The 69,880-nt window shown below is 43.2% G+C and overlaps 2 protein-coding genes across 16 annotated transcripts in view; one reads left to right on the forward strand and one right to left on the reverse strand.

The window, feature by feature from the left end:
- The window catches only part of LOC310877868 (14-3-3 protein beta/alpha-1-like), a 13,637-nt gene extending 8,009 nt beyond the window's left edge, over positions 1 to 5,628 (reverse strand). The window contains exons 1-2 of one of the 3 annotated variants that reach the window (XM_083791844.1): positions 5,472 to 5,628; positions 3,644 to 4,108 (exon numbers count right to left, since the gene is read on the reverse strand). In XM_083791844.1, the coding sequence (XP_083647970.1) occupies positions 3,644 to 3,937 (294 nt within the window). In that variant the 5' untranslated portion in view covers positions 3,938 to 4,108; positions 5,472 to 5,628. Of the gene's footprint in view, positions 1 to 3,643; positions 4,272 to 5,471 lie in introns of those variants that run through there. The other 2 variants (XM_083791846.1, XM_083791845.1) reach the window with 2 other exon arrangements.
- Positions 5,629 to 40,146: 34,518 nt separating this feature from the next.
- On the forward strand, positions 40,147 to 60,220 carry grhl1 (grainyhead-like transcription factor 1). 13 transcript variants are annotated; one of them, XM_083792109.1, is made up of 16 exons: positions 40,147 to 40,310; positions 43,907 to 44,159; positions 45,277 to 45,350; positions 45,610 to 45,794; positions 45,912 to 46,156; positions 46,926 to 47,008; positions 47,572 to 47,728; positions 48,089 to 48,200; positions 50,094 to 50,188; positions 52,630 to 52,879; positions 53,459 to 53,586; positions 55,082 to 55,113; positions 55,387 to 55,478; positions 57,412 to 57,497; positions 58,518 to 58,582; positions 58,693 to 60,220. In XM_083792109.1, exons 1-16 carry the CDS (start codon positions 40,291 to 40,293, stop codon positions 58,805 to 58,807), a joined length of 1,992 nt encoding a protein of 663 aa, XP_083648235.1. In that variant the 5' UTR covers positions 40,147 to 40,290; the 3' UTR covers positions 58,808 to 60,220. The 13 variants fall into 13 exon arrangements, with proteins under 13 accessions (XP_083648235.1, XP_083648241.1, XP_083648242.1 ...); XM_083792115.1 differs by having other exon boundaries at positions 55,085 to 55,113; XM_083792116.1 differs by having other exon boundaries at positions 53,465 to 53,586.
- The last annotated feature ends 9,660 nt before the right edge of the window (positions 60,221 to 69,880 follow it).

A 69,880-nucleotide genomic window follows, 5' to 3' on the forward strand; every position in this document is an offset into this window, starting at 1 on the left:
TCTGAAAAAGCTATGTTTCTATATCTAAAAGCTCACAATGCATCTGCCATTTTCACTAAAGAAATGTAATAATCATTCAATAAGCGTAATCTAGGCAAGAGTTTGAAATCTATAAACCATTGACTTGAAAGTCACATAAAACTAGTACTAGTCTAGGATATATTTATATTACATCACTCATCACACCTGAGAGATATTCCATTTAGAATGAACAATGTGGGGCATCTCCATGGCAACACAAATGATAGTTTGACCCTGAAAAATAATGTGTGCGGCAAGGTTACATCCATTTTTAGGAATGGCAATCCAGCCTAGATTAGTGTATAACACGTTGTGTGCATCTAGACACCCGTTATAACATCAGGTCTCGCCTTTTGTTGACTGTACTTTTCACACTTTCAGCCAATTTATTTTTGTTCGTTTCAAGTCGAGTAGACATTTCATATTTTTTTGTATTTGTAATTGAATTGTTTGTAAGTATTTTTAATGTGGACCCCAAGAAGACTAGCTGGTTGAAATGACACCAGCTAATGGGGTAAAGGTAGGTTTTTTTAAATATGCAATCGTCTTGGTGTCACCTTAAATGCAAGATTCCTATTTGGACAATTGCAGATAATTTCTTTTTTTTTTAATCCGATTTTGACTATTTTGTGTGTGCTCCAACAATATGCTCTATAATTGGGCCTTGATTGGCACATTATGAAAGAGTGTGTGAACAGATTCAATTCTGCAGGTCATAGCCCATTTGTCTAGATTAGAAGCTCTACATGTCGCCCTAAGTGAAACTCAGCCTGGCCAGTGGCCACTAGTGTCTGCTTCTCTCTCTGAAGCTTAACAGCTGTCCAACCTCTGCTCAGCTGGGAGTATGACACACTGCTGCATAGTAAAATTATCAGTGTTCACTCGTGTACCAAATGGGACCTGTAAGGGACCATTTGACTCCATTTGTATTTTGTGCACTCGCACAGTTATGATGATGCCTGAAGGAGGTCAGTATAGACCGAAAGCTTGCAAATAAATGCATTGATTGTGCACAGATCAGAGTGTGCGAAGATTCCCTTTATTTTTTGCACTTTTTTTGTTACAAATGGATAAATGAACACTGAGAATGTTACTGTGTGTAGTTTCAGTGTCTCCAGTCAGTGTGGAAAACCATCACAACAGAGGGTACTAGCAGCAGTCTCCACACAGCTGCTGATTTAATAGATGCACGACTAGCAGGACAGAGCTGCGCAGACAAGTTGAGGCATGAGGTATGACTGACACATGCCCTCCAGCAACGACAGACGCAAAGTCAACACTCGGTGGTGGAGATAGGCTGAGTCAGACTCAGAGGCATGTATTCACCTCACTCACTCCTTCGCCCCACCCCAGGAGGGAGGTTGATCAACTGGGACCACCACCCTCCACACAGAGACCAACAGCTCTGGGAATACAGCCTAATTGAACAGCAAAGCTTCCGAAACCAGGTATCCTGTAATACACTAGTAAGGTTGCCTCAGATTTAACAAGTGAAAACATGTCAATGATGTCCCCCCATAGGAACAGAAGCAGAACAGTCATTGATTATACTCTGTGTACATAATCTATAGCGAGAAAAGCTGCACACAATCAAGCCACTGCAAATATTTATATTTCACTGGTTAATGGTTATATTTCACTGGTTAGCGGCTATTATCATGAGTGGATTCATTAGCATTTTGTTGAAGAGAATATGTACTGAGAATACTGGTATTTTACACGTGTGCACTTTTTACTACTTGAGCCCTATATAAAACAAATGGCCCATCTACAAGCTTGTACATTGTACAAAAGGTCAAAATCTGAGATGTTTTGAAAGTTTCACCTATAATACCTTGGCCAAAATGGGGATGCCAGGTTGGAAGTTGTTAACTGAACTCTCTCACCTGGTCAACCCACATTAGAATCCCATGAGCCAGATGTGACAGCATCAAACAGGGCCACACACACATACAGAATTATTTCCCATGTCTGTCTGTGTGTGTGTGTCACTGCTTGCTTACTTCCCCACCCAGACAGACACACCTTGCTGGCAGCTGTATTCACTATGACCTTTTGTCAGCTCACACCCTTGCATGGTTGCAAGCCATTGTTCCTAGTTACAGATTCCCAAAGGGAAGGAATGGTTTGAGGACTACACACAATACTTCCTTCTTCTCTCAGGCCTGAGACAAGGCAAGTTAACATTTATAGAATAATAGAGGAACTTGCCGGAAACACGGGAAATGCCTTTATCACATTACTGGACTAAAGGGTCACTGTTTGACTGAACTTTAGTATTAGTCTGAATTAACCACACACACAGGATGGGACGATAATAATTATCGTGATTGTTTTTTAAATGCTCACAATAAATCATATCGTAGATTTACATTTATCGTGAAATTATTCATACACTAGGATGAAGCATTCGAAGCTTTTGTTTTGCTACAAATTCAGTACCACCGTCTTAAACCCTATACTTGATCAAACAGACCTGTAAAAAGCACTCACTACGTGCTTATTTCAAATCTATTCTACATATTTATTACGTTGTAACGCTTGTGAGCTTGTAGATCGTCTACTTTTGGCTAAAGTCCCCCTCAGAATAGGAATGCTGGGGGTTAAAGTGGTTTAACAAAAGTGGCATTTTAAGTTTTAATCTTTAATGATTATCACAATATCGTTAATCGCAATTACTTCTGACACTATACGTGACATGTAATTTACATATATATATATATATATATATAAAAAAGAGACACCAAACGCCTGACAAAATGACATGGTCATACAAATCAAACTGCTTTGTTGAACAAATGTGGCTTCTTTCCCAACAAATATAGGACTACTGAAAGTAGTCACTATGCTATTGCTGGACAGTGGACAGAAGACAGCCTGATAGAAAAAGACCCCTTTCTTTCACAATAAATTCAAGCTAAAGGCAAGAGACACTACATTCCAAAAGGAGCAGCATAGTGACTGGACTGGATGAATAACTGATGTCTCGTGCTAGCACTTCCCTACAAGCCTCAAGGATCAGGGAGTGGGAGTGTGTGTGTGTGTGTGTGTGTGTGTGTGTGTGTGTGTGGGGGGGGGGTAATGAAAATACACTGACCAATTATGTGCATCACTGATTCTACCACGAATCCTGGCCAATTAGTGCTAATGACTACGTGATGGCAATCTACTACTTGTCTGTCTGCTGCAATACAATAATGATGTGTATTGCTATAAATATAATCTAATGCAATAAAACACAAGAGTGTAGCTACAGCACCCAGGCTCAACACTATTATGCAAATTCTAAGATACGATATGAATAAGCAACCCATTTACATTGGAAGTGAAACAAGTCCTTTAGGTTTCATTGTGTACACTAGAAAATAAATTTAAGCTGCAAACCGGACATAAAAAAAGATTGAAATCCATCTGTATGGTAGCATACAATAATGCAATGGCTGTCTGCCTGTCTAATGTGTCTATATTTCCAATTCAGGACACCTACTTATTGACATGTCGTAGCCTATGAAGGAGCCCATAACAGCAGCAAGGAACCTCTCCCATAGCCAAGCGGGAGACGCGGGTTCGAATCCCAGGTACTATAGTAGCAGCAGGACATTAAAAGTAAATCTTGATTTACCAATACGTCGTTGCAGATGTCTCGCAGCTCGGCTTCCACTTTCTCCCGATATTCGTTGACCATCTGCAGCTTCTTGTCGCTGCCCTCGGTCTTCTGTCCGATGCTGGAGATGACCCTCCAGGCCGACCGCCTCGCTCCCACCACGTTCTTGTAGGCGACGGATAGCAGGTTCCTCTCCTCATTTGACAGCTCGCCTCCCTTCTCCGTCACCTCCTTCATCGATGCTGCCATGTCGTCGTAGCGCTCGGCTTGCTCCGCCAACTTGGCCTTCTGAATAAGCTCCGTTTTATCCATAGTTTATTTATATGTTTGTTTTCCCCCCTAGATCGTAGTATTCACCCGAAAAAGAGAGAAAGGGGTCCCGGGAATAATGGGAGGCTGCCAAGGAATGGAATAGAATGAAGGGGGGCAGACAGTACAGTCGTCGTCAACGTCGATTCCACCACGCCACAGTAACGTTACAACCTGCGAAAAGAGAAAGCATACGCTTTAGAAATGCACCGATTAAACTCGCATTTTAAGTTATCTAGCGCGTTAAATTAGATTTAATCGAGCAATCCTACGATCGGAAATCCCGCACCCTCTCTCGGTACGGACCGCTGATATAACGCTACTGGGTTGGCTGCTAACAAGCTACGAGTTGCAGTGAGTGAGGCGACCAAGGCGGCGAAAAGGATTTGAACGTGACGTCACACATAGGAAGTGTGTGTAGTAGCCCTGTAGCCTTACGTCACAGGACCGACCATTTCTTTTTTTAAAGATTTATTTATTGATAATGCAGATATCATTTACAACAATTACAGAATCATGATTTTTTTTTTTTTTAAACAAGACAAGACAAACTCAAAAAGGAAAAGACAAACCACAGTAAAAACAACCACCCACCCACCCACCCCCCACGACCGACCATTTCTTTCGACAAGTGCGGAAAGAAAGCGAGTAGTTATTGATCAGTGGTGGAAAGTAGATTTACCTTAAGTACTTAAGTAAAGTACTACAAATACCTCGAAATTACCTAAGTACTATTTCCCATTTTCCAATACTCTACTCCACTACATCTCGGATCCAAATGTTGTACTTAACATTAGTTACTACTTGCTAGTTACTACGATTAATACAAAACACAATCAGGCCACTTCAGCACTATTTTAGTACATTGCGTCCATTTGAAAATAAGCCGATCTACAAGCTCACATTGCGTCGCATAATGAGTAATTTTACTTTTGGTACCTCAAGTATATTTTGAAGCCAATACTTTTATTTGTAACGGAGTATTTCTATATTGCACTATTGATAATTTTACTTCGGTACAAATTGAGAGTAGGCTACTTTGTTTTACCACCGTCCAAGGTTCCCAAAAAGTCGGAAGCACTTCCGATAAAATATGCTTTAGCCGTGACATCACTGACGTATCCTCCTTCAGTTGGCATCTATTCTACATTGTAGTCGAGCAGTGTGCGAACGTGAAACAGATTTATCAAGCATCGCTTACGGGGCTAGCATTAAGATGGCCATTTCAGAAGGACCTCGGCAGTTCTTAGTCTAAATAGGTGGCTTTCTAAAAATACAGCTCACGCATTGGAAGCACGTTCGACTGCAGAGACAAGAGCAGCCCGACACAACCCACACTGACGTTACTCGGAAGGCAGGCTAGCTTAGCGTAGCTAGCTGGGCCACTCCTTTCAATAAAATGTAACTCTTAACTCTACTGATACAAATCATTAAAGCATGCCTCGGGTTGACACCCGACAAACCAACATTAGCACAAACGCCATTTTAAGGGGGGGGAAACGTGCAAGCAAAAAGCATAATAATGAATGATCCTGACCTACTGAGATCCAAATTTGCTCCACAAAATTGATCCGATTTGAGAGATTGGTCGGAAGGCAAAGAACAGCAGCAGCCTTGAAATCCACCCGAACTTGCTAAACGGGGCGTCGCGACCAAGCCGTTGTCGTCCAATCACCAATTCCTATATAAATTGATCGACGGAGATGTTTCGAAATATCGACCAGTAGATGTTTTGCGCGGGGGAAAGGGGCGGGACTTGAGGGGGTAGTTTGACAGGCCGGTAGGCTGCAGCTGGGGCCACGGGGTTTCCTCCAATTAGAGCAAGGGAGAAGACGTCACCGGGTTGCCATGGCGATTGTCCTCCAATCACGCCTCCTCCCACATCGCAGGCACCAGCACCAGGCAGGAGCGGGTGTGGCACTCTTTAGCAACTAACTGCCCGTCTTTTACATCAGCGGTTCCCAAACCTTTTCATGTCATGGACCCCAAAATTGACAATAATTAGCCCCGCGGACCCCCATTTGAAAAGATATGCCACTGATTCTCAACCTGTTTAATTTCAAGGACCCCCAGTTTGAAATGCATTAGGCTATATACGGACCCCCATTTAATGACATTTCTATCTCTGGGACCCCCAATTTATATTGTAAAATCAATGTTATCTTAACTCTGAGAGTTACAGACCCATAATGGTCCATTTGGTTCCACACTATCATTTAGCTGGGGGACCCCCTGGAACTCCCTCAGGTACCCCTGGGGGTCCCCGGACCCCACTTTGGGAACCACTGTTTTACATTAGACATCTTTCTTAAGCCACTGACTGATGTGATTGTCAACTGATTGATTTTCATCAATGACCCCAAGTTTCACATGCAATAATAGGCCACAGAGCCCCATTTCATACCATGTTTTATCCATGGGACGGTGGGACCCCAATCTACACTGTAAAAAGCCTCAGTTCAGTTAACACTGAGAGTGTTGGACAGTCACTCTTATAAGGTCCATTTTGTTCGATTTGAGTCTCAGAGTTACAGTTTATTTTATTATTTTGCCTGCTATGCATAATTGCTCATCCTGCCATGCAGTTTCATTGTCTGATATGATATGCCCGAGTGCATTGGTTTAAAGGTATATTCAGTGATTTCACTTAATTCAAATATCACTTATTTTTTTGTTTTGTTGTGATAATCCTCTCTACTATAGAGTGTGCTGACCATATAAGGAGTTCCTCCCTGTCCCCAGTTAACCCCTGGGGGTCAAAAAACCTTAGTTTTCGTTTTTGGCTCTCTATCCTGATTGGATGAAAGGCTTGGGTCCCAGCAAAAAACGAAACGTAAGGCTTTTTGAGTGAAATCACTGAATATACCTTTAAGTGGATGGCATTAAGCCCTATTTCTGAAAACTAAAGTATTATTATTATTTTTTTTTTTGCGGCTTACGCCTTTTATTGATTTTTGAAGAGACAGACAGTAGGCTGACAGGAAACGGGAGAGAGATGGGGGGATGACATGCAGTAAAGGCCGTGTCGGGTCCGGGAGTCGAACCCGCGGCACACTGCGACTGGATTACCAGTCCGGTGCCCAGACCGTTACGCTACGGCCTGGGCACTAAAGTATTATTGTAAATAATACAGGTCTGGGCCATGCTAGCTCTATGTATTTACTATTTACCGGTAGTAGAGGATCAATTACTATTCAGTTAGCAGCACCATGTTCCATTTTGAAGATTTTAGTAAAAATAAAGGCCTTTGTATAAGCAATATGATACCTTTGATTTATTTTAAGCAACTGCAGGAGAATGAGGCATGTGACCAGCCAGACACATCCAGTCTTGATGATACCTTGTTCTGTATTCAATGTGATGTTAGATTAGATCCAGTAGGCCTACCAGTCTGTCTATATGGCAGTCTGCCATGTCTATGACAGTTTGCCACCAGGAATTTAGACACAATAGAAACTTGTGCTGTGGGAATCAACACGCATAGTATCGATCACAACCAACCTGGACGTACTAAAGATATACAAAAAATACCGGCCAGATGTATTGAGGATTGTGATTACTCTAGGGCTCATCTGAGGACAAGGCTAGTTGTTACAGCATATAGAATCATGAGAAAAATGGTTTACATTTAAGTTTATTGTGTTGTTCAGCTACTTGTTAATAAATGTTTTATGGTGCGTCACACCTTTCTCCTCCACTGACTCCACTCACTCACTCTCCAATACCCACATCATGCTTCACCTTTCGCCTGAATTGTTTTGGCGACAAACTGTCATGCGACATGCGTTGTGCGCTTGTGGATCGGCTAATTTCTGTATTTGTCATACAAGGAAGGATATAATGTCAGACTATTAAAGTAGCTTGCCCAACAGTTCCTTTTGTGAAAAGTAACGCAAATAACTCATCGAGTGTTGTCTTCAACACCTGCCTAACTTCTGTAGCCTATGTATCAAAGATGACATTGGGCAGCCAGTTTCTTGATTATTAAATGATGAATTTTGTGCAGTACACCTTTCCCCATTATTGCAGACATGGATTTAGTGCAAATTCCATGGCAGATGTTTATTAATAGCCATAGTTAATGGGTTGGGAAGTCCCAAGGTTTCAGCTCTAGTTTTGAGGTTCTTGTCTGGATGTTAAGGCTAATTTATATACTCCGTCGAGCAAGGATGGTACTTGCCAAATAGAACTGATCAGTTCTTTTATAGGCAAGCGACATGTCATTTGCAGGCAGGACTTTAATAAGGTTCCATATTACTTCAGTTGATCTATTGAAGACTGAAGAGTAGCCTGTCAACATAATATGAAAACAAAAAAATGAATAAGGATCAAAGTATACAGAGTCCATGCCCTATGTATTGCTTCTTTTCATTCCCATTAGCTTATTGTCTCCACCAGGCCGAAGGCGCGGGGAGAGAGTATGTTTTGCACTCCGTCCATCCGTCCGTCTGTGGACAGCTAATCTCCGGTACAACAAGCCAAGTCGCGTCACACACACACACACACACACACACACACACACACACACACACACACACACAAAAAAAACATGTTTATAGTACTCACACTCCTATCCTCCTGGTGGAGACCTGTGCCCAGAAGGTCACTTTTTCTAGTTGGCTAATGATGAGATGGGAGAAATGGAGGACATACTGTATCTTAGAAGTCTATGTTTCTATAGGCTACACAAAACATACTAGAGTGGAAGATAATGGAGCATTGGTTTAGGATATGGGTCAAATTCTATTCTATTTCCATCTATCCACAGGAGGGTATCATTAATATTGCATGCAATTAGATTTTGACACAGCACACGCATGCGTGCACATGATATGCATGCATGAATATGTACATACACACACACACACACACACACGTGTGTGTATATAACCCTAACCCTATAGGGTTAGGGTTATATCATTGTAGGTGGGGAGATAAAAGTAGTGATACATAGAATTTGAAAAACATTTACCAGCTACCTATTATGATATTCGATAATGTATTCATCCTACAATGTTAAAAGCTAATTTTAATTCCTACATCTACATATTATTTATGTCTGGACACACTACCATAACATTACCACAAATCCTTATTCTACTGTCATAAACTGTAATCCAAAATACTATATACTGTTATACAGTAAATGCACTGTAGTCTGTAAAATAACAATAAAACGCTGACGTGCTTTATTATTTTACTGGTAGAGCCAGAGGGTGGTCTCCCAAGTAAGAAGTACCTGCAGAGCCGGAGATTGCACTGCTAATATGTGGAACCTAACGTCCGTAAACCCAACCGTAACCCTGACCCCTAACCCCAAAGCCAGAAACTGCGGTATCAGGGAATCAGGCACCTCTGATGCCTGACACTGCCGTTTCAGACTGAAAGTACAGTTCTCAGTGCTCTGCAGGAACCCAGTATTGGGTCTCACAACTCAACACTAACCAGTACTGGGAGGGATCTTCATGGCAATCAGGCCTCCGTACTGCTCCAGTTCACATCCTTTTGCTGCACACTAATTAGTTAATTAAAACATGCTGAGGTGCTCACTCTCTGTGTGTCAGGGACGGACACGCGCCCAAATGCACGAGCGCATACATACAAACGCATGCACGCACGCTAGGAATTCACGCACACATCCATGCACACATACAGTATGTACTGTTTGGTTGCAGCTGGGTCTTGGCTCTAATTAAAGCCAATGGAGACTATCTCTGAATAACCAAATAGGATTTAGAAGCTACCTCTCCTCTGCTGATGTCAACAGCTCATGAATCTAGCTTGCATGCTTCTCACAAGTACAATGAGTCAAGAAAACATTTCTTTTGTCTTTCTTCACATAGTGACTGCATATTTCATGCATTATACGTATATAATAATTATACAAATGTCATGTGCTACTGTAATTCACTAGGTATTGTATTAACTTGTAACCCCCATGTGCATGTGTGTGTGTGTGTGTGTGTGTGTGTGTGTGTGTGTGTGTGTGTGTGTGCACACAGACGGCGCAGACGTACGTGTACTATGTGCAGTGTGTGTGTGTGTGTGTGTGTGTGTGTGTGTGTGTGAGTGAGAGAGAGAGAGATAGAGAGAGAGAGAGACAATGCACAGAGCTTGGCATGCAGGTTGCAGTAAGTAAAGGTGTTGTGTGCTTTCTTCTATTCCTTGACAGCTTGTATGAATAATGTACCAAATGGGATCACTAAGTGCACAACGATGTACACTGTAGTGATTCTTTTCGCACAACACCTTTCTGTGATTGTGTGTGTGTGTGTGTGTGTGTGTGTGTGTGTGTGTGTGTGTGTGTGTGTGTGTGTGTGTGTGTGTGTGTGTGTGTGTGTGTGTGTGTGTGTGTGCGTGTGTGTGTGTGCGTGCGTGCGTGCGTGTGCGTGTGTGTGTGTGTGCGTGTGTTTGTGTGTACGTGTGTTTGTGTGTACATGTCTGTGTGTGTCAGTTAGGACATATACCTGGCTTATGTGTATAGTGCGACCTTCATCAATGGCCAAATTATTCTTGTAAACCCTCTTCTTTCCTTCCCTCCTTCCCCCCTCTCCTCTCCTCCCCTCCCCTCCTCTCCTTTCCATACATGACTTTATTGAAACATGTTCAAACACATGCACTCACTCATTACAAGCAGGTTATGCTTCTGCATAGTCATAGGCTGTTCCCATCTATGCATTAGATTCCCACCCTGTCTTGTCCTTCTATCAACCTTGTGAGATGCATGGTCCCTCCCCCAATACGCACGCACGCACGCGCATACGCATACGCACACGCATGCACGCATGCACGCACGCACGCATGCACGCACGCATGCACGCACGCTCGCACACACACCATGACACAACACTCCAGGCCTTGGGGGTTTGGCTGCCAAACATCTTTCCACATCAGCGCAGAGCAGAATGGCAGTTAGTTTCAGAGGTGCCCTAAGCTAGACGCAATCTGGCAGAAGGGAGGCTCTTTCTCTGTCAATCTGCTCCATCTTCAACCAAAGGCCTCGATTGTTCACACCCTGCGCTAACATGTGATCTGTACTATCTGGACATCTTATCTGGATATCCAATGCACACATTGCACCGGGATGTGATCAGATCTGCCAAGTGCACGTGTATGGAGGTGCTCCCTTTGTGATCAAATCTCAGTCAGTGAGGTGTAAACAGAACGTACTGTAAATGCTCAGCGCCATCGTCTGCAAAAAGTCCACATTTGATTCTTTGCAGATCTGCAGTCACTCATTCTGAAATTTGTCATCCATTCATGTTCATTGTCAACGACTCCAGCACGATCCACTCCCACAAGTCTTCACTCCGTCCCCTCATGCACAGTTATCAGCTCATTGTGGAAGTGTTTAAACCAAAGCAGTGGTGGAAAGTAACTAAGTACCTTTACTCAAGTACTAAGAGCAATTTTGAGACACTTTTTCTTTACTGGAGAATTTCCAATTTTGTATACTTTTACTTACTACGTCTCACAAGTACTATTGCACTTGTACCTTTTTTTTTTTTTTTTTTTTTTTTTAAGATATTTTTTTTGCGGCTTACGCCTTTTATTGATTTTTTAAGGGATAGAAAGTAGGCTGACAGGAAACGGGAGATAGATGGGGGGATGACATGCGGTAAAGGCCGTGTCGGGTCCGGGAGTCGAACCCGCGGCACACCGCGACTGGATCACCAGTCCGGTGCCCAGACCGTTACGCTACGGCCTGGGCCTGCACTTGTACCTTGACGAGGACAGATAATACGAGTGGGACCCTCACTCCCACTGGATCATTCAGGGATGTAATGCAATGTATTATATCTGCAGGCCTATCTGTTTCTAAAATGATATGTAAATAATAAATATCTGAATTCAGAGGCAATCATTGCTCATTACTGCAGGTAACTGTGTGTGATATAGAACATGCATGATTATTTATTAGAGATTAATGCAGCTACGGTTTTATTTTTATTTTCCCATGTCCGTGTTTAGGTCTCTGACAGCTGCAGGGAAATAGCTCTCGCTAAGCCTTGAAGCCCCGGGCTGTGAGACTCTTAGAGTGCTTGCCAGTGCATTGTCATCAACAGTCCATTACCGGGGTGATGTTTGTCCTTCACAATCCCCTCAGCCCTCCCCAAGCACCTTTCAGGTGTGCTCAGCCAACCACCCTAACCCAGAGCCTCAATAGAAGGCTCTGCCTTAACCTAACTGTATGATTAATAACATGATTGGCTGGCTGGTTCACTGATTGATGATTGATGAACAAATGTATATTCATTATCATTGTAAAATGATCCAAAACTAATTTGTTCGGACACAAATCTATAAAACAAATGTCAAAAGTAAAGCAGCAAACCATGGATGGATGGGTGGATGGATGGATGGATGGATGGGTTGACGGGTGGATGGATGGATGGATTGATGGATCGATGGGTGGACGGGTGGATGGATGGATAGATAGATACAGTAGATGGTAAGTAATGTGGCCAAATTAAGTTCTTGGCATACTACAGTTTAGTGTGGTGTGTGTAGTGTGGTGAGGTGACTACAGGGGTGAGACAGATAGCCAGTTCATGTTTATCGTTTTCACTCCAACTTGCTCTGCTCTTAGAAATGGGGAAACGAACTAACAATTATGTCACGCTGAGTGATGGCATGGATGCTATTTACAGAACTGCTGATACTGGAAACCAATAAGGACTTCCTCATGCCGTAAAACAAAAGGGGGGTATCAGGAACACATTTTGAAGCCATGGCATATTCCACACGGAGATGAAAGCTGTTGAGATTCCATCTTGCTGCTGTGTTCTGCAGTCCAATGTGGAGGAGGGAAAATGTGTTACACAACAAGTGGATTCCCTTTGCTCCCTCCCACCCAGGCAGCTATAACTGAGCCTCGTAGAAATCAATTACTTCATCTGTGTAAACGGTGATCTTGTGTTCTGTGTTAGCGATTGCATTCCCAATCATGTGTAAAGCACACACCCAAATACTGTACAATTGTACGTGCAATGTGCATGCTGTCAGAAATCAGACAGAAGGTCTGATAAGCTCCTGTGTCAACCTGCATCCAAGGATGAGAAACGCCCCATACCACGTTGAAGAGGAATGCAGCCAAGCAGGAAGACAGACTACGGCACTGAAAGGAGATTCATGGGCGCTTTTTTTTTTTCATTTGTCATGTGGACAAATTTCTCCCAAGGGGCTTTACAGTAACACCACCACAGAACACTTCCCATGGATAGGAGTCAAATACATTATTTTTCTTCCAAATGGGCTGTTAAAATGTCCTTCCTGAAAACTACCGAAATAGTGCTGCATATCTTTAAGGTTCGGCCAACATAAAACAAGAGCGGCTAAAATCTAGTCTCTCCATCAATCATCATTGAATTTGAAACGCTGCATGGGATGGAGGGTTTGCTTTCTTTTTTTTTTAATATATTTTTTATCCCACGATTTTGTAACCCATTTTTCACCCCTGTGTCAATCATCTAATGTGATCCTGGGCTCTACACATCCTCCGCCAACCTGGGGAGAGCAACGGACTTAACTCATGCTTCCTTCATGCTTGAGTGTCCAAGTTGCTCCTTTACACCTGACAGGGGGGAGTTTCCCTGGTTGGACGTAGCGCGTGGAAGGAACACGTTATTCCAACCAGTTCCTTTCCCCTCCATCAGGCGCCCCGGCTGGCCAGGGGGAGGCAGTTTAGAGACCAGGATTACTGCATGTTTTTGTGAGGGTATCTACCCTAGGGGACACGGGGAGAACATGCAAACTCCACACAGAAAGGCCCTTTCGCCAACCCCGCCTTCGGGTATGGGCACTGATGACGCGGAGGAGGAAACACGCCGCCAGCACCCACAGCGCCCCGAGCGGGAATCGAACCCAGGACCTTCTAGCTGTGAGGCGACAGCACTACCAACTGTGCCACCGTGCCCCTCTGGAGGGTTTGCTTTCTGAGCAAGTCATAGCACAGCCAGGGCAGTGCCTATGTTTATTGGCAAAAAAACGGATGAGCCCTGCCCTCCAATGAGTCATAAAAAAGGTCTGAGACACATACAAGAGAAAAACTGTGCAGACATGGGAGATAGCAGATAGATAGGATTGTTTCTTTGGTCACACACTAAACATACAAATGAAGAGAGCAGCATGAGCCACCTCACCTTTACGTAAACCACAGGGAGGGGCTGTCCATATGATTCACAGCCTTTCATGATGAAAGACTCGGTATCACAGACCCAGCTAAAATAACTTTCCATCTCATTTTCCTCCCGCACGGAATGCGGGGGTGGATGGCGGGTGTAGCGTTCATGCACAGAGACCTCTGTAATGATGTCAATATAGATGAAAGCTAAATAACACAGGTGTCATTCCAAATTGCCATTATCCGCCGTTTGAAAACCGACTCATTAGTGGACCTAGACAAGCCTCTTTGTACCTTTGGACACATTTGTATTAACAGGGGTAAAACAGAGCGGATGCCCTCATGCATGCTCAGAGGCTGCAGGCCACAGTGTGGTATGTAAACCACAGTGCGAGGCCAATTGTCCTCAGTGATCTCATCGAGCTCCCAACTCCACACAACACCCCCAGTAATACTGTAACATGTGTTGTGTGGCAAACATTACCGATATACAAGCTGCAAGATTGGCTATTTTTGACACACAACACAATTAGTACAAAGTATAAATCCAGCTTAACCCATTAAAACCATATATATATTATTATTTTTTGCGTTGGATATTAAAAAATAGCAACACTCTTTTGAAAGATCTTGAAAAGTGTGAGAACTATTGAAGGCATTTGTAGAATGGGCTTCATGGGTTAAGACAGCATGCCTCTGTTGGGAGCTCACGTCACGGCCCTGACCACAATGGCATTTCCAGCATCTCGTCACCTGACTGGCCCATGTTCAGAGTGATGATGTCAGCTCATGTACAGTAGCACAGAGGTCACGACTCCATTATTCACAGGCTTGCCTCGTTTGTTTAACACTAGATCAATATATCGACGAAAGGTCTGGAGTTATGCCGTGCTACCTACAGTACCGCAAGAAATGGACCCAGTTCTCAATGATGTATGAAGGTTTTTCTTTTAGAACATAAACATTAATCTCTTGGTGTTTCAGCCAAAACTCTAAAAGTGTCTAATAATTGAGAAAGCCAATTTGATCATCCCAATGATTAACAACGTGCATGTGTCAAACCACGTTTCTTGTCATTCGCTTGCAGCCACAGCAAGGCTAATTAGAAAGCCTGAGTCCTTGAGTCACGGACAACCCTGTAGGCTACACTGTACAGCACTGTGGTTCTGTCACCGTGGCGTAATTAGTCATTAGCATGGGCCAGATGAAACGGTTTATGGGGACGGTGTTAATTATTAAATGGCTGAGTCAGAAGCTGTGTATTGCAGGCAAACAGCAGCAGAAAGGTCACTGGGAGGAGGGCAAAGCAGACCACTGATGCTGGGCTCATTTCTAATGCATAATCCCATCTCGTTATCGGCCACTGCGACAATGTTGATGCCCGCTGCCCCGACGGTCTATTTTGAGTCACTGCATGCTTTACCAGATCCAGTGTCAGATAAAGGAGGATCTGATCTCACACACTGCCGCTCACGCTCTCACACACAGAAACCATTACGCCCACCTGCCCACAGAGCTTCCATCCATCCCACAGCTGACTGAAATATCTCATGTGAAACAGAGCAGGTGATGATGAGGCTCCGTCCTGTCCTCCCCTCCCCAGCCTGTGCTTATTCTAACTGACAGTGCATGCTCCCATTTCTGGGTTGCCTCTGCATGCCCTGGGGGCACAGATTGGCACAGAGATAAACTTAGCAACAGCCTGCTGGCCTGGGTCAGGCTTCTGCCCCGGATGAGCCTGAGAGACAGAGAGAGAGAGAGAGAGAGAGAGAGAGAGAGAGGGAGGGAGAGAGAGAGAGAGAGGGAGGGAGAGAGACAGAGTGAGGAAGCGGGAGAGAGATAGGGAGAGAGAGTGAGTGGGAGAGAGGGAGAGGGGGAGTGAGAGAGTGGGAGGATTTGCATTCTAAAAAAGTTACAGCTGTGAACCAGCTTTCCTACTGACTTTGCAGCACGTACAGGACGACATAGTCACGACACTATGACATCATATATGTTAATATTATTTCTGGTCAGGTCAGTCAGTATCTCCTTGGGCACCAGCTCGACAGAAGACATGAAAGAGAGGCTTTGGGCAGTTGGCCGTGGTTCATCATTGTTCTCAGAACCTGAGGACTGCCTTGGTCATTATCATCAGTGTTCAGTTTACCCACCTAGTGACCTCTGTGAGACACAGCCCTCGGCACAGCCTTGGTTATGTAAGGAACGCTGTTTGAATGCAACACAAGGGTTCTCACAGGCCTGGCTGGAGCCTCGACAAGTTTCTGCCATATATATACTGTAGACCAGTAGGGCCTACAAAAAAACAAAAAAACAATTAGCAGATTTGGTTATTGTGAGACATTGTGAGCTTGTAGTTTGGCTATTTTTGCTATTACAAAAAAGGTGAAAGTATGAAATAAGGCTTAAGTGATTAGATGTTTTACTTGACGTAATAAAGAAAAATCTGCATTTACAGAGTGACAAGAGTGATAAGAGTGATAACACGTGTTATATAGAGGCTATTTTGACTTACCCTTTGTACCTTGACCACAAAAAGTGGTCCCATACATAATTATGGTATTATTTTCATTCCTTTCAGTTCAATCAATTACTCACTTTTCATCTCCTGTCTGCTTTCTCTTATCTTTACTCCTTTGCCTTTCTGTTTTACTGTGTTCTTGTTACCATAGCGATGGCAGCTGTCTCTACCCAGTTTCTTCCATCTTCTATCATAAGTAATTAGAACACCAGGTTCAGAGTCCAATAGTCTTGCCACCGTGCCACGCTTTGAATTGCCTGCATATACGTTCCTGTAATTTCGTAAATGCATGGGTGGGTGGGGGCTGGTTTGTTGAATTTAAAATGACCCACAGTTAACAACAAAGGCATCTAGCACAGCGCTCTGAAACGAACGTGGTTAAAGTGAGCGAGTGGACTGAATGACTGAAAAGAAACAAGTTGAGCATGTCTGCTTATGATGGGTAATTAATTGGCAACATGGCGGAATATGCTGCAAATCAAGTCTTTAATCCATTAAAACTGGGAAATCTGTGTCATTTTAGATTTCTTTGGCAATTCAAATCTACAAGTTCATAGATGAAACATGGTGAACATTTGTGCAAATCTGGAAGGAAAAACTAATTGTAGAATCTGCATCAGGTCCTAATGGGTTAATTATGAATTATTTCAACAATGAAATAAATGTTGGTCAGAGGTAGATTTGGGGTCTTTGCCTATGTTCCCTCAGCCCTATGTTCCCTCAGCCCTATGTTCTCCCATTCCAAAACAGACCCTATGTTCCCTCAGCCCTATGTTCCCTCAGCCCTATGTTCCCCCATTCCAAAACAAACCCTATGTTCCCTCAGCCCTATGTTCCCTCAATCCGATAAATGCAAGTGTAATAAATGTAATAGTGTAATAAGTATAATAGTGTAATAGTGTAATAAGTATAATAGTGTATAGTGTAATACACCTAGCATTTTTTTAACGTTTTGGCTTATAACTCTTGAACCATATCGTGTGTACGGTTGCAAGTTGGTCATCTCCGTCAACTTTTTGCAAGATTCTATAACCTGGACGTGGCAGAGCTTGCTATGACTCACGTAGTCCTGGGTGTCGCCTCTAGACGAGGCAGGTCATGTACATAGACTTTTAGGTTCGGGTAACTTATGTGAGTTGACCCTGGTATACTTATAGGGCATAGGGCATACCCCGGAGCATTTAGGTGGACCAGGACTTTCAGCTCAGTTAGCCTTTGGAGCATATAAGGGCAAGAGGGCACGTACTGTGTCATGGCGCAAAAGGCCCATTCATAGTCGAATGAAGGTTTAGGTGTGCTTCCCCGTGGGAGGTTAGGGTGTGGGTTTGAGATGGTTAACATCGGTAGACTGTAGACAACTTGACTGCGTGTACTGTACGTGCGTTTGATTTGTGAGTTCTCTTGGCACAGTGCCATGGGTGTGTACGCATAACAAAACCATGATGCTTCTATGCAACGATTGGTATGAAAAACATCATTGAAGCTGAGAAGTGTCGGCTATGTGGTTGACACGCACTGTGAGAAGATGAGTTCAGATATGTACCAGTGCCACTGTCTGCTATTTTGTTTAAAGCTGCATTACACCTCAAGCAGACTGAAATTATTAACCCTTTTGGGTGTTATTTTGTCCATAAAGTGATGCTATTCTTGTGTGATCCTCAACACAGGATTTGATATATCCAGACTAAAATTATTAATATTGCCGCCACCACCAATAACCATGATAATACAGCAGCTATCTGCACCCGGGGAAATCACTTTGCCAGCTTGTGAATGTGATGGACATTTCCATTAATATTTTATTTTTGCCACGGACATGCAAAACAAGTGATATTACCAGAAATGTATAGCCTATAGTACTAATTGACTCTTGACGTGTCATAGTGTCTACTCTATTCCACTGCGCTACACATTTTAAAATAAGTCATTTATCAAAACTTATTTTTGGGGAAAAGCCGATCTACAAGCTCACAACACATTACGGCATGTTGTGACCTTGTAGATCAGCAATTGTCCTTTCTTCTTAGCCTATAATGACATGCCCAAAATTGGGATTTCAGGGTTAAAGTAGCTATATAGTTACCCAACTTACCCAGAAAGACTGGGAAGTTATCTACTGTATACTGGTGGCCGTCCTGAGACAGGCATTATATGTGGCATAATACATGGTCCAAGTATATTCCATGTTTGGGATTTCAATAAATGGGTCTTATACAGTAAGTAGGCTACAGTTGCAGTCCGAGAAAGGGACACTTAGCTGCAAAGGTGAATGGGTGCGCAGTATACTTAATATTAGGTTATTGCAGATGAGCTTTCAGAGGACAGTGTTACTTGGGGACATGAGGAGACAGGAAGTTCTACAGGCTAAACTAGTTTTGTTTGTCAACGTAGCTTAAATAGTTGGTGTCAGTTCATTAAAGTGTGTACTCTAGGTTGATGAGACAACTATGCAATGGAAACATACCTGAGATTCAAAACAGATAATTAAGTACATGATGAGTGATTCATGAAGAAATGTCAGGATTTAAAGGAATGTTTCACTGTTCACTGTTTCACTGTGTTGTTGTGGAGCATTTGCTATAACAAAGTATATATATATATTATATAGATATTCCACTGTTACTTTCTTAGCTTACGCATGTTTCATGATAAATGCTTTCATGTGATGTATTCCCATGCTTTTGTTCTTGCTTAAATGTAAGTCGCTCTGGATTAAGAGCGTCTGCTAAATGCCTAAATTGTAAATTGTAAAGTAGATAGACTAGACCCCATGCACTAGTGTCATTGCTGTAACTTGGTATCTGTAATGTGTTCTGTTGCTGCAGGGTGAACTACTGTATGGGTAGCATTATAGTATAATTGATGCCTTACAGCCCCCCCCCCCCCCTGTCTGTTTTGGAATGAGGTAACATAGGGCTGAGGGAACATAGGGCTGAGGGAACATAGAGCTGAGGGAACATAGGGCTGAGGGAACATATAGGGCTGAGGGAACATAGGCCTGAGGGAACATAGGGCTGAGGGAACATAGGGCTGAGGGAACATATAGGGCTGAGGGAACATAGGGCTGAGGGAACTTGAGTACGGTCCCGTAGATTTGTGGTTCCAAAGAGGAAGTCTGACTGCCAGAAATGTGCACGGACTGAGGTAGAGCCAAAATTGTTACAAATATCCTGCAGCCGAGTCATAAACATGCAAAGCACTGGCCAGGGGCAGGCAGAGTACTGTCCCGTCTTCCTGGAAAACACACTGTAACAGGAAGTAATTCATGACTCAAATATGGAAAATGTGATGAGGTGTTTGAGGTCAGAAAAAACTCTTGGTTTGTTGTTTTGATTTGCCTTTTCTCTATGCTAACTTGACTTTAGTTTGATCGCTTAACCTCCCTCCTCATATATCAAATTAATTTCTGCATTCTGTACACATACTGGAACATATAAAAGTGGAAATATTTAAAACTAGAACTGCACTCTGTCGAGTGCCTACTTGCTTGTTGCACACAAGTAGGCCATAAATGGCCTACTAGTGCGCAAGCAGAGCGTGCAAGTACTGTCGACCGCTACAAACTGTAAAATCTCAGCTTCTCTGTGAAAGAACATTTGAAATATTGAATTATTAGGTTTAGCTATTTGCTACGTACCTAGTTTTTGGAGGTAAAAAAGTAGTATTGTTAAGTATGGTAAGAGACGGCTTTCGATGGTGACGTATATGTCGATCAGTGTCGGGTGGATTAAAGGAAATGCCTCTATGTATTTGTATATGTAATTTGTAAGTTGATTAGCGGTATACTGTGGTTACTTTGCGTATGCCCCGTTTGATGCGTATGTATCATAGCAGCATATGACGTCAGGGTATAACTGGTACAACTAGCTCTCAATGATGACGTAATAAAGATGTGGATTAAAGGACCCAATGCCAGGGTGTAATTGGTTTTCGATGGCGACGTAATGACGATGTGTTTTAGTGTCGGGAGGATTAAAGGTAATGCCCCTATGTATACATGTATGTATACATGTATGTAATCTGACACCACTGCCATATCAAGCACAAGTAGTCATTATGTCATACGCTGGCACGGCGCATATACGCATCAAACGGCGACATGGACGAAAACTATTACTTGCGTGCTCTGCTTGCGCAAGTAAATATATTCTAGTATACCCCAACACAACACTGTTATAAGACTATAGATTACACCCAAGAGACAGATGGAAAACAGCACGGTCCTTTTGGTCTTAGAACCGTGATGAATATGGTTTGCTTCATAGGTAAAATCTGTTTGTATCTCCTCTCCTCTCCTCTCCTCTCCTCTCCTGTCCTGTCCTATATCTCTCCCCTCCAAGGTCACCTTTAACAGTGGTTGGTCATAGTAGAACAAAGGGAAAAATTTCCACTTTCGGTTGGTTACATGGGGTTTTATTACCGGTATGTTATATTATCGGTGCAAATTTCAGTGACATGACCCTGTCAACCCAGGCACGGTCTGTCTGTCTTGTTGTGTCATGATTCATCTCTGCATGCATGCATCCTTTAAGTGTTTGCTTTCTCTCCGTCTCTCCATTTCATTTTCTCTTTCTGTTTTTCGGTCTCCACTCTGTTCTCTGTTGCGTTGCCATGGTGACCAAGGAAGGGCAGCGCACACACAAAAAAATCTGGCTGATGCGGTGACTGGCATCTCTGTATGATCCTTGAGTTGTGAGGTCATGTGTTCCAAGGCAGAGAGAGAGAGAGAGAGAGAGAGAGAGAGAGAGAGAGAGAGAGAGAGAGAGAGAGAGAGAGAGAGAGAGAGAGAGAGAGTGTGTGTGTGTGTGTGTGTGTGTGTGTGTGTGTGTGTGTGTGTGTGTGTGTGTGTGTGTGTGTGTGTGTGTGAGAGAGAGAGAGAGAGAGAGTAGAGAGAGGGAAAGAAAGAAAGAAAGAGAAACAGAAGGGGAGATGTAGAAAAAGAACAAAAGCTAGAGCAATAGAGCAAAAGATAGAAATACAGAACAGAATACAGAGGGAGAGAGAAAAAGAGATAGAGATAGATGATCAGGGACAGCTCAGAATAGAAACATTGTGACAGAAGGGTTGGTTCTCAGACAGACAGAGAAAAGATGACAGGATAATGTCACCAATGAGTGGTCCACACCTGGTACTATACGTGCGCACACACTCACACAGTGACACAGGAACAATGGGAGAACAGAGGGTTGTTTTTTCTTTTCTTTTTTCCCCCCTTTCAAATCACTTTGGCTTTTGTGTGTTAGCTCAGTGGTTCTCAACCTGTGGGACGGTCAGGACCCCCATGGTCCCCCAGGCCCCAGATGACAATAAAGTGAAAATGAAAGGAATTTTTGGACCTTAAAAAAAAAGAAAAGGAAAATCTAAAGTAATCAACGAACAGAAAGGAAAGGAAGAGGCAAAAAATGCGAGGCGTTGTTGTGATCTATTTGTTTTGGGGGGTGCATGGCGGCCTGAAAAGGTGGAGAACCCACTGTGTTAGTGCTGAAGGAGAAAAGGTGAAGAACCCACTGTGTTAGTGCTGAAGGAGAAAAGGTGGAGAACCCACTGTGTTAGTGCTGAAGGAGAAAAGGTGGAGAACCCACTGTGTTAGTGCTGAAGGAGAAAAGGTGGAGAACCCACTGTGTTAGTGCTGAAGGAGAAAAGGTGAAGAACCCACTGTGTTAGTGCTGAAGGAGAAAAGGTAGAGAACCCACTGTGTTAGTGCTGAAGGAGAAAAGGTAGAGAACCCACTGTGTTAGTGCTGAAGGAGAAAAGGTGGAGAACCCACTGTGTTAGTGCTGAAGGAGAAAAGGTGGAGAACCCACTGTGTTAGTGCTGAAGGAGAAAAGGTGGAGAACCCACTGTGTTAGTGCTGAAGGAGAAAAGGTGGAGAACCCACTGTGTTAGTGCTGAAGGAGAAAAGGTGGAGAACCCACTGTGTTAGTGCTGAAGGAGAAAAGGTGGAGAACCCACTGTGTTAGTGCTGAAGGAGAAAAGGTGGAGAACCCACTGTGTTAGTGCTGAAGGAGAAAAGGTGGAGAACCCACTGTGTTAGTGCTGAAGGAGAAAAGGTGGAGAACCCACTGTGTTAGTGCTGAAGGATTTTCCCCGGCCAAGCGACCACGTGTGCTGTTATGACTACTGTCGGCAGCATGACATTTCTTCCAGGCAGCTGGAGGACGGGCTGACTGTCTCTCTACCAGACCTGGAGGACGGTCTGACTGTCTCTCTGCCAGACCTGGAGGACGGGCTGACTGTCTCTCTGCCAGACCTGGAGGACGGGCTGACTGTCTCTCTGACAGAACTCCACAATGTTACAATGACGGAGGACTCGGAGGACCATGAAGTTTAGGCCAACTCCTGGTTTGGGGGCCTCAGATAATTGGCGAAACGAGTTTGGCTAAGAGTTTAACCCATTCTGACCTGAGATCTGATGTCTTCTACATCCTGACAGTTTTCTGAAAAAGCTATGTTTCTATGTCAGTCGTTCTTTGATTTTTCAGAAATAGCAGAGCTACAAGCTCGTAGCGCGCCACTCGGTGGCGCGCTATGAGCTTGTAGATCTGCTATTTTTCAATAGCTAAAGCATAACATAATGCTAACACCAAAAGGGGTTCCCGCCCAGAATGGGTTTTAATGATAATATAACAAAATGAATGTAAAGAAAATGTCATGGAATATTTTCATTACGATCTTGAAAAAAATGAGTTTCCTTTGTATACATAGCAACTTCATTACTTCAAGTATGTTAGTTCCATTGATCCGAGCCGGAACACAATCGATCAATGATTAGTCATTAAATAAACGGCTGACGTGTTAAGTGGCCAGATGGGTGGGCCACAAACGCTTTTAAGATTTTCAAGTGGGCCCTGATCCATCCATAAGGTTTGAGAACCACTGGTGTTATAGGCTAAATCAGGCGGGAGAGAAAAGAGAAAGAAACAGATTTATCTGGGATTTCATGTTGTCAAGAGTGTCATGACAAATGACCAGAAGACTACATTATTCCTTGACCCACCCTCCCTCACCCAGTAACTTCAATAAAGATGACCATATGAACTCCTCAAGCTATTGTTGGGGTGATGAATGTTGCCGTGTGTCTTTGTGTCTCCCAGGCGGTGGGATAGTCCCGTCCTTCACGGCATGAATACTGTGAATTCATTCCACACAGTCGGTTGCCATGGACACTAGCGGCACGCCACTGTTACAAGTGGGCAGAGAATTACATGGGAGGGGAATTACTGCAGAACGAACATCTGTGTGTGTGTGCGTGCGTGCGTGCGTGCGTGCGTGCGTGTGCGTGTGCGTGTGCGTGTGTGTGTGTGTGTGTGCGCGCGAATGTGCGCGAGTGCGTACTTGTGTGTGTGTGCACACGCGTGCATGTGCGTGCGTGTGTATGGTGAGGAGGAGGTGGAATGGAACACCAGGGAAGGAGAATGATGTTGTTCCTGGGCTTCCTGTCCTGATATCCTGTTTCCTGTTTCCTCCCTGTGTTGAGTGGATAGTTCCTCCTTCATCCCCTCGTTGGCCTGTTGCATTAATGGATCTGGCTACAAATACCTTATGGATCTATTTTTAAATGAACACTCTGGATTTTGCTGTGTGTATTCCTGCTGTGTGACACAGTGTGTATCAACAACATGCTTGTCAATTTTAAAACAGAGAAATCAGACAAATCATAATGCTGGTATAACTAACTTAAGCATACAGTACATTTACCTATAGTGGTATTAAACACTTAAACACTCTTATAATTAGTCAAGTTTGAGACATTAGTTCCCTCTACATCAAATGACGTCTTCACTAAAAATAGTCGATGTACAAGCTCGCAACGTGTCTCAATTGCGACACGTTAGTGAGCTTGTATATCGACTATTTTTGAGATAGGGATGCAAGGGTTCAAGTGGTTATAACAAAGATGGGTGTGCTATTTCACTATTGGATTACTGTTGAAACTAGGAGGACTGTATAGGCTGATTAGGTAGGATGTTGGTGCCGCCTTGGTGTGTCGGTAAGAACGCGGTACTGTACCTTGCTTTACTTGCATTAGGTAGCAAACAAATGTGTGTGTGGTCTGTGCATAAACAAAATACATAGAAAATAATAATCAGTACAATCTCTGGTTATACAGAACATCCAAAGCACTTTCATAGGTAAAATATATTTCTAAACATTACAGAAACATCCATAACAATATTGTCTGTCTAAACATCCATAGTGTCACAAACAATTATCAAACAAACAATAAATAGTAACAGCAAACTATGTACTGTGATAACATGGACAAAATACACTTACATATCGTCATTGACGCACAGTCAAAAGGAGGTGTTGCTCTGTCAAACACAAACTGAAACTGAACTCTCTCTGCAGAGCAAGGTGAACCTACTAAATTATAATTAACAGCACAGGTGCCTGTCTCAATCAGTCCAATCAAAGGCCCTCTGCACATGCCTGTTGGCAAGGCAGCCTAATATATGGTTTGGCCTTTCCAACAATTACAGTACATCCATGACCACAAACAAGGCTTCCACAGGGCAGAACTCAGATGAGATGAATAACGCAGACATTGTGTTATGATAGCAGCTCATTCCCACTTTGCTGCTGGATGGGTGGAAGCTGTGATCATAAATCCTGCTTTCAGCTCAGACTGGGCCTGTGGAGACTGGAGACACGGGCAGATCGTCCTCACAACGCAACACAAGACAATTTATGGTTATATGGTTGTCAATTAGAAAAAGAGTCAGTCAGGTTGGGGTTAGTGTTAGAATTAAGGTTATAGGTTTAGGGATGGTTTAGAGTTAGGCCTATATGTGAATTATACTTAGTTACACGCTAGTGCATGCACACCGAAACATCTACAAGCTCATCTACAAGCTTGTCACGCTGCCACATGTTGTGAGCTTGTATTTTTCAGCTTTAGGCTTATGGTTCAAAATGGCCCTCACAAAAAAGGCATTCATTCAAATGGGTGTCCTAATATGTTTATGTCCTCACAAGTACAGTTATACAAACCTGTGTGTGTGTGTGTGTGTGTGTGTGTGTGTGTGTGTGTGTGTGTGTGTGTGTGTGTGTGTGTGTGTGTGTGTGTGCGCGCATCATGGTGGGCAGAACTGGAGAGTTGTCTTGTCAGTTGTCGGTGAGATGATTCAGATGAAGTGGTAGTGGAGAGGCCCCTTATAGGCCCCCAATAATAAGAGGCCTCAAACAGTCTTTTATGAGGAACCCAGCGTCAGTTACAGCCCGCTGTTCAGGGCCTCCATAGACTGCCGTACATGATGGCTTTACATGACAAAAGAAGACACACACACACACACACACACACACACACACACACACACACACACACACACACGCACATGCACAGGCCTATACACATTGTAGATGTGGATTTCAGCCATTGGCAAAAAAAATACCATGGGTTCTTTCATAGAAGTTATCACACAGTGCCATCTTCTGGCCATTTTATATATAAAAATCCAACGTTGCCAAGAGAAGAGAAGAGAAGAGAAGAGAAGAGAAGAGAAGAGAAGAGAAGAGAAGAGAAGAGAAGAGAAGAGAAGAGAAGAGAAGAGAAGAGAAGAGAAAATTGACAATAAAATTCTAGGGAAATCATCACAGGCCTATAACTGAGGTTCTGTTCCATTTAGTGTAGCTGAGCCTTTCCAGTGAGCCAACATGAATAGCAGCACCTGCTGTGACCTGAATGGAACCTTAACTAGTATCATTGGTAACACTCTATATGTTATTTCTACTATTACTATGTCAAAATGGCTGCTGTGATTTCTCTTCTGCTCTGCCGTCCCTTAGCTGCATAAGGGCCAGTTGCCATAGCAGCTGTAGCTGAGTGATACATTTACAATCAGAGGTTACCTCAGTCTTAGGATGGATTAGATGACAACGTTTACATATGTACACATTTGAAATTATGTGAGAAATACAACAAATATTATAATTTTTTCAGTTTAAGATCAGTTCTGTTCGGTGAGTGAGAAAAATCGTGTCTATGAGGTTTTCTCTTGGCAATATCGGTAGAGGGCACAGTGGAGTATTAGTCTTTTTCTTACGGTGAAAAATTAAATTTCTGTACAAAAAGTTCATTTACGTATGGTGGGGGACTCAGAGTGCGTCCACTAAGGAAAGTAGGCTTTATAATAACACAAGCCGCCTTTGTATTGGTGAGTAGCAAAAACGTTCTTTATATTTTCGCTAAAGATGAGAGTAACATAGCTCTTGGAGGATCACAAAACAGGACAGTATAGCTAGTACCATCAAAAGGAGAAAGTGGAACTGGATAGGCCACACACTTAGAAAGGACACAGATAACACCACAAGACAGATAGGCCCTGGACTACAACCCACAGGGGAAGAGGAAACAGGGTAGGCCAAGAAACACCTGGAGACGTTCCACTCTCCAGGACCTAAAGGACATTGGAATGAGCTGGCAGGAAGCAAAAGCGCAGGCCCAGAAGAGAGTGAGATGGAGAGCTCTGGTGGACGCCCTATGCCCCTCGACGGGGTAAAGAGGATTAAGTCAAGTAAGTAAGTCAACATAGCTCATGGACCAGAATTACTTTAAGACCAACAAATCCAAATCCTTAACAGAATCGCCCTTTGTCAGGTGCATTGATTTCTGTACTCCTCCCTGGGATGGGCAGGCAGCAGTTATAAGAAGGCAGAGATGATGGTGGTTAGACAGGTCTGTAGATCAGTTTAAACAATAGACTTTAAGATGTTGTTTTAGCAGTTATATAGACACTCCCTTTGACCCCCTGCACTCTGTAAATACATTAAGGATAACACCAGGTGGAATAATGCTATGATTGCTGATGTGTGTATTTAGGCAGATGTGGTCAAAATCCAGGGGAACAAATTGACCTGGAATACATTTATCCATGTAAGAACTTGACATGTTCCTCCACCCTGCCACTTCCTTCTGTTAATATGTGTTGCCTTTCCTTGTTGTTCCATGTTCTGTCTCCGTCACAGGTGTTTCTAATTGTTGGGAAATTACTGTCTAGTGCCAACACCTCTGCCATGACTGATTCAAATGGTCCTCAGTTCAAAAGGTGAAAGTATGGCCTTGGCCGTGGCTCAGCGGTCCAGGCACCTTGGCTGGTAATCCAATCTGGCAGTGTACATGACGCAGGTTCGACTTCCAATCTCTACGGCCTTTACTGCATGTCACCCCATCTCTCTCACCATTTCCTGTCAGCCCACTTTCAATCTATCCCTCTACAAAAATAATAAAATAAATGTGTGTGTGTGTGTGTGTGTGTGTGTGTGTGTGTGTGTGTGTGTGTGTGTGTGTGTGTGTGTGTGTGTGTGTGTGTGTGTGTCTGTCTATCTGGAGATGTCCTAAATAAAAAACATTCAATAACAAAAAATCAACGTAGGCAACATGGGTGCTGTAAATGGAACCTTTGACAACTCAATGAATTGATGGTTAGGTCCAACTGCTCTTATTATGGAGGATAAAGATAACAATAGAGCCAATGGACCAATCAAAAACATTGCATAGGGAGCCCATTTCCACATAACTGCTGCAAAAAAATCAAGGATGTGACTTCAATGTGACCTTTCTCCCAAACGTCTTATTGCATTGCCAGTCTCACCCGCATGGGCGTCAGGGGGGTGTCAGGTAATACATGCCTACACTGTGAAGCTAATGGTAATGTTCAGAGGAGCAACACATCATTAGCTCATTAGTCACATTAATCCCCCTTGGGCACAGTGGTTTGGCACCGGTTCAAGTGAAACTTCTCCGTTTTCTTTCTCTTCCCAGTTGGGCCCGGGGTGAATCTGACTGGCTTGCCTTGACTTGACAGCTTCCCCCAACCCCATATTTAAACCAGTAGTTCACAAAGATAACCAAAGGTCCGTTTGGGAGTCCAAGGAAGGTGAGAGGGGCGGGCTAGATGCACGGAGGAGAGAAATGTGTCAAAAATGTGTCAAAAACAGGTGCTAAATAAAAAGAAATACTTTAATTCCAATATATTGACCTCAGTATATTGTAATTACCAATATTATTTGAAGATGGGGTCTGTTTTATTGTAAAGTGTCTTGAATTGAATTGAACTCCAACACCACCACAATGAAGTGTGGAAACCTTCCCGTCCTCAGGATCGAATTTCTTAATCAAAGTTAATAAAAAAATAGGTGAAACAAGTGGCACCATATCTGCCCTCAAAGTCAGGTGCATGATCATGCGAGTAAAGTTGGAAGCTACACATTTTCTTTAAAAAAAAAATGTTTTCAGAGGCACCGCACACACCCACACATTCTGGTTCGAGGAGTGAGAGGAGAGGAGGGGAGAGGAGGGACGGACAAAAGGACAAAATGGCTTTGGGAGAAATCTTGTTTCTTCACCACGTGAAAAAGCCAGTAATCGTCAAGTCGAGTCGAGTTTGGCCTGTATACAACAGAAACTACTGCAGGTTTGTACCTGCCCTCTGAGATCCTGCTGACTGGATCAGTGCAGTAGGGATTCCGGTACACACTCATACAGTATAGCAACTGCCTCTCTCTCTCTCTCTCTCTCTCTCTCTCTTTACTGTTGGTTCACTAGTTCTTCCCGATGTTCACGTTTTGTTTGACACTTTGAGAATGAAATGAACACTCCTCCATTCTCCTGTTTATTTTTGACTTGCTCCTTTGTGGTATAAAGCGAAGGATTCACCTGTCTTGTCTTCATCTTAGAGTTATAAGTTACCTGGATGGTATCTGGTTTTAGACTCGCTATTGAACCTGGGATGATTAACCACTGTCTTGCACCTTATACTTAGCTGACCGGAGTCCACCAAGGCTCTATAATAGGTCAGTTCATATTAAATCTCTTGCCAAGAATAGCCTATCTACAAGCTCATAAAAGGGCCCATTATAGTTATTCTTACACATTATCACGTCATGCAGTGGGTCGTAACTAACATGTTCAGCATCCAACTGTGACCATGGCCGGTTAAGACTCACCCGTGCTGCGGGTTAAAAATCACCCGTGGCTCCCAACATGCAATCCGTGCTGGGGGTTAAAAATCACCTTCCTGTGAGGTTAGGTTTCTGGTTTGGGATGTAGTGTTGTAATGATCTGACCAACGGGAGGTCGGACTAGACTGCCTATACAGAGAGGAGGTGGAGGCACTAAGCGGTTGGTGTGCCAGGACAATTCTCTCTCAAAGTCAACAAAACTAAATGGATGATATTGAACTACATGAGGCCTATATACCTTCCATCCACATTGGTGATGCTGCGATTGAAGGTGTCAGCAGTTACTCTGTATTCATATCACTGAGGACCTCTTCTGGACACAGCATACAGACAATGTGGTCAAGACAGTGCTGTATTTCCAGAGGACTGATAAACTGTAGGAGGGAACTTAGGGAAGTGACCTCTGGATGTTATATCCATAAAAAGAGTAACATTCTTCTTCTGTTGAATGTTGTTCTTTTTATATTTTTGTGCACAGGTTCAGTAAAGTTAAATCTGAACACAAATCTGTTCAGTTTTGTGGTACTGTAAGTGGCTGTGTACATGACGGACCGGACACCTAGGCTGCTAATCCAGCCTTACAGCGTGTCACGAGTTCGAACCCCGGACCCGGCGACCTTTGCTGCATGTCACTCGATCTCCATCTCTCTCCCCCATTTCCTTACATTGCTTACTGTACACTATCTAATAAACTACTACAGCATGCAGAGGAGAAGTCATAACAGAACCATCTAAACACTACAACATGCAGAGTCATAACAGAACCATCTAAACACTACAACATGCAGAGGAGAAGTCATAACAGAACCATCTAAACACTACAACATGCAGAGGAGAAGTCACAACAGAACCATCTAAACACTACAACATGCAGTCATAACAGAACCATCTAAACACTACAACATGCAGAGGAGAAGTCATAACAGAACCATCTAAATACTACAGCATGCAGAGGAGAAGTCATAACAGAATCATCTAAACACTACAACATGCAGAGGAGAAGTCATAACAGAACCATCTAAATACTACAACATGCAGAGGAGAAGTCATAACAGAACCATCTAAATACTACAACATGCAGAGGAGAAGTCATAACAGAACCATCTAAATACTACAACATGCAGAGGAGAAGTCATAACAGAACCATCTAAATACTACAACATGCAGAGGAGAAGTCATAACAGAACCATCTAAATACTACAACATGCAGAGGAGAAGTCATAACAGAACCATCTAAATACTACAACATGCAGAGGAGAAGTCATAACAGAACCATCTAAACACTACAGCATGCAGAGGAGAAGTCATAACAGAACCATCTAAACACTACAACATGCAGAGGAGAAGTCATAACAGAACCATCTAAATACTACAACATGCAGAGGAGAAGTCATAACAGAACCATCTAAATACTACAACATGCAGAGGAGAAGTCATAACAGAACCATCTAAACACTACAACATGCAGAGGAGAAGTCATAACAGAACCATCTAAATACTACAGCATGCAGTCATAACAGAACCATTCTAAATAAAGGCAGAAAAATACCCTGCAGCAGCAGTACCAGCAATACCACATTGGCAGCTCTTGCAACCACTGCAGACAATTCCTTCTCAAATGTTCGCCACATTTGTGACACAAAATTCACATCTCCTCAAACAAGCAACTATTCCTTACGCCCTCAGATAGCTGAAAATACAAACAAATGCATGTGATAACATAACTAATGCATGAATAGAAGGAGAAAAGTGAAGTGTGCTAATGATAATGATTTAACTTTATTTCAGTGTCATGCACCAAAGGTTCCCAGATCACAAGGACTTACTGGAAAAAATCCTTGCATACAGTCAGCAGGTGTACACTAATACACCCAAAATAATTAACGCTATTTTACAAACTATTACATGCTTTACATATAAAATAGGCCAAATAGAAAGTACATTTTTTTAAGTCTTTCACATGATCATCTACTAACCAAAAGACGATAACACAAATAGATTACATAAAATAATACCTGTGCATTAATACCATGTCTTAACCCACCTTTGGGCGGGAACCCCTTTTGGTGTTAGCATTATGTTATGCTTTAGCTATTGAAAAATAGCAGATCTACAAGCTCATCGCGCGCCACCAAGTGGCACGCTACGAGCTTGTAGGTCTGCTATTTTTGAAAAATCGTGAAAATATTTATTTAAAAAAACTGGAGGATTTTGAAGATTTTATTTTTATTTTTAGGTCAGGCCTATATGGGTTAAAGCACTATAAAACAGAACATATATTTCATTTTCAATTTCTCCCAGGTCACATAAACAATATCTAATTTGTGTGGGCGAGTTAATTCCTCCACTTCCAGAAAAGCAAGACCGGGTTGAGCAGAAGAGGAGGTTCAGCCAGGTGACAAGCAGGGAGAGCACGTTTAGCAAACTCTCACGCTTCCTTCCACAATAGCTTCCTTTAATCAAGTCACCATACTGGTTCTATCTGTTTCGTAACCCCCCCAACCGCTCTGTTCACTCTCTTGACTTATTAAATATAGCTGCTTTGTTGTCTCGATTTCTGAAAGTACTGTCTGTATACTGTAAGTCACTGAACTTGAGTCAACCTGACCAAGATCAAATTGCCAACAGGAAATTATTTGGTTATCTGTTTCCTACTTGGCTTCTTCCATTAGTTTTACTAAAACATGTCTTACCAGATTTGATGTATGTCGAGGATAAGAGACAATGGACACTATCAATAGGGCTAATAGAGGAACTGGCTGACAACGGCACCAAGATGGGGGATCCTTAACCACCTGATGTCCATATTTTGGGCATTATAGCCAAACAATTTAACAGTTTGAAAATATCAAGATCTACAAGCTCACATTGTGACTCTTTGTAAGTGTGTTCGTATTTATACAATAAACCTTAGTGGATACATATATTATTTAATGTACACTGGAGATACAGTATGTATGTAAGTGGGGTGATTAAATGTGAATTGGACAGAGAATCCCCTACTTCATTACACAGACGACAACTGTACATTAGGCCAAGTTGGACAAATGAGCATTTGTGCCTGTCGTAGACATGCGCAGAGCAAGTTCAGTCAGGGAACCTCAGTGCAGTTGCTGCCGGCCGTTAATTGGGCCGCCTCAGCATCACATGATTCACTCAATCACACACTCACTCCATCTTCATACCGGCTACTTTAACCGGAGGTTTGCATTTCTCCTCGTATCAGCGTGCCGCTGTATACAAACCTGCTGCTCACCCACCTCCACCCCAGCTACCACCTGTCGTTTTGGATCTACTGTTTAGGTACGGGGGATTCAGAGTCCCTATGGTCGGGACTGATGCGCTTGATCCGAGTACCTAAAAAGCAGATCCAATACATCGCCAAACCATAATAAATTTATTGCTTATCTTATATTCAATAAATATATATTCCATCCATTCTTGAGTTGTCCTGACTGAACCTTGACCCTCTTCTACTGTGTGATGAGGACACTGGATGAGACATTAGATCACATCATCTCACCAGTGTTGGACACAGTACTCAACCCCGACTACTTGAGACAAAGTATATAGATACTCCTGGTCAAATATATTATTCAACTGCAAGTGAAAGTTTCAAGTGAAAATGTGTACTTGAGTTAAAGTACTGGATTACTTGATTTAGTTGCTTAAGTATTCAGAAGTGCAACCATTTAAAATGCACTGGCCATGAGTGTGTCTTGAGTGTACCGGGTTTGATGCGGTCAGATCAACATATATGGAATGTCAGAACAGGTCAGCTACTTATATGGAGATCTAAGGGTGGCAACGGGGGCAGTGTCTTGAGTGTACAGGGTTTGATGAGGGCCCAGGTAGGGCCAGACCTTAGTGTACAGGGTTTGATGAGGGCCCAGGTAGGGCCAGGCCTTAGTGTACAGGGTTTGATGAGGGCCCAGGTAGGGCCAGGACTTAGTGTACAGGGTTTGATGAGGGCCCAGGTAGGGCCAGGACTTAGTGTACAGGGTTTGATGAGGGCCCAGGTAGGGCCAGGACTTAGTGTACAGGGTTTGATGAGGGCCCAGGTAGGGCCAGGACTTAGTGTACAGGGTTTGATGAGGGCCCAGGTAGGGCCAGGACTTAGTGTACAGGGTTTGATGAGGGCCCAGGTAGGGCCAGGACTTAGTGTACAGGGTTTGATGAGGGCCCAGGTAGGGCCAGGCCTTAGTGTACAGGGTTTGATGAGGGCCCAGGAGGGCCAGGCCTTAGTGTACAGGGTTTGATGAGGGCCCAGGTAGGGCCAGGACTTAGTGTACAGGGTTTGATGAGGGCCCAGGTAGGGCCAGGCCTTAGTGTACAGGGTTTGATGAGGGCCCAGGTAGGGCCAGGACTTAGTGTACAGGGTTTGATGAGGGCCCAGGTAGGGCCAGGACTTAGTGTACAGGGTTTGATGAGGGCCCAGGTAGGGCCAGGACTTAGTGTACAGGGTTTGATGAGGGCCCAGGTAGGGCCAGGACTTAGTGTACAGGGTTTGATGAGGGCCCAGGTAGGGCCAGGACTTAGTGTACAGGGTTTGATGAGGGCCCAGGAGGGCCAGGCCTTAGTGTACAGGGTTTGATGAGGGCCCAGGTAGGGCCAGGACTTAGTGTACAGGGTTTGATGAGGGCCCAGGTAGGGCCAGGCCTTAGTGTACAGGGTTTGATGAGGGCCCAGGTAGGGCCAGGACTTAGTGTACAGGGTTTGATGAGGGCCCAGGTAGGGCCAGGACTTAGTGTACAGGGTTTGATGAGGGCCCAGGTAGGGCCAGGACTTAGTGTACAGGGTTTGATGAGGGCCCAGGTAGGGCCAGGACTTAGTGTACAGGGTTTGATGAGGGCCCAGGTAGGGCCAGGCCTTAGTGTACAGGGTTTGATGAGGGCCCAGGTAGGACTTAATTTTCAGGCCTGTTGAGAACTCTAGTTTTCGCCGGCTGCCGGGCGCAGCTGCACAAATAACTGGGGCATGCCCGTCTAGAGTTTAAATGGAGAGGAAGGATGGATGGGGAAGGATCAACATATGGAATGTCAAAACAGGTTTTGACAATATCCATATACTAATATTGACGACATCAGGGGTCTCCATATATGGGCTTAATTGCGACATCAGGTCGCATTTACTATGATCGCTGATTTACTATATCACCCTGATGATGTCATAGTGATGTCATGAGACCTGGGCACAATATATAGGCATAGGCGGAGCTTGAACTTGACGCCTGGGGGTGCGACTGCTTGGCCAACGACACCCGCGATTTTTTTGACCTTTATTTTATTATTTTAGCGTTTTTACAATGCCCTAACCCCTAAAAATGAGTTATTTAGGTAGTACAGCAGCTCACACACATACACACATGCACTACAGCCATATAGCGAGTCATCATATCATGATAAGAGAGATGATTACAAACTACAGTCAGAAGTTAAGTTAAAAAAAAAAAAAAAAAACTTTTGGCTTCTTAGGAATGCAACAAAAACAAAACAATCTCCATGAAGCTTCATGGGGTGTGGAATTGATAGAAAAGGTCATTTTTGGGGGGGTGAATTACTTTAAGTGGTTTAATTCATACCCTTCCTATAAATGTCCACCATTGCATCTCACACTGCATCCATAGTCTTTATAATTACCCAAACTAGCAATCAATTTATGTGATTGGTACTCTATCAAAAAAATAAGCCCATACTGTGTCACTGCATAAAGGAACACAATATGCCATGATGCGTCGTATCATGCATCGTAATCATGAGGTTTGTGTAATTCCCATGGGTATACAGTACATCCTCAATGTAGCAAACCCTGTGATGAAACTGGAATGCAGCGCGTTCTGTTTGCCTGCATTCCAACTGTCACCCCACTGCAAACCGGTTTACTTTTAAAAACATCAATCTGGTCTTAAAAGATGACTTGAATAGTTGCAAGGGAGTCTCGTTTTGTTGCAAAAATTAAATGTAATAGATAATAGATCTTCACAGTATGTGAAGAGGACACATGCATGGTACATGAACCATATTCCTTATATCCTTATTCTGGGGGCAATGTTCAGCGTAAACAATCGATCTACAGACTCATAATGCTATAGACTGTCTATTTTCACTCAGTGAAGGGATTTCTTGTACAGGGAAAAAAGGAGCGTACCCCTGGGGGACTCAACAAAGTTTACAGAATGTAGTATGGTTTAAGTGGTTAAAGCGGATCTCTAACATGCACATTGACTGACTCATACAAACAACTGGTGTGGCAGCTTATAGGTCTGTTAATACACGCACGCACGCACGCACGCACGCACGCACGCACGCACGCACACACACACGTGTAGAGAAGCAACGTTTTGTCAAAACACCTTTTGACAAAACTATCTTTGCGCAGTAGACATCACAATAAACCTTTATTTTAGTAATAAACACCATCTATTAGCTGATAACAGTGCTGTCAGTCGGTTTGAATGGAACGTTTTAGAGCACAGGTTAGGGCAACAACTTCTACACTATACGGTGTTGTGTGAAGAAAAACACACACAAACACTTCATTAAGGATCCCAGAATCCCATTACATAGCACCTGGAAAAACCTCTGACCCGTGACTGTGCTGTGCTGTGCTGTACGTGTGTGTGTGTGTGTGTGTGTGTGTGTGTGTGTGTGTGTGTGTGTGTGTGTGTGTGTGTGTGTGTGTGTGTGTGTGTGTGTGTGTGTGTGTGTGTACATGCACGCAAGTTTCAGAAGTTAAGGAGTATAGCATAGGGGTCTGCCTTGCCCTCTCTGCCTGTGACTGTTTGTACTGTAAGCATGGAGAAGACTGTGATAACATCTAAACAAGCCAGGTCTCAGCAAAACACCTCCAAACATCATGACCACAGCTTCACTCCCAAATATCTTTCATCACGCCCATAAAAAAGTCATTTACAAATTTGTATTACAAATGATAGAATTAACAATCATATTCTGAGGGGAACATTAGCTAAGAAATAGCAGATCTCACAGTGGCATTGTAAGCTTGTACTGTAGATGTGCTATTTTTGGCAATGGAAATTGGCGTTGTACAACTGTCATTACAGTTGCAATTCAGATCCATTTCGCTAAAACAGAGGGTTTAAGTGGTTATGAAGTATAACGATCAAAGTGTAATGTCATGGTGGGAAACGAGACAGCATCCGACATCCGTTACACTTGAGGGATGAGCGGCAAACCCATAAAGTCAACAAGAGTGTAGGCAGGTACATCAATTATAGTTAGCCCACTTTCACTGATTAATGAACGGTTTACACCAAACATAGAGGGCTTTCAGTGAGGACGTAGGCCGACTGTCCTTACACACAGAGACAACCATCAGCCAGATAGGGATCTTCAAACAGAATGACACAGTGTTATTTCTCTGTTGAGATAGGCTCATCCCTAATACTTCGGCAGTGTTTACCTAACAACAGCCAAGTTCTACATGAGCTGTGACATCAGGCCTGTCCCAAACCCAGGGTCTACCTGCTCACCCGTAGACATATATAAACGTACATGTGCTCACTGCTCGGGCAGGCTCTTACATGTCAGAGAGAGAGGGGTAAATGTGGTGATTTGCATCTCGTTTCCATCTTTAAACTGAGAGTGCCTGGAGTGAGGTAGATCGGTCAACTGTCTTCCAGGATAAAGTCTGGTTGAAGAATAAATTATATGGATGTACGTGTTTGTGTGTGTGTGTGTGTGTGTGTGTGTGTGTGTGTGTGGTGGGGGGCATCAATATGACAAGAGAGATGTATCCCACAAAACAAATTGACAGTCATAACAGATAGCGATCACAGATCCTGGAGGGGGTTTAGTTGTTAACCGTTATTCTGTCAAAGTAGACGAGGGCTAAGGGAAATTATGATGGTGAAAGTATAATAACTGTCCAAACTGCCTGGGCTTTTGCCATTGTCTTTGTTAGATAGACAGATTGTTAACGGGTATTATCCGTGCATCTCTGACTGGTCTTATAGTAAAGCTCCCAAATTGCTCTTTGTGTGTCTCTCTTCCAAACTATGGTGACATCACCCGTCCTGCCTCAGGCTGCTGCACAGAGCACCAACACCGGGTAGAGTTTGGGCTGGGTGTATTTCATTAAAATACCAACAGCTTGCTCAATCTTTTCAACTGATAAACGAGAGCCTTCCTTTTCTTTATGTGAAGCGATTTTGAGTACACTTAGGTTTTTATCTCTTTGAAAAGTGAGTCAAACGGTTAACATCACATGGTCCAGAATGACTTCACCCATGCAAGTGGATATAACTATATATATACTGTAAGCTTTGTTCCTGAGTGTGTTTTCCTGTTTGGCCTCTCCATCTTCTGTTGAGTCAGCATATACGGTGTATCTATTCCCCAGACAGACAGCCCCCTGCCCTCTCTCACAACGCACGCACGCACGCACGCACGCACGCACGCACGCACGCACGCACGCACACACACACACATCCTTGAATCCCTCCCTGAAAGCATTTATCCCATGTCTTCAGTGCAAACACAAACAAGCTGCTTGAAGAGGCAGGTGTCCTTCCATTGGAATAAATAAACAGTAAACCAGGATACAGGAGCAGGAGGTGTGTGTGTGTGTGTGTGTGTGTGTGTGTGTGTGTGTGTGTGTGTGTGTGTGTGTGTGTGTGTGTGTGAGATGTGTGTGTGTGTGTGTGTGTGTGTGTGTGTGTGTGTGTGTGTGTGTGTGTGTATTTGTGAGTGCTTGCAGAGAGAGAGGAGAGAGCTATAGAGGTTAACTGTTCTGTACTAACTATCTCAGGACTTATGGCTTGCAGTGCATAAACTTTGAATATTTCTGATAACATCTTCTAAGCCTGCACTCACAGACAGTTTATTTTCACATGCTGTTTCTTTTTACTGTATAATCATCAGATTGAATCTATTTATACTAATCAATGGAAATATGCAGCAGAATAGTTCTTTAAAAAAGTATATACCGTATATACAATTCCAAAGATATAGTAACTTTTTCTTGACTTATGAAAATCAAAATGATGATAACCTTAATGAAAATAATAATGCCTTGATTTGGTTGTGCACTAAGTCCTCACTTGTATAGTAAAATCATTTAACTCTGAAGGGCTCCATCTTGCGACACCCTTATCTCTAAACGTATTTGCCATTTTTTACTATTTGGAAAAACATTTTAAAATAGTTCAACTAGCCGATCTACATCGAGACATTGTGAGCTTGTAAAGGCTATTTGAACTATTTTAAACATTTTTTTTAAATAGTAAGAAATGGCAAATTAAGTTTAGGGACAAGGATTAAGGGGTGGCGCTGAGAGTGTAGCTACAAATGGAACCAAATAAGGGTCCATTTGGTTCCATCAGTACACTCCCCGAATTACAAATGATATAAGGTTGAGGATTGTATTGCTTGTCCACGCTCCTCCAGGCAGATTTTACTATACCAATTTCCATTCTGACCTGAGATCAGATTCATACGAGGTTTCCACTGGACACACACTGGTCTGATTAACCCATTCTGACCTGAGATCAGATTCTAAAAATGTCAGTCGTTCTTCGATTTTTCAAAAATAGCAGACCTACAAGCTCGTAGCGTGCCACTCGGTGGCGCACTATGAGGTTGTAGATCTGCTATTTTTCAATAGCTAAAGTTGATGCCAACACCAAAATGGGTACCCGTTCAGAATGGGTTAATGAATTAAAGGAAATTAGTAGTAAGAAAATTGTAGCGATAATAAACCCTAGGGGGCTTAAGGTATCTATGAAAGTTCACTAATATTTACAGCAATTATATCAAACCATAGGCCAAGAACAATTAGTGGTGATGCCAGCTGATAGTGAGCCGTTATTCAAGAGAATGTGACTTGCTTGTCTTTCTCATCGTCCAATAACGGTTATGATTGTGTTCATGATGGTAGCAGTCCCTTCCCTTGCCTGCAGTGAAACTGTATGGAAATAGGCCTGCAGGCAACAATGCAGCTTGCAGTTTATGTTTTGCATGTTACAAGGATTGCATGCACTGCATGTTGAAATCTAACATTATCATCATTTAACAAAACATTAAATAACGTATTAATTAATAAACTGACAATCAAATCAACTGTTACAGTCTATTATACTTAAAGGTGTTGATCTATTAGGCCTAGAGCACCATTCATATAACCTACAGCTAATCGACATTAGCCTGCATTTAATAGTTAATTTATCCAGTGGTTGTGCTCAGGGTTCCCTGAGCATTCCAAAAGGACCCTTACATGTCTGTCACTCTGAGAATAGCCAGTGGAACCAAATGGACCCCTTGGCCTTACGGGATATACATTTGGTTCCGGCTACATTCTCAGATTTATGGGAGTCCTTGAAATTAAAAAGGTGATTGGTGAAGAACCACTCATCTGTCATCAATAAAAGGACAATTTGTGATGAAATCACAGCATGGGAGCACAGCACAGTCCCTCTGCCTCAGGTATAGCCAGATGCCAAACAGAGCTTTACAGGCTGAGCCAATCACAAGTGCAAACAGGTGTTATTGACTGCTTAAGCCCCGCCCGTGCACCTGTAATCCAATCCGAGACCCTGACACAGGTAAAACCGGCCTCAGTTTCTCAGTATAGCCCAAAAAAGCGAGAAAAGCCGACAAAACCCGTTCCCTGGGAGCAGACTCGTCTCTCCGTGTGGCCCTCATCATCCCGCGTTAGTGTGACGGAGTTTTTCAGGGTAAAGAAGACGGATCGGATTTTCAGTACCAACTAGAAAGTCCAGTTCGACCAACCGAGATGTCACAGGAGCATGACAAGTAAGTTGTTTCTTCTCACTCTCCCCTGGCACCAGTCAGCACCACCAACGTGTTGATTAAGATACTCAAAACCTTTAAAAACTATTTTTACAGATTATTCCTCGTTTTTTTGGTAGCCTACTTGGCTCTGGAGGATTTGAAACAGGCTTTCCCCCAAAGGCTGTGGAGTGGAATAATTGCTTTCTTACTTCTTTAGACTTTTATTTTTTAATTGTTTTATTTATTTTTTAATTATTTTTTATCCTTTTTTTGTATGCTTATCAGAAAGAGTGCGACTGCGATCCGTTTTCTTGTGATTTAAAGGCAGCAGGGGATACGGAGCCGTGGGAGAGCTTCTCAGTTCACCTGTCATGTTGAAGCTTGCACCTTTACGCACAGGTGTATACACCTGTCGTGCGAGCAGAGGTAGGCTTTCACAGCAGACAGTGAGATCATGAGTATGTTGATTTAACTCTCTAGCAGTGTACAGTACAGATTACAGAATGTAACCAAATGGACCCTCGGTTGGTTGGTTGGTTGGTTGGTTGGATAAAGGTTGGTTGGTTGGATAAAGGGTCAACATTTTTTTTACATTTTCTGAGTTAGGCTACAAATGGATAGCGATAGCCTATTAGCCTATATAGGCTATAGCCTATTAACACTGCGGATTGTTATTGCGTAAACCTTTCCCTGTCCCGTGGTAATAAAGGGCGGTTTATTGTTTGATTTTGCTGACAGTTATGTGGTTAGTCTTAATTTTGTTTATTCAGGAATATGCGCAGAGTGCGGGCACTATAACCTTAATGTGCACTAACGGACAATTGTGGCCAATTTGTCATTGCGTCTGGCAATCTTTTTTATTTAGGATATTTATTTATTTTAAGGGTTTGCCATTTGTATTAAATTGCCTGTAGCCTAATGTATCCAAGTTTTCCTTTTAAATAAATGAATAAAACATAATAACAATCATTTTGTGAGAGATGCTATATATAGTCTATAAAATGTGTTTTTGAGGGCATTTGCAAGGAGACTTTACTGTAATGAAATCGTACACCTATAGGCGTTGGCCCGATCACAATACCAGTAGTAAGAAACACACAATGTATAAAGCAAACTATATGAGCTAAAATGAACACTTTGTGTTTTCCTATAGCCTATTTATATGGGCTAGCCTACGTCTAATCTCTTCACACTGCACTGTGGCAGAAAGTCCAAGAAACATTCATTTGTTAAGAATCTTAATTAGGCCTACATTCTTATTCCAAATATAGCCCATATGGTTCACTGCACTGCAGTGCGTACCATATGGAATAGGATATTAGATTATCTTTCGTGGTGCATTTTATTTTTAATTGGGGAATAGAAGTTTAGACTATAGGCTATTGTTTTGCCGATTTTTCCCAAACGCCCCATAACAGTTCCGCCTGGAAAACACCTTGTCCCCTTTGTTTTTACTAGTGGATTGCATGTCCTGGCAGTTTTATTGCCACTGAATAACGGATCTATCGGATTGCAAATCCCTAACGCCTTGAGATTGACATTTTATGAATGGCACAATTAGATATAGGATTACTAATTATCAGTTTGCTCTGACCATTCAGAGGAAAAGCTGCATTTGTTGTGGATACCGAGTTAGTTTACAGTTCCTCATGTTGTGGCCAAGAGAATGCTGCAAAAGGACTTATATAGGGATATATAAAGTAAAGATATTTCATGGATAGAGAATATAAATTACCACTTGCAATTGCAATATACTCAGAAACAAACTAAAACTCCCATTAAGAGGATTAAGAGTCCCAAAAATATGTTTTAATAAAAATGATAAAGATTGAATAAAGCAAAGTAGCCATATCCAAATTAAACAATGTTGTATCATATGCACAGCTTCACTATTTCATTATTCCAGCATATACTTTAACCACTTAAAGCATATTGTTGATGGAGCCCTCCAGGGGGCTAATGACATGTAGGCTACCCCTCCTTTTATCCCAATGCAAATATGCATTTAGAAGGCATTTATAGAATCGGTTCAATCTTTGGAGAACCACTGCAATAGATAAACATGGGTCTGGAATAGAACTCAAAGCCAGCTCCGCTCCTATAGTTCTCCTCAGTCCTCACAAAGAGTGACTTATAGTGGTGCTGTGGCATGATGATGATGAGGAGGAATATGAAGAATAAGATGAGGCGAAGAATAACGTAGAAAGCGAGGAGGAGAAGGAGGAGGAGGAAGGGAAATAGGAGGAAGAAGAGGCCAAGAGCCAAGTAGGAAGCATGATGATGATGATGATATGATACTGTGAGATCAAGTCTGAAATGTTTCTTGCATCACACAGCCGCTCAATTTGCAACATGATGTAAAACCCCAAAATAAAGACAAGAACCAAATTTACATTCTACACATAACATTAACATTCATAGAAGACAATATTCAAGGCTCTTCCATTTGGGCTGATCTAAAGTGATATAGAAGATGCTTTCCCAGTTTTAATGCCAACCCAGAACTACTTAATATTCCCCAAAACCAGAGCAGAACTCCCACCACAGGACTCGGTCAGTCAATAAATACCTTTGCAACCACTATATTAGTGGCAAGTATTTCATATACAGCTTTAAGTTCAAAAATCACTTTAAGCTCCATATAACAATCTGGGCTTGAATGATGCACTAAAGAGAGCCTGGGTTAACCCTGTATCAGTTTGATGGTGGTAACACAGACAATTTGTTTGTTGGTCACAGACAATGTTGTTCTACAACAGCTTAAATACTAATGTATGATTAAAACCTGTAATTGCTTTTCGGAAACAGGTTCCCTTGCAAAAACGGTGGTGGTGCAGTTTAAACAGTGGAATGTCGCGGTGACAGATTTGCAGGTTGCGGTCAGGCTGCTAATGACAATGACAGCTCATCAATCTAGAGCCGTCTCACTGGCTGAGCCAGTAGAGCATCTTTTCTTAAGACACCCCAGTCATTCAGAAGCTGAGATTTGTTGCACAATCAAGGAAAGGTCGTCTCAGAGATAAAGAATGTAGCTGTCGTTGATCTCTCTTATAACCTGTTTGTCAGTTCTGAACAAGAGCTTGACTGTAGGTCTTTGTTGATTTACATGAAGCCGGAGAAGCATATTAATCCAAAACAAATACTAAGCTCCTGATAGGAGGAGCCATATCTAGTTGATTGACGAGGCCTTAAGTAGCACTCCTTCGCACTGCTTATAACTCTTTACATTAATGTAACTTGTTTATTCAGCATAATTTCATTGGTAAACATCACTGTGTATAAGAGCAACTTGTTTGTCTGTAATCCACTCATATAGCACTGACGAAGGTCCCAGGACCGAAATGTTTGCTAATTTTATTCAAACATAACACAACATAACATAACAAAGCTTTCTGCTTTTGTGTTATTAAAGGATTCTATATAAAATGATAATATATATTTTTTCCCTTTTTTGATATATAGTAAACAACAACATAGGTATACAATATCTAAATGCAATTCAAGCTGACATTTTGATACTTTTGGTATACCTTCCATATACAACTTAGAGTACAAAAGAGACATAGAAGTTATCACCGCGTTTCCTAACAATAATTGTTCTCTCCTCCCCCTCCCAGTAAGCGTGCGGTCCTGGTTCTACAGAACGAGCCGGGCTATGGCGGTCATCGCAGAGGCTTCACCACAGAGGACGAGGCCTGGAAGTCCTTCCTGGAAAACCCCCTGACAGCCGCCACCAAGGCCATGATGAGCATCAATGGGGACGAGGACAGCGCCGCGGCTCTGGGTCTCCTCTATGACTACTACAAGGTAGCAGCACAAGACAGGAACCAGGCAGACCACATGGCACACACACGCCAAAGCCACATAAATGTAAGTTAGAGGGCGTAGAGGGCGTAGAGTAGGGCTACTCAAGGGGCGACTCAGCAAAAGTACAACAGTCCAAGGGCCGCAGGCTAAAAATGTCAGTAATATAAACGTTTACAAATGTATTTTGTAACAGTAAAAAGTCACATTTCCATCTATAAGGACAAACCTCAATGAACAAAAACATTGTGATTAATGATGAAGAATTCACAAAATGTGAACAGAACATAATTTGAGTAAATTAACAGATTATCATCAGATGAATAAATAAGTAAGTGGTTAATACTCAGCTGAGTCGGCTGACATTAGGCCATATTATTATTTCTCTTGGAACAAACAATACAATAACTATTATATTTATATTCTAATTATATTATTATTGGTATGACCACGAAGGGCCGCAGATACATTAAGCAGGGGCCGCATGTGGCCCATGGGCCGTGGTTTGAGTAGCACTGGCGTAGAGCTAAAAACACTCCATCGCCACCGAGGCCCGGGTTCACTTCCGGCATGGGGATTATGTCCTTCTTGCTGTACCAGCAACTCTTAATCGTTGCTCGCCTGTTCAATGGGGAGGGGACCTGGGTAAGATAGAGCAAACCTCCCCCTGCATTTCTCTCTCCCGGCCAAAACCCCTCACCGTCGGGTCTATCACAGCATACACGAGCCAGCCGCTTTGGCAGTGACAGTGACTGCACTACCAGTCAGGCGAATTGACATTGACTTAAATTGGGCAGGAAATGGAAACGACCAAAACATCTGTTCACAAGAAATAAACAAATAAATGTCAGAGGATATGGGTTACGACCAAAAAAAATCGGAGCAGCAGGAAGATGTACGAGCCTCACTGGTAAACTCGTAAATAACCTTCTCCCCTGTGTGAGCTGGAAGACATGTTGAGCACCAAGGTCAAAACCATGTTAAAGGCTTATAGGTACCAGAACACAAGGCTATAATGTACCTCTATGAAGCTCATTCATCATGACCTCCAACCATCAGACAACATCTATGGGGCAGAGTGTGTGTCAGCTGCTGGTAACTGATCTAGTGTTCACGTATTGAGCTGTGCTGTTGGATTTGCTGTGGTCAGATACTGAACGGCTGTGTTTACCTTCCCATACAGGTGCCCAGGGAGAAGAGAACAATATCCCACAGCAAGACAGACACATTGGTCTCTGATGTGGATCCCAACAAAAGGTAGACAGCTGACCTCACCTAATACCCCCTTTAAAACACACGCACGCAAGCAAGCACGCATGCACGCATGCACAGACACAGACACAGACACACACAAACACAGACACAGACACACACACACACACACACAAAACACGCAGCAGAGGGGAAACGTGCCTGCAACGAAATTGAAAGGTTCGGGGGTACTTGTACTGTACAGTCCAGCCTATCTTTATGTTTTTAAATTTGTTCACACTGGGACATCTGCTGGCTGTTAAAGCAGCTATGTGTCCTTCCCGCCGCTATGTTCCAGACACCAGATACAATCGGGGCACACCATAACCCCACTCCAGGAGACGTCTATGGCTAATGTGGAGAACAGGATTCAGGTGCTCAAGGGGCCCTTCAACATCCTTCTCCCCAACCAACTGGCACAGGACAAGAGGGGCCCCTTCCCCTCACCAGGTCAGTCCATGTGATTACATGACACGACTAGCGTGACAAGAACCTCTTGACTTGTCATTCACACACAGAACAATTGATCGATTGACTATCATTGTTTTGAATAATTCATGAATTCAGACACAACTGTCACAGTTTCCATTGCCGCCGTGCCCAACTACGCCACAGTGAAGACGGAGGTGCCCACCCACGGCTTCACGGTCACGGTGCCCAACAACTGCGCAGCGGAGGCAGGCAGCCACGTGGGGGTGTACGACCGGCAGCTCAACCACACCCACACCTCGGTCCAGTTCAGCCCCAACACCCAGTCCCGTACTCCCCCCGACTCCACCTACCCAGAGAGCTTCAAGGACGGTTCCCAGGAGGTGCGTGTTTCTGTGTGTTTGCAGGAGACGGATACCAATACCCCCTCGTCTTTCTAAACCCCACTGCCATTCTCCTGTGACCTCCCCTCTCCTCTCCTCTTCCTCTCGCTCAGATCTCTCCTCGCAGACAATAGAGCGTGCACCCGATCCCACGGAGCCAACGGTGGGCTCAGCCTTCCCCTGGTTTTATTTGAACATGCCAAAATAGCGGCCAGCGTGTTATTATGCCATTGTCTCACCAACACAATAAAGTGCTGTACTTTTCTCCTACAATAGCCAAAGCCCTTTCTCTCTCCTCTTTCTCTTTTTTAACCTGGAGGGCATTACTTTAGAAGAGGAGTAACCCAACAAAACCCCCCGAATGGGGCAAAAGAGGGAGGGACCGTATGGGAAGTGGCTTGTTTCAGCCATTCACAGAACGAGAGATGAGAGGTTTTGAAGAGGAGAACAGGAGGAGAGAGGGGGGGGGGGGGGGGGGTTCCAAGGGGACAACACATAAAGAAATGGCACATTTTATTTCTGTGATAAATATTTTTGAATTGTAACTATTGACAATTTACATGAGAGTGTACAGAGAGGATATTTTCTTACAAAAGTGAAAAAGAAACAGACCAGAGAGATTCAAAAAGAGAGAAAAGTATTATTATAAAGTACTATTTCCCACTGTGGGTGTCGCTGTTTTGTCTCCCTTGTCTTGGTTCTGTATCATACGTCTCTCTCCCTCTCTCTCACTCTCCCTCTCCCTCTCCCCCTCTTTGTGTGGGCACAGGTGTTTTCCTTCCCTGGGGATCTCCAGTTACGTATGGCCTCCATCGCGCCGGAGGACTACAGTGCGTTTGACACCGTGCCGGGGTAAGCTCTACCGCTGGCCAACTCCCTCCGCCACACCACCATTGAGCCGCGACACAACACTCCACAGAATGGCCTCATTCAGCAGAGCCACTGGGGAGACACCAGACTCCCCGTGGCGTGAAAGACACAATGCCGCGCACAATGTTATCGGGCCCAGCACTGACACCACGCTGATTTTGGGTCATGGTTTAGTAGTAGCAGTGTCTGTTTGTTGAACTCATCATTGAAACACAAAAACACGCCCCAAAAACATGTGTTTTTTGTTTATGGGGCCAAATTTATCCAAACATGCTTTTGAGAATCAGGCCCTGGGGTTATGCTGCTCGCGTCTCCATTATAAAGGAGATTTTACTTGAGCTCTATTTTTAGCAGAAATAGGGAAAATAGCAGAACTGCAATCTCGAAATGCGTCGTATCACATCACCCTGTAGATCTGCGCTGTAGAACGGCTATTGGGGGGGGTGGGGGGGTTGAAAATCATTACAGATCTTTCACCTGTAATGACTTGCCCACAATTGTAATACAAGGTTAATGTGGCTAATGTTCTCATATTCCTGGTTTAGGAATAATTTTGAGTACACGCTGGAGGCTTCCAAGTCTCTGCGTCAGAAGACGGGCGACGGCACGATGACCTACCTGAACAAGGGTCAGTTCTATCCCATCAGCCTCAGGGAGATCGACAACGCCAAAGGCATGCATCACCCCATCACCAAAGTCAGGGTAAGAGAAGAGAAGGAACAAACACGCACGCACGCATGCACTCACACACTCTCACACACTGTTGAGTCGAAACTCAGAGATGGAGCAAGAGTCTTCTATATGACACCTCAGAATTCAGGTAACTACATCTCCCACAGTGCACCAGCAAGATGGCTGCTCGTTTGCGTGAGCTGAAAGCCCATACACACACTCACACACAAGTTCTGTTTATTGTCAAACCCTGAGCAAAACTTGAAATGGTAGATAGATAGAATCTGAAACTAAGTTCCTGATGGGCGTCCCATCATCGGTGTGTCTACCAGAGTTACTATTGTTCTGTATTTTACAATATTTTGATGTGTGTGTGTGTTCCATCCTCAGAGTGTGGTGATGGTAGTGTTTGGAGAGGAGAAGTGCAGAGACGATCAGCTGAAACACTGGAAGTACTGGCACTCCAGACAGCACACTGCCAAACAGAGGTGTCTTGACATCGGTAAGGATTCTTCTAAAGCTATAGAGCCTGATATAGGTAAAATCATCAGAGAATTACCCTAGCATGGGGCAAACATTCAGCGCAATGCGACACATTGTGGACCTTGTAGATCGGTTATTTTCGGCATCGAGATTTTGGTGTGGAGGGACAAAAAAGAGCAAACCGAGTATAGAACCCTGGGGGACCCCGGTTGACTAAGTGTGTTTAACCCAAACCGGGAGAGCATCTGTGCCATTTTAGCGTTGGCTATTCAAAAATAGCAGATATGCACGCTCACAGTGCATCACTTCGTGCCGCTTTTTTAAAATCTTGAAAGTATCAGAACTACTGATTTAGAACACATAGAATCAGCCTCAGGTCTTAATGGCTTAAGTGGTTAAATGTGTGCAAAAGTGGATAGTTTTGGGTGCATTAGGCAGATTAGGCACATCGCCATGAAACCTACTGAGTGCTTATGCCGCTTTCGCTGATCCATGTCCATGTACGTAGTATGTAACAGGCTTCGTACACAGTACCTAGTAGGCATGCCGCGGTTTAACGAATTTCGGTAATACCGCGACAGTAACAGCCACGATGTTGATACCGTGAGATTTCCGAGTTGGTGGGCGGCGCATGCTGCTCATATGCAGTGCAACTCAAAACATTTATTTTCACCACACAGCTACAGTAGATTGAAAAGTTGCTTCCTACCTTTGAGTTAGTGTTGCTGAAAGACACCCAGATCCAATTGTATATTCCATATTTCCATATGTACTACTAACTAAGTATGAACTGTCAACACGGCACACAGAGTTACTATACACAACAAATGTTCAGTCCGTGTGTGATGTCTGATTGCTTCTTTGATTGCTGCTCCAATTCATTTTCAATGGGAGTCGCATGGTTTGACCCAACATTTTTGTTTGATGAGGGGGGAGCAATCAGCAATCAGACACAAATGTTTGATCAAACCATGTGACTCCCATTGGAAAAGCATTGTGGTGGCCCAAAAAAACTACCAAACATTGGTTAATTGGTGTTTGGTATGTGTGAATGAGGCCTTTTAGCGTACAGCATGCACAGTAGGCACTCATCATGTCACTACATTATCACCTTGCAGCCTCCCTGTCAGGTCTTCACCTGATTGGATGACAGGTGTAGGGTATAATTACCATGTTTGTGCTCGTTAAACACTCTTTACAAGCTGTCTCCCTTGTTGGGTAGGACAATACAGCAGCTTCATTTACCGTGGCCTGGGTTGAGTCTCTCTGTGTGTCTTTCTGGATGTTTGAAAAGACAGCTTAGTTGTGACTGACTGTGGGGAAGATGTATTGTCTCACTGTGACAGCCCAGAAAAAAATTAATTATATATATAAAAAAAAAAGTGATAAAGAAGTAATATTTTATAATTGTACACTAAATACAAAATCAATATTGTCTTTGTCTGTTGTTTAGCTTCAGTGCCATTGGTTTATCAAGCAATACAATCTTAGCCATGGGTGTTTGTCATTTGATGGCGTAAACTCCTGTAGCAATGTATATTTTTTACACATGGCCTAGCCTAGATTATATGATTGCTTTTATAACATTGCCAGCAATTAGCAGCAAGATTCATCCCCAATTCTGGCCCAGGCGGTGGCGTAACCGTCTGGGCACCCGACTGGTAATCCAGTCGCAGTGTGCCGCGGGTTCGACTCCCGAGCCCGACACGGCCTTTACTGCATGTCATCCCCCCATCTCTCTCCCCTTTCCTGTCAGCCTACTGTCTGTCCCTTCAAAAACCAATAAAAGGTGTAAGCCGCAAAAAAATATATATCTTTAAGATTCATCCCCAATTCTAACCAAAAACCTTATGTTGCTCACTGCCATGGTCTGTGTTAAACTAAGTTGTCTCTTGTCTCCTGTATTTGACAGCTGATTACAAGGAAAGTTTCAACACCATCAGTAACATCGAGGAGATCTCCTACAATGCCATCTCTTTCACCTGGGACATCAATGAGGAGGCCAAGGTGAGGTGGCAAAAGCAGCAACTGAATCAGTCCAGTGGCGCCTCTAGTTACAAGTTCTCAAATTATTTTATGTCAAGGACCCTTACCTTTATATGAATTTGGCCACAGACCCCCAATATTTTGTGCCAAAATAGCCGATCCGCACGCACGGACGCACGCTTTGCTTCAGGGATCATGTGAGAACATTTAAAGTATGTCGTTTACAATGTCCCCTATCATCCTAGTTCTTTGTAGTTTCTCCACACAGTATGACGACAAACTGTGTCTCAGAATAAGCCCTGAACTTTCCCATAATGGACACTTTAACAAAAATAGACTGCTCCTCCTTGCAACGGTCACATGCTGTTTCTGGTTTTTCCTGCTCATCAGAGTAAAGGTGACAGCTAGCTGACGTAGTGAGTGTCATCCATTTTAAACTAATGTCTCACTAGTAGGCTTAAATGGAGACAGAAGTTAGGCTTGTAAGTTGGGCCGTCCATCCCCCATTGTATTTTGTTTAGTCAGGTTGCGAAGAAACAAGTGACGTGTGTGTGTGTGTGTGTGTGTGTGTGTGTGTGTGTGTGTGTGTGTGTGTGTGTGTGTGTGTGTGTGTGTGTGTGTGTGTGTGTGTGTGTGTGTGTGTGTGTGTGTGTGTGTGTGTGTGTGTGTGTGTGTGTGCGTACGTGCGTGCGAGCGTGCGTGTGCTTGTGTGTGTGTGTGTGTGTGTATGAGCGTGCATGTGCTTTGATGTGTTTGCCCGCTGTCTATACAGCATTCTTGACTGGTTCAACCTGTCACCCCTATTGTGATGCTGACATGACGCGCATTTAGGTCTTTCTTCGCGCCACACGAGAGCAACAATAGGTGCTGGAATGAGGAAACTCAGCAGGAGGCCATAGTCTATAGCCTTGACAGCTAACTATGAAATCCCGTCCGACAAGTACAAGGTGACAGAGGGGAGGAGGAATTTCTCGTTCCACTCCTCCTTTTCTTCACCTTTTCATCGCCGCTCCTCCTCTTCTGTTCTCCTCTGACCAGTTGGTTGAGTTGTGTGCACGTGCAGAGTACGTCAACCAGAAGCCAAATTCACCAGGCGGGCTGCTTCTGTGCTGCGTTAGTTGCTCCTCAAAGCATACATTAGGCTAGGTTGTCAGAAGACAGACAAGCCGAAAAACACAGGAATAGACAAGATGGCGCCTGAGTTTATCCCTCATGTGTTCACACTAAACTCAAACACACAGACACGCATACACACGCACGCGCGCATGCACACACACCAGGATATGAGTCTAATTCTAATGACTTGTCTCATGACCTGAGGCCTGTGTCCATAGGATGTTCATCCTTGTGTGTGTCTCTCCATGTGTATTTATCCTTTGTGTACGCAAAGCCCCACCAGGTTTAAACCGCCGATGTGAAAGATGATATACATGAAGGGGAGTGTGTGTACTTGTATTACTATACTTGTGAGGGGCTAATGTCCCCACAAGTACATTCGAATTTGAGATGTAGACATGGTGTGCGTGTCTGTCTGTGTGTGTAGGTAAATGAACGTTAGATGCTCTCTCTCCAGCCTCCACTGCTGTGCCCCCTGGTGATGCGAGGCACAGAAACACAAAGTGTGTTTACGTAGTCCAGCCCTTCCCAAATGTTTACTCGCTCTGGGGCTGTTTACTGTATTTATGATAATCTCACAAATGGGGCTTTGGGTAGAAAAGCACAATGATACAAGATCATGTTTCATTCAAGTTCGCTTAAAAATATAACCGTACAAAAAAAAGTGATTACCTCTCTATAATATGGAGGATGCTTTCCATTTATCCTTAAATGCCGCAAACGATTCTTCCTGCTCATTTTCTTTAGATTTATTTGGTTGCTTTTATGTCTTTATTGATAGGACAGGAAATAGGGAGAGAGAGAGAGAAACGGAGTGAATACACAGCAAAGGTCGCCTGGATTTAGCATCATGTCTCTCGTACTCTACCTAGACAGAGTAAGCCATAGTCTAGATTTGAATAATAAAAACCTGCATGTGATAACCACAGACTACCAATAGAGGGCAACACAGAACATGCAATGTGGGACAAAGACCTCTCTGCCTAGAAGCTGCTGCCCCAAAGCATTATTAAATCCACATACAAATGGGGAGTGCTTACAGAGTACCGGGAATAAATACAAAAATCCAGTTCAGATGTAAAATTTCAGGAACGATATAATCATTGATATTGTCATTGACATTGTTTGACGAACAACTCTGTATTTCATAAGTAAAAGTTCAGACACACACACACACACACACACACACGCACGCACGCGCGCCGCACGCGCACACACACACACACACACACACACACACACACACACACACACACACACACACACACACACACACCTTCCCATCCTTTTCAGCCTAATCCAATCCATTCTCCTTTATTCTCTGCTCCTCTGCCCTCCGTGTCTAGATCTTCATCTCAGTCAATTGTCTGAGCACGGACTTCTCCTCACAGAAGGGAGTGAAGGGTCTGCCGCTCAACCTCCAGATCGACACCTACAGCTACAACAACCGTAGCAACAAGCCCATCCACCGCGCCTACTGCCAGATCAAAGTGTTCTGCGACAAGGGAGCCGAGAGGAAGATCAGAGATGAAGAGAGGAAACAGTCCCGTAGGAAGGGGAAGGTGTCAGACCTCAGTGCTGGAGCGATGGGAAACTGTGAGTGACACTCGATCATTCCACATGCAGATTCTACATATTATACAGGCTATGGTATATAGGGAGGGAGGTTGAGGATTTGTGTCAGACCAGAGCTCAATCAACACACAGGAAGAAGGCGAGAGTGGGTGAGAGCCTAGCGCTTCTTGACACATTTTTTTGCAGAAGGGCTCAGCAGTACCATATAATATGAATAAGACGTTTATTTTATTTATTATTATTATTATTTTTTACCTGGGCACAAATAAATCACTGGAGAACTCATTAAGTCTGCGCGTGTTACAGTATTTAATGTCAGGGGTGACTGGTGTCTCGGCAACCGTCGAGACAATTGCATATTTGCATCAAATATCAATGGACACATTTTGTTTCCACGGTTACGTGAAGAATATAGTCCTTCCATGGCATATTGGCACTAGCATCGGCTAAGCCATTTGGCATTTTTGCGGACACACTGACACATAGACAGAAAGACCCTCTTCTAGACAGCTCGCCTCGTAGGAATGACACCTTAAAAATGAATAAAAGAAACATAGACACACAGAAAGAGTCCTTCACGTTGTACCTTTGCTCTCCCAGTTGCAGATGTGAAACTGCCTCTACTCCAGAAGCGCAATGATGTGACCATCTTCAAGATGATGAGTGACTTCGACACACAACCTGTCCTCTTCATTCCGGACATCCACTTCTCCAGCTTCCAGCGCCATGTGAGTGCCAAACACAAACCAGCGCTCCCAGCAGCATTTGGAGGTGTTTTATAGTAGGGTAAAGACAGCTGCTGTTAGTTACATTACATTAATAATGAGTCATGACAAAGAGTACGCACTGACAATAGTAATTTCTTGCTAACTAGTAGACCTAACATACAGTTCCCACTATTAGTTTTATTAGCTGCAGCTGTGTTTAGCCTGTTATGACATGTCTGTGAAAAGGGTCAGTGGTTGAATGTGCTGCATTTACGTACATCGTGTTGAACGGGATGTTGTGGGATGAGCGAGTTGGAATGTCTCCTTGAAACAAAAAATGGACCAAAGAAACTATTACAATTCTGAAATAGAAGTGTCTGTTATATTCCATTACATCTTCACAAAATACATGTCTGTCTATATTCAACCATCTGTCGATCTGTCTACATGTTTCTACTGGCTGATATTTACAGACACTGTAAAGATGATCCTGTTCCTCAGGGCCCCACAACACACTGTTGTTTTTGTGTTCGTTTTGGCTCCTTCAAAGAGTTCAACTTCAATTCTGAACTATTGCCCAGGCGCGGCCCTCTCATCAAACTGAGGAGTCAGGTCACAGTGACCAGATAACGCCTTCTCATCTGGTTGCCAGTTGGCAGAGTGAACCAGTTTTATTCTGGTCCAGAGTCTTCTTATAAGCCTCTGCAATACAATACAACGTGTGTGTTACATTCACCCATTTACACACATTCATACACAGCGGAGGCAATCATGCAAGGCACCTGCTCATCAGGAATAGTTAGGGTTCAGTGTCTTGCTCAAGGACACATCGACACAATACCAGGATGGTATGTTGTTGTACATTATGAATGTGTACTGTAGGCCTACTACAAGCACACTTTTCTTTTATGGCACACTGTTTGGTTTGGTTCATGGCGTTTTGAATGAGACCGTTTGTGAATCTTGATTGCCCCCTGTTGGCCCAAGTCTGATACTGTAGGTCTGTAAGTTGCTATTCAGCCCCCCCCCCCCCCCTCTCTCTCTCTCTTTGTCTTTTTGTTATTCAGGGGCCCCTCTCTCTCTCTCTCTCTCTCTCTCTCTCTCTCTCTCTGTGTGTGTGTGTGTGTGTGTGTGTCTCTGTCTCTCTCTGTCTCTCTCTCTCTCTCTCTCTCTCTCTCTCTCTCTCTCTCTCTCTCTCTCTCTCTCTCTCTCTCTCTCTCTCCCTAAATATTTATACGTTTACTCTGTCTGTCTGTCTCTGCATGTTGCTCTGTTGTTTACCATTTCCTCTATTGGTCACAACTTTTGATGGGCAGCATTTATTTTTGGTGCTGCAGATGACCTGACTGAACCTGACTGACAACCCATGCTGAACTCTGTGGCTCTACAATCAGTGTCAGCTATAAACACAATCTGTGCTCCGTTTTCAGCATAGATTTCTCTGAAGAGAGTATTACATTTGACCAACATTAATCTCTCTGTCTCTCTCTGTTTATCTCTCCTTCGGTCTTACCAGCAGCCTTTCTCAGCAGAGGATGGGGAGGACAGGTTAGTTCATGGAAGCTTTCGTCTCACACACTGTTTTAGAGTTTTAGAGGAAACCAACCTTTGGCACCCCACAGTTAAAGGCCACAGTTTCCAAGAACATGTCTGTTCTTGGAAAGTGTGTGTGTGTGTGTGTGTGTGTGTGTGTGTGTGTGTGTGTGTGTGTGTGTGTGTGTGTGTGTGTGTGTGTGTGTGTGTGTGTGTGTGTGTGTGTGTGGTACTGTTAACTAGTTGTTATGGGTGATCAAGCAATGATTTCGCATGTGTTCATTGCAGCTCGGCCAGAGAGAGAGGGAGATTACCATTCCATGAGGATGAATTTGGTTCCCCCCCAAACAAGATCGCTAGAGTGGAGGAGCCAAAGAAAGGTGTGTGTGTGTGTGTGTGTGTGTGTGTGTGTGTGTGTGTGTGTGTGTGTGTGTGTGTGTGTGTGTGTGTGTGATGACTCTGAAAGACATGCACCCGCCCTCTGGGCCATGTGATTATTGAGGCTCTTTGAAAATACACACGTGCCAGAGGCCTCCAGTGACCCAACACACATGTCTCATACACACAAACAAACAAGTCCCTGGCTTGCACTTTACCCCATATCCCAATCACACACATAGAACATGCTTTTTCTTTGCTTGGCTCAGCATAACTAAAATACTAGAATCTTGCGCGCCTGTGGCGTGCTCACATCTAACGCCACTCGTCGATGTGGCAGTGCGATCTGAGTGAGACACACACACATACACACTAACCCGTACAGCGTTTGAACTTTGGCCACTCACTGACTGTGTTCTTTCCGTGATGGGCAGATTGAGTGGGCGCTCTGTAATGGTCCATCACATCACGGAAAGGGAAACTGCAAAAGCCGAGGTTGAAACGGGGTGTCGCGTTATTGTGGATCTCACTGCAGTTCCAGGAAAGCCTTGTAGTGAATGGCCAGTAGTCGAAAAGTCAGTGACGTATCACGACCACAAAGAACAGGCGTAAACGGCATTCCGCATCATTGTGATGTCAGAACAGGCCAGCTCCATATATGGAGATCTAGGGGTGAGAGGCTCTGGGCACACAGGTGGGCAGGGACCCTGTACAGAGCCTGGGCTGGGCATTAGCGTTTGTGCTAGTTCTGGACAACGGTGTATCCCACCGACTCAAGGCCGGGCACTGCACTCCCTGTGGTGGTGTGGAACGCTTTGAAGTTGGTGGGGCAAACGGTTCTGGAGTTACGTGGATTACAGACGTACACACACAGAGACGTGGTGCATTTATAGATAGATGTAAGACAGCATTCCTGAGTTATAGATAGTACCAGAGTGACTGTGATTAATCTATAACATGCCTCGAACACATCTGCAGGTAATCAATTTGATAAACATGCTAAGGTCAACACCTCAGTATCAGGTTTTAGAATGCCTTTACATATACAGTATAATCTTTCACAGTTATTTCCTACAAGCATGGATAACTCCTGTGCGGTTAACTTAATGCTGCCACTCAATACCTAAATGAAACATACCTAAACCCAACTACTACCCTCAGCTGCCATTTACTGTACCCACATGATGCGTTTCATTTCTGTCTCAAGTGGTGTCGATTGCTGTGTTACTCTGTCACTTCCAGCAATATGATTGGACAATGCTGAACGCCCAGGAGACAAGAGATGAAAGTTCATCTCTTGTCATTTGCATAAGGTCGAGAGAATCTAAACTTTTGGGGTGTCTACTCTCTCGTCACATGTTCGAGATCCCACAATCCTCTGCATTGCATCTCCCTCAGCCAGGGGCGGGCATTCCCCTTTGGATGAGTAGCAGACGTTTAGTTTCCGATGCGGTAGACCTGTGTTCAAATCTACTGTAGGTGGCTACATAAAAGGGTTCTCACTCACACATAACCTTGCAACTTCCCTGTGAAGGTCTTGTGCGTGTGTGTGTGTGTGTGTGTCGGCGTGCGTATGCGTGCGTGCTTGTGTGAAAGGTTGACGAGCTCCCAGTCCCCTATACAGAGCTCAGTGTGTGTGTGTGTGGTATGGGTGAGTGCAGACGGGGACACGACACAGTAAAGCCACAAAGACCAAAATCCACATAAAGGATGCAACGGTCCAACAACTTGGCCTGACCCGACTATAAACACTTCACTATGCCAGTGAATTCATCTGCCGTTTCATTTGGGTGTATAGTTTCCTGCTTTGCCTTACAGATTAGCTAGTGTGCGCAGTTCGTTGTACTCTTTGCTCGCATCAATGTGTGTGCGTGCAGATCCACGCGAGCTTCGTCTAATGACACTCTCTCCCGTCTTTCTTCCTCTCGCCCGCAGTGCTGTTATACGTGCGTAAGGAGGCAGAGGAGGTGTTTGATGCGCTCATGTTGAAGAACCCCACGTTGAAAGGCCTGGTGGAGGCGGTAAGTTTCTCCCAGCTTCCTACTCAGCCAGAGTGCGCCAGCATTGACAGCAGAAGAGCGGCATAGGAGGGCTCTTTATGCTCTGTTTTGTCATGAGGGCGGTCATCTTTATGCTCTGTTTTGTCATGAGGGCGGTCATCTTTATGCTCTGTTTTGTCATGAGGGCGGTCATAAGGGGGCGTCATGATTTGTGTGCCTGACTGACTGTCTCTCTCTGTCCGTTGTGACGCGCACAAGACAAAGAAGGCCAGTGGTGCAAAGTAACTAAGTACATTTAATCAAGTACTGTACTTAAGTACAATTTTTTATTTTTTAACTTTACTTGAGTATTTTCAATTTCAATATACATTTACTTCCACTCCACTGCATCACTGGATCCAAACATTGTACTTTTACTCCACTACATTTATTTGAAAACTTTACTTACTATAGTTACTTTGTAAAAAATGCTATTTTCCTAAAGATTTTTATACATTTGAAAACTTGAAATTGTCCTGCATAATGAGTACTTTTAGTTTTGGTACTTTTGTTCTTGCACTTGTAACAGAGTGTTTCTACATTGCAGTATTGATACTTTTACTTAAGTAAAAAACGTGAGTACTTTTTCCACCACTGAAGAAGATGTAGCAGGATACCTCATTTTCCCTCACACTAACCACCTCCACAATGAGCTGTGACAGACACAGCACGCCGCCCCTCTCAAAAAAAGGAGAAAAGAAGAAGAAGAAGAAAAAAAAGAGTAGTGTTGCAGAGATTAGATAAACATGGGGGAGACAGGGAAGGAATGTAAAAGAGGAGTTAGTTTGGCAGGTTACAGGAGGAAAGACAGCAGTGCTGCAGAATGGTATTGACCTGGCCTTGGGACAAAGGGAGTAGAGAGAGGAGGGCAGAGGCCCGTAAAACATTAGGGGATTAGGGGTGCAACAGTTAATCAATCAATTTAAAAAATATATCAATTTTTCAAAATGTATATCAAGTCAGACACCTTCATCTTATATTTCATTGCTTTCTCTCCACCAGATATCAGAGAAATATGAGTTGCCTTTGGAAAAAGTTGGAAAGGTCTACAAGAAATGCAAGAAAGGGTATGTCACTAACACGCACGCAGACATTTTGTTCACAACGTTCTCCATTCCATCATCAGATAATAATTGGTTGAACATTAAAGTAATATCTGCTGTGTTTCGCCTGCCAGGATTCTAGTGAACATGGATGACAACATCATCAAACACTATTCCAATGAAGACACTTTCCAGATCTCCATGGACGAGCAGGGGGGCATGTACAAACTCACGCTAACTGAAATCTGACGGGTGCGTTGAACGGAGGACATGATATTGCCCTGTTCTCATTTACTTAAAACAAACAGAAGAAATTAGGCCGTCAATTGAAGACACATGGTTTACACGTCTAGCTGTAATATTAAGTAACCTTAATTTATACATTGTGGCACAACGGCTGCTCCTAAATAACTGCATTTATCGGTTATTCGTGGCGAGCAACACTCCAATACCATTGTGACATGAATAATGAATTAGACTTAAGCCTTGAAAGTGATAATAGGTTCTGATACTATAGCCATATTGTCTGTGCCTTTTAGGGTCATAACAGAGTCTTCTAAATTTAATCTTACACCAAGCCATAGCTCTTATTGTAAAACACCAATGGTTTGGAATATATGTTATACATTTTGATTAACTTTGTTACTTTTGTACATAAGAACCAGGAAGTTCAGACAATTGTGATTGTAACGATAGCTTCATTTTGTATGACAGGGCAATTTGAGTGATTGGCTCAAACATTTGCCCTTTATTTGTTAAAAATGTGCAAAACATTGTGGTGCTGCTATACCTCATTCTATGCACGCCACAATCTTTATTATGTCTTTGAATTTGTACAAGAAAAGAAATGTGTATATATTTGATTGAGATATATACCATAGCCATACTTATAAGACAAGACCCTGTCTTTTCCTTTGTATAGCCTTAGCACTGATGTCTTTAAATGAGGGTATTAGCACACGTAATTAAAAACAGCAAAAGTCCTGTTTTACTGGAAAAAGCAGGATGTTGTGAGCCCTGTGTTGTTCAGTGTATTAATACTAAACATGTTGGCAGTATTTAGTCAAGTCAACCTCAACTCTACCGCTAAGGTAGCACAGTTGTGCGTGTTTGTAGTAACGTTTGTGCCATGAGAATCAGTGTAGGCTGCTTATGAATGGATTTTCTCCCTGAATCAATTTAAGTACATGCCTCTCTACTTAAGTATTAAATTATAGTAGTAAATCTACCTTTCCTTTTGTGGTCCTGAATGAGAGAGGCCAGTGAATGTCTGGCCTCTCTCATGTCCATGTGAACAGTTCTGGAAGTGCAATAAGACACTCAAACGAACCCATTTGCTTCTCTATGGCCAGATCTATATTATGCATCAATGGATAAAATAATAAACAATTGTCCATCGAAAATAATGTTGAAAAGGATCAACATTGATCCCTCGTTTTATATCTCAGTACTTAATGTGTATATATTTATTGAAAATGGATGAGGGTTATTTTTTACAACATATATCCAAATGTCTATTTCTATTCTTAATAATATAATATTTTTGTTCCTTTTTATATGAAGTTATCCTAATGTTTGTCTAGGGAAATGATGATGTGTTCGTCATGTTTGTACAAAGCATTTGATGCACAAAGTGCCCAATAAAACCTACCCAAAAGCTCAGCTACATGTGTATGTTGGTCTGGTCTGCACCCATACTGTATTTACCCATGTCACTGCTGTTCACCCCCAGACCCATGTTGGGCTGTTATTATGAAATAGGCACATTTAATCACTTTCCCTCCCAGACTAATAAATTAATAATTAAGAAAACTATGGATGAGTTGTAAGTGCGGCAGACAGACAGTCAGGGTTGGGGGGGTTAAGTCAATTTGTACTTGATAGATTGTAGTTCGATAAATACATGCTAATTATTGCACATGTTGAAGTGTACACAGAGGGTAGTATCATATACAGTACTTACTTTGAATGAGAAATTAGAAGAACCGAAGAACTATTGCACTGGTATAAAGTAAACATTAAAGGTTCTGTAAGTGTTTTGTTTTAAATAAAACGTTTTTTCTTAAAAGGTTAAACTAGTTATTAAATAATTGCTATAGAGTAAAGGTCACCAATTTCATTGGTTGCCGCTACTAAATTGCTGAAGAGGCAGGGAGACTTCTGTTAATAAACGTCGCGAAGGTCGCATTTACTATGAAAACCAGAAGAATCTGTCCGTCCATTGGCCACGCCTCCATATATGGTTGCCGATCCATCACGCCTCGTGACATCGTGGCGACGACATCACAAGCCCATTTATGGTCACGCCTCGTGACATCACGTTTCACTGGTCACGCCGAGTCGTGACATCACGCCTCGTGACACGTCACGCCACCATATATGGCCATCTCCATATATGAAGATCACGACACTGACCTCATCCAACCCTGGATAGCCATACATGGAGAATACTGGATCATCACCTACATCTGGAGCCGGCCAGCAACTCTACATCTGACCTCAAACCTCAAACCCTTAGATCTCCATATATGGAGCTAACCTGTTCTGACATTCCATATGTTGATCCTACCCCAACTGTCCTTCCTGTTCTGACATTCCATTATGTTGACCCGACCTCATCAAACCCTGTACATTCAAGACACACTCCATATATGGCCAGTACAGAATTAATTATGTTGATCTGACCCCCCATGCCAAAGCGCCAGTGCTCGCCCAGCAGTCTGCCGTCTGCCATCACCCAGGCGGATGTGTGCACGCATCGCTTCTCACCCTCAAGGCGTCTTACTGGTTACTATTGGAATATATATATTATATATATATATATATATATATATATATGGCTCAGGATGCAGAGCAGTTCCCGGCATCACGTCAAAGTGTCCTTGAGCAAACACACTGAACCCATCACTGCTCCCAATGAGACACTGAGACACTGAACCCATCACTGCTCCCAATGAGACACTGAGACACTGAACCCATCACTGCTCCCAATGAGACACTGAGACACTGAACCCATCACTGCTCCCAATGAGACACTGAGACACTGAACCCATCACTGCTCCTAATGAGACACTGAGACACTGAACCCATCACTGCTCTCAATGAGACACTGAACCCATCACTGCTCCCAATGAGACACTGAGACACTGAACCCATCACTGCTCTCAATGAGACACTGAGACACTGAACCCATCACTGCTCCCAATGAGACACTGAGACACTGAACCCATCACTGCTCCCAATGAGACACTGAACCCATCACTGCTCCCAATGAGACACTGAGACACTGAACCCATCACTGCTCTCAATGAGACACTGAGACACTGAACCCATCACTGCTCCCAATGAGACACTGAGACACTCAACCCATCACTGCTCCCAATGAGACACTGAGACACTGAACCCATCACTGCTCTCAATGAGGCACTGAGACACTGAACCCATCACTGCTCCCAATGAGACACTGAGACACTGAACCCATCACTGCTCTCAATGAGACACTGAGACACTGAACCCATCACTGCTCTCAATGAGACACTGAACCCATCACTGCTCTCAATGAGACACTGAGCCACTGAACCCATCACTGCTCTCAATGAGACACTGAGACACTGACCCATCACTGCTCTCAATGAGACACTGAGCCACTGAACCCATCACTGCTCTCAATGAGACACTGAGCCACTGAACCCATCACTGCTCCCAATGAGCGGGCTTGTGGCTCGCATCATCGCATGGCTTCCTCCGCTGTCAGTGGAAAAATACACTATAAATGAAAGACCATTTACCAATGATATATAGCGTGTCAAAAACCATAATGTCACGGTGCCTGTGGTGCAGGTCGGTCTGCATGGAGCTCTGTGAAGCCTGATACTTTGTCTTACAGTCTACAACTGTGCAAAAGACCTACAAGCTCACATAAACAATGGGTCGCATGATCGTGAGCTTGTAGATCTGCTATTGTCTGCGTGCGACATGGTATAAATTAGGCACGACGAGGGAGATGATAGAGAGAGAGAGAGGGGGAGAGATTCTACATCCCAGTGCAACAGAAGAACCACACATCTATGGCTCCAGTCCCAGTGCCTTTCCACGGGAGCAGATGTCTGGGCATCACCCGTAACCCTGCTGACAGGATGAAGGCGTGACAAGACCGCCGAGCCCAGAGACGTCGTAGTGTATACTGAAAGAGAAACCTGGCAGCAAACTGCCGTGTCCTCAGATGTCCTCTACTGACATGCCTATACTGTAGTAACCTGTGTCTGTGTAAGACAAATGGATTGAAACAGACAGAATCACAAATATATAGTTAACACATGACAGACATGTCCTCTAATTGAATATTAATTACTAGACAGTTATTACTGCAGTGGTGGAAAGTAATTCACTAAATATATTCAGTTAAGTACTTTACTTAAGTACAATTTCAAGGTACTTTTACTTGAGTCTTTTTTCTTTTCTTTTTTTTCTTTTTTTTCTTTTTTTTCTTTTTTTCTTTTTTTTCTTTTTTTACTTTACTGTGGTACAGTAAGTACAGGTAAAAGGATATATGACCTGTGGTTACTGTATAGGTACCAAAAGAGGTCTATTTAGTACAATTTGCACACTCCGTATTTTACTGTTGACAAACTTGACAGAAGTATAAACCATGATCAACTTTGTAGGCTTCTATGTGTGGAGGTAAGGTGTCTGAAGTTAGTTACATTTTAACAGCTGGGCAATAGCCAACATTACCTGCCTGCCTCCCTGTTGCCCATGAGTGCTAAGCCATCTGGTCTCTCCCTCCCCCTGCCTCTCTCACACACTTTCTCTCTTTTCAGTTCCCCTCGTCGCTCTTGGTTAAATGTTTGTTCCAGGCTCTGGTCGGGTAAATACGTTGTCCTCGTTTAAACCCATAGCTGTATTTAGAGTGAAAGAGTTTAAGGAAGGTCAGAGGATAGGGAAGTCTTCCAAGTCTGTATGTTTATCTGGAAATGGCCACAGCGAATCTGTCACTTTCATTCATTTGGATGTATTTGACTGACAAATGAGCAAAGGGGTGGAAGAGGCTTCCGTGGTAACCCCAAATCCCAATTATGCATTAAGTTCAGAATTGTGTTTTGTGCCCCTTAAATTGGTGATTTGTGATGACACTCAGGGGAGGATTATCCAACGGGCCCGCATGACGGTGGCCCAGGGGCCCATCATTTCTAGATCCGCCTATGATGACACTAATATGAATGTTGCAAGTTAAATGTTGAATAATATCCCCAGTTTAATGAACAAAGCATATTCCATTGACTGATGCAGTATATTTAATAAGACTTCAGACCAAGACCATATCTCCACAGCCTAGTGTTAGATGATATTCTGTTGACCCTACAGGATTGATTGATTGATTGATTGATTGATTGAAAGTTTTATTTCACAGTATGCAGAATGGGTACATTTCAAATGAAAGCAAAGCACAAGTCAATACAAATACTGTTACTGTGGACGACGCCATGATAAAGCATTAGACTTGTTTAACCCATTCTGACCTGAGATCAGATTCTAAAAATGTCTTCTACATCCTGACAGTTTTCATTCTGACCTGAGATCAGATTCTAAAAATGTCTTCTATGTCAGTCTTATGTCTATACTCTATACTCTCCTCCTTTTTTTTCATCTTCTGCGCGTTCGTTCTCCGAGTTCGCTTAAAACAGGTTGCACCATTTTCAATTCATCAGAACATTTAGAGATGTACAAATATACACTTCTATTTAAAAAAAACAGGAAATCATCATATAAAGGACGTAAAAAGGGAATAACATAGGAGAAGGGGGTGGAGACTGGGCACTCAGATTTTATTTACAGGGGCCAGTTTCAAATTGCAGCCGTCCTGAGGTGCCCTTTGAGAGCCGTTTTGAAGGAGTCAAGGGATTCACATGTCTTAATGGCTGTTGGTATGGCTGAGCGAAATTAATTTAGTCCCTTGTTTGAGCCGAATCTGGGTTGCACATGGTTTGTTGAGCTCCCTCTGGTGTTGTGGGTGTGGAATTAAGGAAGTATTTAGACAGGTACATGGGTATCTTGGTCATAGACATATAAACGTAGACGCCCTTTCTGGCTCTGGAGCGTATTTGCTCGGGAGGGCAAAACTTTCCAGAATCTTGTAGCGAATCTTGTGGACCAGACTCGTCAACCGTAAGCCATTCCAGCCTGTCAAAAAGGGCAGGGGTGAGGTGTGTTCGGGGAGTGAGGCCAAGTAGTAGCCTGACCAGTTTGTTTTGGGACGTCTGGAGCCTTGCTTTAAGGGCCTTTGAGGTGCTGTCACTGCTGTGGTACCAAGAGGTGCATGCATAGTCGAAGAAACAGAAGAAAGCACATGAAGTATGAACGTGCATGCAGGGAGCTGCCAGTGGTGGGAAAAGTACTTTTTTATTTTCTATTACTTTTTTTACTTAAATAAAAGTATCACTAAGAAATACTTGGTTACAAGTAAAAGTCCCAGACCTCAAAATGTACTTGAATAACTCTTGAATTAACTTTTTGGGTCAAAACAACTGTAACGATACTGATATTTGGCACATTTAAGTATTTATATTTGCACACAAAGGAAGAGTCATGAGTTGAACTGGTTTATTGAGAGTATTGTGAACATGAAAATGTAATATGAGACTGTATTATGGGTACTTGAATACTGACTGCTTCTGTTCTGTCTGTTCCAGTGTGTTCGGGCAAAAGAGTCCCCAGGCTACCAGAGCACCATATATTGGTCTGGACTGGACCACAGTGAAATGGCCAGGGGATGTTTGAGTTATGTATTGGAGCTGCTAATGATACTGGGATATGTGGTTTATCTTGCAATAGTGGGCATAATTGATATTTGCTTACTGGTGTAGTGATATAGATTTATAGGCTCATGTGATGTGGGTTGTGTGGGGTTCAGAAGTGTTGCATGTTTACCACCGGTAATATGGTAGAGTCTGCACTGATTGTTTCAGCTGCCTATAAAAGGCTGCCAGGGAGCACACACCCACTCAGTGTTGGATTCAGTGAGACTGAGAGGGCATGGTGGAGCTGCACACCAACATGCCCCATTTGTTTGCTGTGTGTCATGCCATTTCCCATGCTGTACAACTTCTTTTGGGAATAAACCATGGTGTGGCTGCCTTTTACATTTTACATTTGAAGCTCATTTCGATATGATCTTCACTTACAAAAAAGTATGTTTTGGGTGGATTTAATGACAATTGCGGGACATTTTTACTTCCTGAGTCGTAGTTTCCGGCCAAATCGGCTTTCAAACCAAAGGTGCTGGCCATTTCAAATGAATGGACGGCGCTCTGGCGCTGTTTACTTGAGTAAACGTACATAGTTTCTTTCCACCCCAGGGAGCTGCAGTATAATGTCTAAAGGCCAGAAACTCTTGTAGCCTATGTCCAGAAAAACATCCCTTTTATATCATTATCATTATTTGTGTGGTTGTTTGGGGTTCTGTTTTCTTTTCTTTTTTTTTAACTTTTTTTGTTTCATTTTGTTATTCTTTCTGTTGCTAGTCATGGCTGCCAGTTCCCACCTGATGTTGCATGGTAGTTCAGACTGATCCAGACAGCAATGAATAACTTCTAGCTCACATAAGATCTTGAGGCTAGGACTGAAGTCTAATACATACAGGTCATCAAGGGTCCTGTCTCCTCCAAAGAGGATGACACGATCTCCCATCATGCAACAGCACAAATTACACGTCGGAGGCGGGCCTTTCCCCTTGGGCTCATTGAACCTTGGTCTTGAAGAGGAAGTCTGTTATCTTCAGGCTGAGTCAAGGACTGTCTAAAGAGGACAAGAAGCGAAGACCGTACGGGCGACGCCATGTTGCTCACAAGGTGCTCCATGGAAGGAAAGAAATATGCGCAGTTGCAGACCAAGGAAGCTGAACGCGGAAGTGTTAGCTGCATAAAGCCCATTGCGCATGTTTCTTTCCTTCCATGGAGCAACATGTGAGCAACATGGCGGCGCCCTTACGGTCTTCACTTCCCGTCCTCTTTATACCGCCCTTGGGTTGAGGAAGAAGTTGATTCAATCTGCACTCTCTCTGAGGCTGCAATACTTTTTATCATACTGGCTGGATTGTCATACCGGTGAGGTCACATATGAGTATGACATCAGGGACCCCATATTTGGGCATGGCGGACCTGCTGGATCGAGGCCACAATGAGCAGTTTAGATGGGAAAAAAACTATTATTATTTTCCTTTCGGCTTTCCCTTCAGGGGTCGCCACAGCAAATAATCTGCCTCCATCTCACTCTGTCCTCTGTTTCCTCTTATCTCACACGGACTAACTTCATGTCCTCTTTCACTACATCCATAAATCTTCTCTTTGGTCATAGGCCTCCTCCCTGGCAGTTCTAACCTCAACATCCTTCTACCAATATACTCACTATCCCAAACCATCTCAGTCAGGTCTCTCCGGCTTTTTCTCCAAAACATCTGAAATGCGCTGTCCCTCTGATGTACTCGTTCCTGATCCTATCCATCCTCGTTACTCCCAGAGAGAACCTCAACATTTTAGTCTCTGCTACCTCCAGCTCTGATTCCTGTCTTTTGCTCAGTGCAACTGTCTCTAAACCATACAACATATCCGTCTTGTACACCTTCCCTTTCATTTTTGCTGATATTTTCCTATCACATATCACATCTGACACTTTTCTCCACCCATTCCAACCTGCTTGCCGTCATTTCTTCACCTATTTTCCACACTCTCCATTGCTCTGGAATGTTGACCCTAAGTACTTAAAGTCCCTGTAACCTCACTGTTCCACTTGGGTTCCTCTCATTTTGATGCAGACCCACTTCCACCATGATCTCCTCTGTCACACCCATAGCACACTCACCACTGTCTTACAACTTCCATACATGTCCTGCACCACTCTAACATACTTCGCTGTCACACCAGACTTCCTCATACAATACCACAGTTCCTCTCTCGGCACCCTATCATATGCTTTCTCCAGACCTACAAAAACACTTCACAAAGACCTTCAGCTCCCTCTGACCTTTTCTGGCAACATCCTCAAAGCAAATACTCCTCACACATCACATAAATTCACTTCTCATATTACATGATCATGGTGAAAAGATGAGTTTTTTTAAAACATTGTATCATGGTTAAAAGATAATAACATAAGTTGACAAATTAATTCATGAAGAATTAATTTCTCAAACATTGAAGGAATTGCAATAAACAATCCAAACAATTAATTACCATAGTCAATATACACAAGCCAATAGACAAGAATAAAGTTTTTTTTTTGTAGTTTTCAATTTCAATCTCAGGATCCCTGATTGATTCATCGAGCTTGGTCTCAAGAAAAACTCAAAATGTTTGCGTTACCATTTAGGAATATTTTTCTAATTTCGGACAATTTGGGACAAAGGTTGTTTACATTGAGATGGATCGAAGACAACTGGGTACTGGTTAGCATCAGACCCTGCGGCTGATTCCTTTGTCTTACATAGACTATATGTTCTCTTTGGATCTGACACGATTCATCAACTTGGTTTAAAACATATCTGTCCACCATGTAATAATGTATTGCTGGTCAAACACTGTAGTGTTTTTTTGTTGAGAAAATCCAGTTCCCTCCAGGTGCCATTGCAGTAACAGGTTCTGCTTCTTACATTTAAAACCACCCTAGATATATTTAGTAGACTATAGGGTCCTCCAGGAGTCTATACTCAGTCACCTCCTTTTCTTCACTCTACAACAAATGTACAAGCAGCTCAATGCATCGCATTACGACCCATTATGAGCTTATCAGCCATTTCCACGAAATGTTCCTAATCTTCTGCCCAATGTGGAGGGCATTGTAAGGAAGCTAGGTCTGAGAAGAGCATGACACGCATGGTTTTGTCTCACAGCCAGGATTCCAGACAGCGATTATTATTCTCTCAGATGTCTGAGCATCTAATCATCATAATAAGGCTGCAGGCACTACAACCACACATGCCCATACCATCTCCAAGGAATTTCTCTTTGGAGCCTTCAAACCTGCCTCATGCTCCACCGTTGCCAGGACAACAGACAGCAAGAGTGTCATGGTAACAGACTGGCTTTAGAATACAGTGCCCACCAATCGTGATTGTTGCTTGTCGATGAATCAGGGTGGATGTACCTACAGTATGTGTAGGAGGAAGGGGCATTCAGTGATGCATTATAGCTCCAGGAATGGATACAAAATAATTGAAAAATAATTGCCCTGCAATATCTTTTCAATGAAATAAAAAAAAATCCTATTTCAGTGTGGGTAAGCTGGGTAAGCTGATCGGTCTCGCAAACATCTCTGTACTGTAGATTTTAACAAAATCTGACATTGAATGAGAGCCAAATAGATCAAAGACCAACTATTACAGCATGGGTGGAGGAGGACATCTCATATCAATGCCAGGTATACTCCATGCTTTGGCAGGGAACCAAGTGTTTGGTGTGAGGCCCTAGTGGGCATTATGGCAATATCGTTGGTTTATAAATATCTCATGCTGTCCTTTCACTACATACCAAACCAGTGGTGCAGACTGCAGACACTAGGTATATTGTCAGGCAGAAACCTCTTAATATGTTTACTTAGTGTTTTGTCATAAATGAATGCCCTACTTGATCATACTGCAGCATCTCAAAAGTAGTAGATCTACAAGCTCGAAATGTGAGCTTGTAGATCTGCTATACTTGTGAAGTTGTGATATTTTGGAATTTGAATCCTGAAAAGTAACAGTTTTGGACATATTAGGTTTCCACCCGACAGAGACAATTATCATGTCAGAAAGCTTGACAATTAAAAACATTTGAAATTCCAAATGTTGAAAACAATTGCCATGCAATGGGTTAACTGAAAAAAAAACAACATTATTTCATATTTTCAGTGCTCAGAGTAAACTGAAGGTGTCACAAACACCACCACGCTATTTTCTAACCATTTATACTGTTTTCCCAAAAATGCAATGTGACATTGAATAGGATGTGCCAAATACATCAAAGACCATGGAGCAAGCTAATAATTATCACTAGTGCCCATGCAGGTATGCCTTGGCAGAAAACTACGTAGGTGATTGGTGCAAGGTCCTGTGAGGTGGGAGGTCCATGGCATTACAGTCACAACAGAGGCCATGGCATGTACAAATGTCTCATGCTGTGTCCTTTCACCTAGATATGGAACTGGTGGTGCAGACACTGCAGTGTTGAGGTAATTATTATGGTCTCACCTCAGAGCTTGCATCACTTCTGAGTTCTGACTGACCCACCCACTATGTTTTCATAAAAAACAATGCCTTTGCCAAAACTGATCTCAAACTAATGGGGCAAT

This window comes from Protomyctophum parallelum (assembly GCF_964188405.1).
Source record: "Protomyctophum parallelum genome assembly, chromosome: 20".
In the NCBI taxonomy this organism is placed as follows: Eukaryota; Metazoa; Chordata; class Actinopteri; order Myctophiformes; family Myctophidae; genus Protomyctophum; species Protomyctophum parallelum.

Excerpts from the sequence above, each read along its gene's own strand:
- grhl1 (XM_083792109.1), top strand. The coding sequence starts at position 40,291 with ATGTCACAGGAGCATGACAA. Across the intron at positions 53,587-55,081 it reads TCTCCAGCTTCCAGCGCCAT|CAGCCTTTCTCAGCAGAGGA; the intron begins GTGAGTGCCAAA and ends CGGTCTTACCAG. Across the intron at positions 58,583-58,692 it reads TACAAGAAATGCAAGAAAGG|GATTCTAGTGAACATGGATG; the intron begins GTATGTCACTAA and ends TTCGCCTGCCAG.